The 60948-nt window shown below is 39.2% G+C and overlaps 1 protein-coding gene across 3 annotated transcripts; it reads left to right on the top strand.

Moving 5' to 3' along the window:
- The first annotated feature begins 216 nt into the window (after nucleotides 1–216).
- Nucleotides 217–39931, top strand: EPM2A (EPM2A glucan phosphatase, laforin). 3 transcript variants are annotated; one of them, XM_050315128.1, is made up of 4 exons: nucleotides 217–493; nucleotides 15923–16097; nucleotides 37965–38206; nucleotides 39634–39931. In XM_050315128.1, exons 1-4 carry the CDS (start codon nucleotides 232–234, stop codon nucleotides 39912–39914), a joined length of 960 nt encoding a protein of 319 aa, XP_050171085.1. In that variant the 5' UTR covers nucleotides 217–231; the 3' UTR covers nucleotides 39915–39931. The 3 variants fall into 3 exon arrangements, with proteins under 3 accessions (XP_050171085.1, XP_050171086.1, XP_050171087.1); XM_050315129.1 differs by lacking the exon at nucleotides 217–493 and adding an exon at nucleotides 819–858; XM_050315130.1 differs by lacking the exon at nucleotides 217–493 and adding an exon at nucleotides 8567–8588.
- The last annotated feature ends 21017 nt before the right edge of the window (nucleotides 39932–60948 follow it).

Raw genomic sequence — 60948 nt, 5'->3', positions numbered from 1 at the left:
TTCGGCTACGTGAGCTCGGGCAAAAACAACCGCACCAGGAAAAGCCCTCATACAACGAGTTACCACCCGGGCGCCACCGAGCCAAGGCACAAGGACAGGAGCGCTGACCGGGACACGAACGGGGGCGGGGGCCGGGGCGGTGTCGGGGCACCGGCGGAAGGGCGGGCCCGCTGCGAACCCACAGCGGCGGCTCCCCCAGCAGCGGCGGCGGCCTCGGCCCCGTTCCCGGCCATGCTGTTCCGCTTCGGGGTGGTGCTGCCCTCCCGGGTGATGGAGGGCGGCGCGGAGCTGCTGGTGGCCGGGTCGCGGCCGGAGCTGGGCCAGTGGGACCCGCAGCGCGCCGTGCCCATGAGGCCGGCGCGGCCAAGCGCGCCGCTGCCCGCGCAGGAGCCCGCGCTGTGGCTGGCGGAGGTGGAGCTGCCGGACGAGGACGCCGCCAGCCCCTTCTGGTACAAGTTCCTGCGGCGCGAGGGCGGCCGCCTCCTCTGGGAAGGTAACGGAGGGGCCCCGCCGCGCCGCCCCCCGCGGCCCTGCCCGCGCCGCAAGGACGCGCCCGCCCGCCGGGTCGGCCCGGAGGGCGGAGTAGCGGAGCCAGCGCTTCTCCTTGAGGGAGAGCATTCCCTGCCCTCGGCTCTCGCAGCTCCGCCTTCCTCCTCCCGGGGCCGGGAGGGTGTCCCTGTCAGACGGGCCGCAGCCCCAGCTCGATCCTGCCGCTGGTGCTATGCGGGGGTCCCCCGAACTGTGCTTGCGGGTAGAACCGCCCAGGCTGTCGTGACGTGACATGAGTTCTCGCTAACAAAAACATTTTTTAACCGTGTGATGGAGGAAAGTGAATGCAGAAGGAAGCAGCTCTTCTAGGTTGGTAAAAGTCCTTCGAAATTGTCACGATGCTTTGTTTTGTTTTTTTCTTTCCCCAGAAGGAAAGAACTCAGAATTTTCTACTTAGGCATTAAGGTGTGGGCTGTTACTGTATTTTGCTAAGCTGAAATGTCATGGTGGCATTTTCAGGCTGACAAATTTTACCGTTGGAATTTCTGAAAAAAAACCAAAAAACCAAAAAACAATAATAAGAAGAAGTTCTATCACAGTCTTTTGCAGTTTCAGTAGTATTTTCACCATGGTTTTCTCCTGTTCTGTGTTGTCAAATGTTGAATAACTAGTCAGTTTACACGTGCTGTTCTGAGAACACTCATACAATTGTCTGCTGAGTCAAATAAAGCTCTAAATATACCTTTTGTTACTGAGGAATGGATCTGACGCTGTGAAAGGAAGACAGATGACTAGGTGATTTGTGCAGTTTTTTTTTTTACCTCATAGTTTTATAATCCATATACCAAAATAACACATTGTAGAGCAGTTGCTCTTCAACCATTTTAAGAATACGTAGCACACTTCTAAACTGCCATTCTGTCATGTAGACTAAAACATGCATGTTGTCATCACTGTTGCATTTGTTTCTTCTTCTTTATGCTAATAAAAGGCTACATGTTAATGCTACATTCATGCAAGGTTACATCATGAAATACTATGTACATCATGCAATAGTAATTGTTTTATTTAGCAGCTAAAACAAATAGTGTATTTTGCCTGTTTTAACCATGTTTTTCTTTTGCAGAATTGCAGGAAAAGTGAATTTATGGAATAAAAATCTTTACATCTATCCAAGGAAGCAGAATTATGTCTCTTTTGAAAGTACCAAGTTGTACACAGTATGCCAATGATATTGGTATATTAAAGAGATCCTTGCCATACAGTAATAATAATAAAATGTTCCAGACTACAGAGAATCAGCAACGTAAGGTTAATAGTTACTGTGGAAGTAGTGATAGCTCAAGATACTGTCTGTTCCTGGAGGCACGCTCAGGAAATGTAGTCTGTATGTTTTGTAAGTTTTGACTGTCACCTGCTTATTCTTATAAAAATCACAATTGAAAAGGCAACTGTCGTTTTTAAGAATTTTTTTTTTTTGTTTTTTTTTTAATAAGCAAGTGCTGTGCATTGTCTCTTTAGTATCCTACGTGTTTAGAATTAAAATGTGCTTTCGGAGACATTTAGCACTTCCAGAACATCTGCATTTTTGAAGACATGCTTATGGGAGATAGAGGAAAGTGCAGAATTATACTTGCTCTAAGTTTATGAGTTGTGGCATTCATCTGTAACCAGAGAAACTCCAGTCCAGTTATGGATGTCTCAGATGTTTACATATATTGGATGATGAAATAATGTGCCGTATTTACTCCCAGTTTTTTATTACTCCATGCCTATGAGAATTGCATTGGTAACACATACTGTTTTCGTAATACTGCAGTACACATTGTATCATATATTTTGAATATAAATTACAGCTAATCCAATGCACTGGGGAAACTGAAAGATAAAGTGAAGGTATTTGTTTCTCTGGGCTAAAAGAGTCAAAGTCACAGACCAGTGTTTTGTGGCTCTTGGGTTCTGCCAGGTGGTCTGGTAGGAAGCTTTCAGGCAAGGCTTGGCCTGCATGAGAATCTCTGGGTTGCTGCTTGTGTCGGGAGGGAACTAGTTCCCCTCTCAAGGAGGATGAGGTGGAAGAGGAAACTCACTTGTGCTCCTGAAGGATCAGATACTTCCCTCTGCTGCCCCAGGGTGATATTGCTGATCTGCAGCCAGGACCTGTCACTTGAAGCCATTGAGCATTTCTGGCTCCAGTCACATGAGCTGTGTGAGGTTTCTTCAGGGTTGGTTCTTGCTTAACTGTCATGAAAGTTGAGGTCTGGTATCCAGGAGGATTTTTAACTGTGCTGTGGTATCTGTGGAAAACAGATTGGTTATGCTGAGCTTTAGAACCTTGGAATAGGTTTCGAAAAAAATAATTATATATACTTTGTTCTCCCCAACTGCCCCTGTGTCTGTCTGTGGACTTTATTTCTGATGTTGATTCTTCAAAACTGGATTTAAGGTCTCTCAGCTTGGAAAGGAAAAGCATTTTGTGCCTACTGTCAAAACTAAATAAATACAAGATGAAACTTACACTTGAATTTTTTTTTTTTTACTTAATGATTAAACACATATATGTGCCTTTATCCCCTTTATTCTCATCTAAATAAACTGTAGGTACTAATCAAGAAACATGCTCCATAGAAGGACAGAGGAGTTACTAAGGGTATGCCCCAAACTGTACTTGGAGATGATGGAATACTGTCTATTGATACCTTGTGTTTTGAGAAGGGTAAAAATATATATAAAAAACATGAGCTTGTATTGTAAAATGTGATCCATTTCTGCCCAGAGAAGCTGTGGATAGCTCGTTCCTGGAAGTGCTCAAGGCCAGGTTGGATGGGACCCTGAGCAACCTTGTCTGGTGGAAGATGTTCCTGCCCATGGTGGGGGGCTTAGAATTGAATGATCTTTATGGTCTCTTCCAACCCAAAGCATTCTATGATTTTCACCCAACTGTTAATTTGAAGTAGTTGGTGCTTGAAGTTTGACAGATACAGTATTGCTGGTTAAAGCTCAAGAGCACAGTCATTCTACATTTTAGGAATTTGTTCAGGTGAGCAGGGCCTTATTCCTTCCAAAAAGCCCTCCTCTAGTTTTGGAGAGAGAGTAGGAGAGAAAAGAGGTGTCTTGTTTGCATGTAGGTGCTGTTGCTGCTTTTGGTGGTTTCTTGGAGCCCAAACCAGGTAATGTAATACAGTTTGGTTTATAAAGAGTTATGTTATTCAGCCTGTGGCTTGGTATGTTGACTTTCCAACATTTCCAGTTCATGCTTCTGTGAACTTGTTTGTTGCAATTTAAGCCATATGTTGGACAACGTACACTTTGAGAGTTCGAAAAGATTGGTACATTGGCTAAACAGGAACCTTCTCTTGGATATAAGGCAAAAAAGGAAGACGTACACCCAGTGAAAGCAAGGTCAAGTGATATGGGAAGAATTCAGAGATGCTGCTTGCCACTGTAGGAGAAAATTCGTGCAGCCAAAGCTCAGCTGGAGATGAAGCTGGTTAGAAATGTGGGGGACAATAAAAAGTTTTTTTAAATACATAAATGGGAATAGGCAGTATAGAAATAGCATTGGCCCATTACAGGATGAGGATGTTCACCTCACAAACAGGGACAGAGGCAAGGCAGAGGTGTTTAGTGCTTTCTTCGCCTCTGTCTTCAACACAGATGAAGGACCAATGGGGTCTCAGTGCCTGAGCTAGAGGACCATGACAGTGAGAACAATCAACTCCCAGTTGATCCTGAAAGCATATAGGAAGGATCTGCTGCTCCAGCTGAATCCCTACACATCTCTGGGGCCTGATGGGATTCATCCCAGAATCTTCAAAGAGCTGGCTGATGTCATCACAAAACCTCTAAATGATTTTTGAGCAGTCTTGGGAATCCAGCTGACTGGAAGCCAGTGAATGCTGTGATTTTCAAGAAGGGCAAGAAGCAGAACCCTGCAACTCCAAACCTATCAGTCTCACTTCAGTTCCTGGTAAAGTTATGGAGAAGACTATTCTGGGAAGTACTGAAAAACACCTGAAAGACAACACAGTCATTGGTCACAACCAGCATGGCTTCATGAGAGGAAAGTCCTGCTTATCAAAACTGATTTCCGTCTATGACAAGGTAACTCACCTAGCTGATCAAGGAAAGCCAGCTGATGTAATCTTTTTGGATTCCAGTAAAGCTTTCAATACTGTCCCTCACAGGATCCTTCTGGACAAAATGTCCAGCACACAGCTGGATAAACACATCATGTGATGGGTAAGCAGTTGGCTCACAGGTTGAACCCAGAGGGTAACACTGAATGGGGGAACATCAGACTGGAGACTTGTCACTAGTGGGGTTCCACAGGGCTCCATCTTAGGCCCTGTGCTCTTCTACATCTTCATAAATGACTCGGACACAGGACCAGAAAGGACACTAAGCAAGTTTGCAGACCATACAAAACTGGGAGGAGCTGTTGACTCCCTCAAAGGCAGGGAGGCCCTGCAGAGACACCTCAACAAATTAGAGGACTGGGCAATCACCAACCACATGAATTTCAATGAGGGAAAGTGCCAGATTCTACACCTGCGGTGGGGCAACCCTGGACATACATACAGATTGGGGAATGAGATGCTGGAAAGCAGTGCCACAGAAAAGGACCTGAGAGTCCTGCTCTGTGGCAAGTTGAATATGAGTCAGCAGCGCCCTGGCAGCCAGGAGGGGGGGGGCATCAGGCAAAGCATCTCCAGACGGTCTAGGGAGGGAATTGTCCTCCTCTGCTCTGCACTGGGGTGGCTTCACCTTGAATATTGTGGCAGTGTTGGGCACCACAATATAAGAAAGATATTAAGCTCTTAGAGAGCGTCCAAAGGAGAGCAACAAAGATGGTGAAGGGCGTTGAGGGGAAGCCGTGTGAGGAGTGGCTGAGATCACTTGGTCTGTTCAGACTGGAGATGAAGAGACTGAGAGGAGACCTCATCACAGTCTGCAACTTCCTTGAGAGGGGAAGAGGAGGGACAGGCACTGATCTCTGTGGTGACTGGTGACAGAACCTGAATGACCTTAAGTTGTGTCAAGGGTGGTTCACGTTAGATATAAGTGATATTAGATATTAGCCACATAGAGGGTGGTTGGGCACTGGAACAGGCTCCCCAGGGAAGTGGTCGCAGCACCAAGCCTTCCAGAAACCAAGAAGCATTTGGACAATACTCTCAGGCACATGGTGGGACTCTTGGGGATGGTCCTGTGCAGGGCCAGGAGCTGGACTGGATGATCCTTGTGGGTCCTTTCCAACTTGGCATATTCTATGATTCTGTGACTTATGGAGTAATATTTTGATAATATTGTAATGAGTGAAAGTATCAGAAGTAAATTCTAATCACAGTTTTCAATGGCTGAGCCCTTGATTGGTTCAAAGTATCAGTGATAGGTGAGCAGATAAAGATTTAATTTTTAAAATGGTAGTTTGTTGAAACTTAAAGCAATCTCACTTCTTGGCCTCAATTCTGTGGAACAAACAAGGTGTAATTTCTTAATTTAAAGGAGGATATTCTTTTAAGAGTGTATGGGAAGATAATATCTAGTTGCCCTTTGTGTTGGAGAGATTGTAACAGAACGAAAAATATTTGGGGCTAAGCCATAGCTGGATAAAGCAAAATAAAAATTCCCTGAGGGCGTTCTAAAAAGTACAGTTGGATATAAGGTTATTTTTCTGTAACTGAGATACATATTTTTTTCCCCAAAGCTAATTACAGATCCTCAAAATAGGTAGCAGTTCTATTATTAAAAAAATTAAAAAATCAACCAAACAAAAAAACCCCAAACCCCTTAAGAGTAGCATTTCTTTGTACCTTTTAATACAGATATTTCATGTAGTGTTGTTCCCACTGGGTGGTGCTATTTTCCCTGTGTATAACCAGTGCCTTGCAGCTACTTGCACGTTTCATCAGTATTTAGTGTAATTTCTGTTCCGCTTCTGAAAATAATTTGGGGTTTTACTTGTTTCCTCCATCGCAGTCTTGTTCTGAAGTAGGTGGTGACTATGAAGGAACACAAAGCACAACTGGATGTTGATATTTGAATGATTGTGCATCATAGGTATTTTGTTCCTGCAAGGCTGTTGCTTTCTGGACAATGCTAGATGCCTCAACACCTTTCAGATGTGAGGAAACTTAATGAGTAAAAGTGGAAAACTTTGAAATCTACTACCCAGTACCTCTGTAAGGAATGGAAAGAAACTTCTATTTACAAAGTGCAATAGCTCCTGCTGTTTTGTTGTTCAGCCCCCTCAAGACATATACTTAGCATGCGTGATTGCAATTAAATGGTAGCAAGTTTCTCATTACTTTCTGTGTGTCAGCATTAACCAGCTTATGTTAAGTAAACTACCAGAGATCAATAAAACAACAGAGAGTTGCCCACAAAACTGCAAAATCAGAAGAATAAAAATAGATATGTATACTTGAATTCCTCTGGATTTGGCAGGTATGTGTCTCTTCCTACCCACAAAGATAATCAGGGTCCAGTTCTGACTGCTGTGAGAGCCTTATTAAAGCATTTGTGTTTATAATGGCAGAGTTACAATAAATGCATTGTTTATGCAAATACTTTATTTACCATTTTCCCCACTGCTCACTTCCAAGTGACAGCAGCATGCAATAGAGGTCAAGAATTTATTTTAAATGGCAAGAAGCACTGAAAAGTGACAATAACTGGGATGATACTTTGGTTAAGATATTGCCATGGTTACTATTTTGATGAAGCTTGTTTGCTGCCTGTACTTCAGTTCTCTCTTCTGGTATGGTAGAAAGTAGCAATCAGTGATAGTACAATGCCATAGAGAGTTTTCAAAGCAGTTATAAAGACTGTATTATACATTTTATTGCTCTCAGCCATTATTCTATCATCTGTATTTCCTTTAGTCTTCTTTCCACCATCTGTTAGAGAAGAACCTCTTCTTTACATGAGGTGAATTTCCTGTTAGTTTCTTTTCTCTGACTTAATCTACATCATTAGATTGGGCATTTAGTTAAATACTCTTAGTTTGGTAGAAGCTCCCACTGAGAAACACCTGTGCCTAAGCAGACCTAGAGAGAGAAACAAAGCATATGTTTTTGAAAGTTCTCTTTGAAAATTTTTATTTTCTTATATCTAATTTAAAAAAAAAGAAAGCCTTGTTGATTAACAGAATGAAGTGCTGAGAAGGGCTTTCTTCTAAACCATTTAGTTCAAATTCTGGCGTAATTAAAAATCATAAAAAGAATTCTCTTAGGGGTATACTAATAGACTAAAAAATTTCAAATTCAGCCTGGATTTTAAGAGAATTAAAATGTATTCCTTTGGTTATATATATCAGCTCTACCAAATGAGAATTTGAAAGTTGTTTTAAGTTTGGTAAAAAATAAACATGGAGTGTGATACAAATGGTTCTCTGCTTTTTGGGTACCTATTTTGGCCTGACAAATGCAAGGAAACACTTCTGGAAATCAAGCTAGTCATGAAGGAGTTCCTGAATGAGGTGTGACAAACTAACAATGTTGTCTTATATTAATACTAGATATTTAAGTGTACAATATAAGTATAAATATAAAATAAATTCATCTACTGTTTACTAAAGGGAAGCTTATTGGCAGCAGAAAAAGTGGCCTTATAATCAGAGGAAATATTTATTAAGCATACAAGTAAGGTTAGGTACATGCCATACAGAATTGGTGCTATTTGTCATAAGTATAAAAATAAAGGGCAACTACTCAGGGGCTTTGCTGAGAGTTGAGGAAGGTGGGACTCCAGAGCCTGTGGCAGACTCAAACTGGCAAAATACTTGACCTCACTCAGTTGAATCAAGGGGAATTCAGCCTTCCCTACCTCTGTTTTTATCAATCAATAGCGATTCAGCCTTTGCAGGACTGAGACAGACCCATCAGAGACTGAATTTTGTTCAGACAGGCAGCAAGGAGACTTTTGTGACAGAATCTGGTGTAAAGGGTAACTATATTTGAATATTGTGAGTGTACTGAAGGAAGTTCAGTTAGAGTAATGTGTGATAATGACACCATGCAGTAGCACATTCAGATAACTGAGAGTTATATCCAAAACAGGGCTTGAGGCTTTTCTTCATCGTAATGTTGGTATGAAAGGTAAGGAAGCTAGCAAAAACTTAATCTTTTAAATGCTTTATTTTGGAGGGTTTTTTCATATGTTTCCTTTACTGCCTGTTGCTTTATTCCTGTTTTTAAAAAGGAAGCTTTCATTCCTCCATTCTTCTCTGTTTCTCTGCTCCCAGAGTGTTGATAGTGCTTATAATATTAAACTCTCCCAGGAGAATTTATAGGCAGGAAATTAAGATACTCGTTTACTTTGTTAAAGGACCCCATTTAATATAGCAAGTGGAATTACTTAAAATATTTAGGCATAGTTAACACTTTGAATTGGCATTTAAACTGTGCTGGTTCATGTAAAATTTATGACAGATTATAGGAGTTAGTCTTTGCTCTTATTGATTTGTGAGTAAGTGATCTGAAAATTGCGTGGGTGTTTGTGTTTGAGTTGGTTAGTTGCCATTGAAGCTAACGTGTGTATTTAAGAAGCTCTGTAGTTTTTTAAAGGTATCAGTGAATGAAGAAACACACCTTGCTGGGGTTTGGAGGTTTGGAAGTCTTACACCTGTGTTTTAGGGTCTGGCTAAGGTGCTTTGCAGCACCTTTATGTCTGCTGTTGTGCCTTGGAGTTCCTACATACTTTCTCTTACACAGCAGAGAACAGAAAAAAGACTCTACTTCCATCAAGGTGTGCAACGAGCTGGGAGCTGGAAGAGAGTGGCTGAGCAGTGCCTTTGCTGCAAAAAGCTCTGCAGAGACAGTTGGAGAGGCAATCTTATTATTTTTATTCATTCATGTGGTTTTTTGTTCACTCTTAATAGTGATGAGAAATTTCATTGACCCAGATTTTGCTTATTATTTTTTAAGATCAAGCTGGTATACTCTGACTATTTTGTGCATTTTGTGTGCAGTTCCCTTCTGTGTCAAGAAGAGTCTGTGCTATTGGCAGACTGTTAGATTATACTTTTTTCATCTCTGCAGTACAGCTGTAATAGAATAGTAACTGCAGTTTTTTCTTTGCATTCTGTTACTGTACATCATCAGATCAAATTTCAGAGCATCTTCTAGTCTCTGCTTACCTTTTCCCAGTCCTATATCTGTAGACATCTTGTATGACTATATCTTTATCTGTTTTTTACAGAATCAATGAGGTTGGAAGGGACCACAGTGGGTCACCTGGTCCAACCTCCCTGATCAAGCAGGCTCAAAACCAGTGTTTTCCTTTGTGTTGTTCTGGTCTCTGTCTTTTGCTATTGCCATTTATCAGTTATATGGACATCTTTGGTTTTATTCTTTTGTTTATTTGTTTGCACAACTGCTTCTTATACCATTTGGATCATCCTTCATATACATTAAACAAGGACCCATAAATGCAGTCATGCAGATTTTGAAAGAGCCCTATGTGAGGCTTGTGCTCCAAGTGGGGCTAATTGGTTGCTTCACTCTCCATCATTTCCCTACATCAGTGGATTCTGCTGCACAACCATCTGCAGTAGAGAGCAAAAAGTGGGTTGCAAAGCAAAGAAAAACTTTATAATTTAATGCCTAGAAACTTGTTGTTATGTTTCCCTTTCAGATAAGCATTTTTGCTCTGAAGAACCACAAAGATGGATTTTAATTAAAAAAAATATGGACCTTATTGAAGGAAAAAAAGTGCTATCCTATCAGTTAAACTAGAACATGTATCTGTTAATAAACTCTTGCAAAATTCTTTTATTCTTTAATTCGGAAAGCCAACATGATCAATTAACAGGAGGGTCACTACTGTTCAAATATTTGATTTACTCTTTTTTATGGTGGAATTTTATGTGTTTTTAAATGATTGTGTAGTTGCCTCTCAACAATAAATAAGCAAACCTATGTTTTGCTACTTGGAACAATATGAATAAAAACAAGATGAAGAAAAATACTGATATAGAAATGGGTTTAGCTGTAAGAACTTGTATTTGGTGTTGTGTAGGGCCCCTACTCAAAGGACATTTGTGCTCTTTTTTGCAAAGATGAGCAGGTGAACGGAAAACATTTGATTTTCTTTGCTTTACTATTGGCTCTGGGATCAGAAAAGTTGAAATCCTGTTAAAATTTTCCCAAATCTTTTAGGCTGCACGATGTTTTCTTAACTATAAAAATATCATCCAAATGCTTGTTTATTTCCTATTAAAAGTACCTGGAAGCCTACCCAGTGGTCTGGTATTATGTGCTGGGAGCAACATGTGTGTTCTGAGACTAGAGTTCTTGTCTTGCAAACACTGGTGAGGAGACACACAGGTGCTGTGCCTGAGCAGAGTGTTTAAATGGGAATAGTGATGAATTCTCACTGTGGAGACTGGTGGGGTCATGGGGGATTTATTCGAAGTATGTTCAAGTCTTTGTACAAAGGTTGGATAAGCTTGGGGAAACTAGACGAGGGGACAGATGTATTTACCTATGCACCAAAAGGGTGCTAGTAAAGATGTGACATGCATTTGGGGTCCAAGGAGCATGTTGGATTGTAGCAAATTATACCCTGAGCCTTCTCTATTTGTGCTGTGCCAGCCACTAAAGTAGAAACCTTCTGACAGATGTGGTTGCCCAGCACACTCAGGATAGCCTTTGCAGCTTCTAGGTGGGGCCTTTCCCATCTTCAGGTACAGAAACTAAGCTTCAGCACTAGACCTTCAATTTTGGTAACTTACTTTATTAAAACCTTCGTGTGTTTGAGAAATGAGCAATGAAGCTTAGTGAAGTTTCTGTCAGAAGGGGCTGCTGTGTCGGACTTCTTGGATAAGTCACTTAGAAAGTCCAGAGAAAATTTCAGATAAAGCAGATAATGGGACCTGTGGGGTAGGACAAACTTTAAGTGGACTAAAAAGTTGGTGTGTGTATGACCAGCTTCAGACACAACCAGGCATGTTCAGACTGTGTATAAGCACTTTTGTCTGCCCTGTCCACTGTCTTTTCTCTCTGGTGCCTGAGCAGAAGATAAGAAATTAGAAAGGGCAGGAACATATTTCTGAGGCACTGAGAAGAGTCAGACTGGGCAGACCTTGGTCCCACTGCCTTCATCACACATACAAGCTAACCAACCACACCAAGAGCCCTGGAGTGGAGAGCATGACAGGAAGTGGTGGTTTTTGATCTGTGGTGCTGTTTGTTGCTGCCTGGAGCTAACATCTTCTGCCCAATTTGCTGTACTGGGCTTAGGAAAGTCCCCATGTTCCAGGAATTCACATCCAGAACAGATTTTGCTTGGCCTACTGTGTTGAGGGAGGGGAGAATAAGTGTCTTAGTGTGCCAGATATTTATCCTGCCTCATATTCTTGGCATGAGCTCTTCTGGTGCCTGTGAGAAGTCTTGGGCTGGCTCTTCTGAGCCTGAGTGTGAGGAATCATGTCTGTGACAGAGTACACACAGGGGATATAAGGAGTTTGCTCCATCAGCAGAGGTAAAGGGGCTAAGATGAGAATAAAGAATGTTTTTTGTGGACGTACCTCACACTATGAGGTGATGCACCTTGCTTCAGGCAGAGGAAACTCATGAGAAGATATTTAAGAAGGTGTGGGTGGAAAAGGAAGAACTGAGGGTTATCCATCTAATAATTTCTGCTCCTGGTCTGTGCCTGTTTTCCTAGATGTATACATTCTGCAAATTTAAAGCAGAACATTTAAGTGATGCTTATTGGTTTGTGTTTAAAACACAGCTTATGATCATTTACCTTGAACAAAAGCTGATTTAATTGACTGACTTATTTTTGTATTAAATGACTCTGGAAGATAAAAGTTGAGAGAATTCAATCTTCAGTCTTTTATAGGAGCTCTAAATTATTGATGAGCTCTACAGTAATCTGCAAAACTTGTCACCTGGCTCTACTTCTGGAACTGTTTCCCTGCATTGTTGTTTTTTTGCCATCCAAAATATTATGGTCTTCCTGTGACAAATCGTGCTAGCAGAAGCAGGATGTGAGCTGATACAACATTTTTTTCTTTTTTTTGAAACTTACTTATTAAATGCATCTTGTGAAGCAAACTGTGGTGAGAAGCACTAGTGTAATCATGTGGATATTACCTGGGTAGTGAGATCCTCGTCTTTTGTGCTAATTGCCTATTTTCATAACTCTTTTAAGAAGTATAGTGAATTCAGCTTCCTGAACACATTCTGCTGTGATCATACTGTTCCCTAAATTAGTCTTTCTTGAAGATGGTAGCACACTCTCCTTCCTGTCTGAAATTATATCACATGTTGATATAATTGATACTGTTGAATATGTGTTCGTATATGTTCTGTTGCACAGACATCTTATTTCAGTAAGAAGGTTATTAATTCATAGATCAGTATACAATGTAAGGAGTAGTAAAGAGCTAGACAATTCTCATGAAATGTGCTATGAATGCAAGTTGTCACTGTTTACCTGATTATTAAAGGCAAAACAGAAACACCTTTTGAGATTTCTGTTTGCCGTTAGGCCACAGTGGGAAGCTGAGGTTGAGTGGTGCAGAGATAAATGATGATTACAGAAGAAAGCTTTTCAGAATGAGATTTGACAAAAGCTGTTTGAGGGAACAAATAAAACAAGTGTCTCACAGCAATTTACTCTTGTCCTCACTTCCATATGTACCTGTAGGCTTTTTAAGGGAATTAGTGATGGTGAAGGTGATAAGGTTACAAAGCAAGGAGGTTATGGCCATTCAAGAAATCAGATCACAGAGAAGAAAGGCAAAAAAAGAAAAAAGAATAAAAGCTGGAGAAGGAGGATGGACAGTAAAACTGGCAGACTGCAGTGGTAAGCAATTGAGAATGTGAAGACAAGAGTGAAGGTTTGTTATCTGGTAGGACTGACTAGCAGCACCTTGAGAAAAGGAATAATTAAGCAGGAGGAGAAACCATAGATTGTGCTTGCAAAAATTCATGCAGAAACCCTGGTGCAAGAGAAGCAACAGCAGTGAGCAATGGAAGGGGAAGTATGTGAGGGAGCCAGAGTGGGTACAACAGCACTTGTGTAGGACGAAAAACAGAGCTGGGAGTAGCATAAAAGCCAGAGATCAAAACTGGGTCAGCCAGAGATCAAAACTTACGGTGCAGTGAGGTCTGGCAGCTCCCAGGGGCCTCGGATTGTCAGCCAGGGACACCAGGGCAGCCCCAACCCTGAGCATCGGGCACCTCCCTCAGGACAGGGCTGAGGCTGGGGCAGGACGTGGGCCTGAGGGTTGGTGGAGGTCGAGATCAAACACAGCCTTGTGATGCAGGGAAGAGCCACGGTGATGTGCATCTCTGCAGAGAGTTGTCAGAAAGTAAAATGAGGAAGGCAAGATGTGGTACTTGTGGTTGTATTTTTCTGAATACACGACGTCAGTTAAATGTCATAAACATCCATAGATTTTGTTACACTGTTGTATTTGTTGATGTATACTGCTGTCTTAACATATTGTTTAAAAGTGGTAAGAATATGTAAACAATTAGAAATCTGAGATAAAAATATAGTAGTAATATCTGTAGCTTCTTTAAGTAGGTACTGATCTTTCTCACCTCTTATTTATCGAAAACAATGTGATGAATAATTGTTCAGCTTTTATTTTTCTTTTTGATAAATAATAATATTTCTCAATTATGATAAAACCGTGCTGCATATCATCTGGAAAAAAAGAGATGGTTTGAGCTTTAGTATTAAATGTTAGTCTTACTCTCTAATCAATGCATTAATACATGTCCCCAAATGCTCTTGCTCTAGCAAATTTCCCTAAATGTAATGCTTGGAAGCTGGTCGTGCATTTACATGCAATGTGGAATTGAAGATAATCCTGTGGGCATAATTTTACTCAGAAATGTTTTAACATCATTAATAATGTATATGTGTAACAGGCTTAAGCAAGCCATAGACTAGGTCACTTCTGATCTGCACAATAATTATTCCTACATGCAATTAGTATTACAATAAGTATGTAAGAATGGGGCAGGAGAATATACATATACTATATTTTTAGAGGCTAAATAACCTTTTGGTTGATGACACGACCCAGTTCAATTTAAGTTGCTTACTCTGGCTTGGTGTAAAAAATTGTTTTTTGACTAAAGCTCACACTATTTCTCTAAGAGAAGAAGAAGGGGTAATGACTATTAGTGGAAAACTACAAGAAAAAATTTGTACTTTAAACAAGGCTGTCTTAGGTAATTGTGATTATTCACCATTGCAGATGTGACCATCTCTCTAAGGGTCACTTTAGCATCTTTTAGTGCATATGAACAGACTCTGAAAGTGAGATTTGTATATGAAAACAACATATTGTTTATCAGTCAGGATACATAAAAGGCAAGTAGGATTTAATGAGCTTCTAGACTAAGCATGGAGCCCCTGGTGGTCTAGTGGTAAAGGCACGGCTCTATCACCGCCGAGACCCGGGTTCGATTCCCGGTCAGGGCCACTCCTGGGCAGGTGGGGCTCGTTAGCCCTTAAAGGCAACCCACCTACGTCCTAAGGACCTCACTGCCACCGTCCAAGCTCGCTTGGCCCCGGCAGATGAACCTTAGGATTAAAGGGTGGGCTCAGTTCCACGCACACTGTGTCTCACCTAAAAAATCCAATGCGCAGGCTGGAAGGTGTAAAGACCTTCCCCGGATCTTCACTCGTGAAGACTGGCCATTATTAGACTAAGCATCCATATGTGTCTGGTCTGTGACAGGACGTCTGAAGAGCCTTTGCTGGCCAGGCAGCTGTGAATGAGGTGGAGGAGGGCCACCCTTCTCTGCTCCCTGAAACAAATCTTCATCACTAGGTTGCTGCCTACCACCGTCTTTGGGATCTGATACCTTTCCACATTGATGTTTTTCCTCTAGAATCCTTAAGCTGGTAACAAGTCCCATGTCACCAGTCCTACTTCTGTTTCTGGTTTCACCTTTCTGACCTTGCACAGCCATCCTCTGAACTTTCCCTGAGGTCTTTCCCACATCTTTCCCGCTCAGTAGAAGTCAGCATTAGGCAAGGTGAGACTGCTGTGGCATGTCAGAGCTAGACCTTGGGCCACAGCAAGATCGACCCCCCAGAGGGAGGTCACACAGTAAGAACATTAAATGCTGAGGTCACATATTATCCAACATCAAATGAGGAAGTTAAATTAAATTAATTATTCCTGAAAATGAAGTGTTTGGGAGCCTTATGCGCTTTTAAAGGGTTTTTTTGTTTTCTTAATTTGCAAAAAACTTGTGTTAATGCTGAACCTTTGCTTTGTGGCAGTGCTTCTGTTACCATTATTTCAGGTGTTAATAATATGCTATGAGAAATGCAGTTTGAAGAGGCAGCAAACGTGACTCCTGGTATTAAATGCTCAGTTTAAACCTCCAAGCAAATCTTTTGGAAGATTATCCAGATACACAGTCTGCAATTGTCCTTTCTTCTATTTTAGGTAATGGGCCCCATCATGATCGAAGTTGTGTTTACAACCAGAGCAACATAGTAGATGGAGTTTATTGCCTCCCAATAGCACACTGGATTGAAGTCTCTGGACATACTGATGAGATGAAACATACAACTGACTTCTATTTTAATATTGCAGGACATCAAGCTATCCATTACTCCAGGTAAAAGATAAGTGCAGAGTTTAGCTGGTGTCAAATATTCAAACAGAAAATCTGAACTGGCATGTCAGAAAACTGCATTTGAAGTAATGAATATTTGTTTGTATGTAAGTAACAGTAAAATTTAAGAAAGATTCAGCAGCTCTTTGCAATTAAATGTCACTTTTGTTAATAAAAAGGAGAGATCCTGAGTTCAAGGATACCTGCCCTCTGTACAGGTGTGTTTAGTTGCATCATATCTGAAAACATTTTGTGGTAATTTATGGATAGTAATTTTCAAATGCTTGTCTATATACACATGTCAAATTGCATGTATGTTATGCATTTTGTTTGGGATTATTTTAGTGAAGAAGATCTGGGAAACAAAAAGAATAAGTTCCAGCACCAGGAATTTAGTTGTGGCAGCAACTGCAATTAGTGACAGCCTGTGTAGATAACTTCTGCTTCTGGTCATGTATTTAACAAAATACTAAAACTTAGACAAGTCTTAAATTGTTTATACTTCCATAGTGTTCACCTGAGTCCACTGTCTCTGCGATGAAGCATCCTGACTTGAATTAGGAGACATAAAGCTCAAAGAGGGTACTCACCCTTTAGGGCTGCAGATGAAGCACAAGCTGTATTTAGAGCCGCAGCCTTAGCACTGGTGGTTAACAGAGTATTGAGGAATTTTGGAGCCTTTGTAACCTTTTTCCCCATCTCCACTCAATAGATATGGCAGCAAGTTTGTGGATTGATAATGGTTGTGTAAATGCTGGCTGCCTTGATACGTCGCATACAGCTGGTGTTGGTTACAGAGCAGTTAGTGATCCCAAAGGGATGTGTATTTTTTTAAGAAATCAAACTGCCTCATACATTTGTTAGGTCTTAGCATAGATTTGTGTGAATTTCTCCAGGCCACTGCTTCAGCTACAGTAACCTCACCATCTTGTCTTCTCTTCGAACTCTTTGTCTCCACAATCTCACAGGGTAGGAAGTAGAATTATCTTTTTCTCGTTAGAATTGCAGTGTGTGAGGGACAGACTTATTTCTCTTGCATCTTATGGAATATCATGGATTCACAAGCACTGTCAGGCATATGTAAGTATTTGTGTGACTTTTTACCTTTTCCATGAGACCCCCTCGAATTATACAATTCACCTGACAGACTAAAGTGTTATCTGGATCTTAAGCATCTGTTTCCAACATCCTATCAGAGAAAAATCGTGTTTATTCCAAAGCACAGACTTGTCAATCCCAAATAATCTTTGTTTGTCAGAGAAATGTTTTGAGAAAGAACAACTGTCAGAAAGTGAATGTCTAAGTCCCAAAGGCTAACTTATCGTTCCTTCCAGAGGCAGCAGTGATCCATTTGTTGCTGCCTTATCTGAATGACTATGTATTTCAAAAATTAGGTTAAAAGCTGCACATTCTTCTAAAGAGTATTTGAAGAAAATTTTCCGAGCTGTTTAGTCTTTTCCAGATGAGGAGCTCCTCCTGCATTCCCCTCTCATACACATATATCTTCATTGAAAAGTACTTCTATATGTTCATCTTACTAATTCTTATCTAATTGCTTTGAGCTATATTAAGTAAGCATACCCTGCAACAGTCTTGTTGCATAATTACTTTTAATACTTTGAAGACATGCAGCTGTAAATGTCTTTTTTAATTATTAACAGTTGGGGGCAGATTCACCATTCTGCTCTTATAATCAAGCAGTCCAAAAATACTGGGTAATTTAGATTTGTGTTTTTTTGGCAGAACAGCTGAAGTGAGCTGATGAAAATGCCTTTATTTTGTAATAGATTTATTGATTCAGAGGAGTACTATGAAGATTATTGTAATTAAAAAAAAAAAAGAAAAAAATCATCTACATACCCCCTCTGCCCTCCCACCCCGGCCCCAAGCAACAAAAAACCCAGACAGAAGCAAAAAGCTAGTCCCTCTACCTGTACAGTTAACAGCTCAGAGGATAATTGGATCATTGTTTTCTAGCTAAGATCACTTTTTCCACACTGTAGTGGAGGCAGCAGTACTGCGAGCAGCTTTATGACCAAAAATTCTGAGTGCTGTCACCAGTTGTAGGATCTTTACAGAATGGTGGAGGCTGGAAAGAAGTGATTTATCAAAGAAAACTTTTGATGTGAACCCCTCCTCTACATTGCTTCACTTAATAGTATTGCCATGTGTGAATTAGCTGGAGAGAAAAGTTTTTCTCTGTCGAAGGGGCCTCTCACATGACCCCTGGGACTGATTTTACTTCTCCTCTGCATAATCACCACAATTAGAAACAGTTGCACTGAGTTTTGCTGCCACCTTGCTGCTTCATAAAGCATGAGCTTCTACTTTAAATGGACTGCAACAGAATGAGAAGAGTGTGCTTCTGACTGGTGCCAAAAATAATTTTGAATCACGCTGAGGCTGATGACAGTGTTTTGAAGAATCAGATTTTTCTTATTTGATATAGATGTATCATAAGTCAGTGAATTTACATTTAAACTTATATTTAGAGAACTCATTTTGTGTTGGTCATTGAGATAGGAGAGTATATGGTGTGACTTTTAAGCATAGTAGGAAATGAATTAATTTTTTGTAAGTGTGAAGTGGAATTTTCCTTCAGCTTAAAAGTCATGACTGATACCTCCATGGTGTTAGTATTCACTTATTTTTGACATTTAATGACACATATAAGCAAAATTGGATTCAGAAAAAAAGATAGCATTCAGTTTTTCTTTTGTGTTAGATATTACTGCAATAAGGTGCCTTCCAATTGCAGGAGAGTTCACTTAGGACACAGTAGTTTTCCAAAGTACATTAGAGTTATTGTAATCTTTTCTGGGAGAAGATGACTTCAGAAAACTTGTAAATCTGGGGCACAGTATCTCTGTTTCAGTTCCATCTGTGAAAGGTGGAAATTCCTAATTTGTAGATGTTATATACCTTATTATTAACATAAAAGCCTCTGTGATTCTCAGAAGAAAGGCATTGCATAAGAGCAAGAGAGGAAGTGACACCTGACATTCCAAAACACTTCAATAATATGTTGGAGACAATGATGCTTGATGGCAGAATTAGGTGCTATGGAAATTAATATCTCCAATAGGGAAAGCCTTCTACTTACAGTTTTCTATTTTCAGATTAATTTTAGATATTTGCTTTTTGTGAATCATATTTCTCAAATCTGAGGAAGAAAAATAATTTTTATGTGCTCTGCATGTAAAATGCAGCTAAACTGGATTCTGTAAGTGAGTGATTGGGTTCCTGTAACTGGATATAATCCAAGAAATCGTGAAGCTGGCAAATGTGTTACTATCATCACTGTTTATGTCCCTGATTTTTTTCCCCTAAGACAAAACAAAGCTAAAGGTAAAAGAAAATTGACTCTCATGCCTGGAAATACTGTTTTTGTTTCTTGATGGTTGCAAATGAAATTTAATTTGTGATATAGTCTTTACAAATGCTTTGTGGCTTGTTGGTAAGATGAGTTTCCTTCAAAACTGCTGTAGTAATGGAGGTTGTAACCTAAGCTAAGTGTTAAGTGGGAATGGTCAGGAGCATCACATAAAATGTGTGGTCCTGATTTGTACTAAGTGTTAAAGTAGATAGGTAAGTGAATGAGGAATGATCCAGGGCAAAATGCAGATGCTTCTTATTTACCTTTTGAAGGCACTAGAGCAGTATTCTGCTGATAGAGCACAGACCATCTTTAATTGGGGCAGAAGACAAAAATCTGATTGAGTATAGTTGGTTCAGTATGAAATCAGAATTATCTTTGAATTGTGCAACTGAAAAAAAAATACAACTAACAGTGCTTTTATTTATTTTTATTCTTTAACTTTTCTTCTTACTGGTTTTAATTAATTCAAGAAATAAAATATCCTTTTTTTAAAATGTAATTTTGAAGTATTTTTTTTATTACTGAATTATAAAAAAGGCTTTAAAGAGTAAGCTGTCACAAAAAAACCCTGGAGTGCCGTGACCTATGCTACTGTAACAGAAAGCTGCCCTGATATTTTATGCCTGCATTATGAATTAAGAGAAGAGGTGATGATGTCTACAGAGAATACCATAATTAACATTAAAAGCTGAGAGCTAGCTGTCCCCTGTGCCTAAAGGATGCTTGTGATATTAGAGAAAAGACTAAGAAATAATGAGCTCTAGAACAAAAGTTGTTGATTTTATTCTAGTAAAATAGTTCTGATCAAAAAGACTTAACATCAATAGGAGTTCAGCCTTTGATTTCAGTACTTGGGGCTCTAACTGTAAAGTTATCTGGCCATATTATACATTAAATAATGAAAATATTCTAAGGCACGTTTTGTGATATGTTTATCCCATCAACTAGGATATCTGACTACTCTTTGAATATTTTTTTATTATACTGCGTTATAGTCTGAAATTAGTCTAAATTAGAGTCATTTTTTACTTACCAGTGGGAAACGCCTTTTATAGAATAGCTTAAAGGATAATTCTGGTTTTTGTTTCTTATATATCTTCATTTTTTTTCTACATCACCCTCAACTATAGCTGTGAAATGCTTTTACTAGTCTCTGCTTTGAAGAAAATGGGTTTCAAATTAGTGTAAAAAGTGACATTTAAGCAATTTTCTATTTAAGTTATTGAAAATTAAGAAGGAGTGTGAAGAAATAGGAGCAAGAGTGAGAAGACAAATAATGAGGCTAGAATTTGATCTGTTTTTAAAATCTTTATTTGTTTCCATTAATTTAATTTGGGTGACCTCTATATTGGGTAACAGATGCTTTTTTCTTCCACATTTGTTGCCTGTGCAAACAAGAAGTTTCTCATTTCATGAAATCCCCACACTGTACCCTCCATAACAATGGCTAAAAACTTGAAAACTGATTTGATTTTGCATGGGCAGGATGGCATCTGCCTTTGGGATAGCCTAAGCCAGGCTGTTGGCAATTTAGATACAAATCTTAATCCTGTGAACAGAGAGAGAGTTAGGACATGTCAGCTGTGCAGTCACAAGCTATGATGCCTGTCAAATACTGTGGATAAACTAGATGGTGGAAACTCAAGTCATTTTGTTTTTCTGAGTATTAGCAAATAGCTGTTGCCTGTGCAGCTCTGGTTTTCTTGCTGTGACCTACCACTTGAGCACTGCAAAAGGAGCTTGAAATGGGAAATCCTGGATGTTACTTATCAATTTCTAATTGTGTTTCTTGCAAGTGCCATAGTAGCAAGCAACACCTGGCTTTAGAACGGGTGATGTAAATTTTGCCAGAAGAAAAAAGATCTCAGAGCTTTTAGATTAAAGATTTTTGTATGACTTTCATCAGTGTGTGAATTCCCAGTATTACTTTCACCTACAGTGACCGGCCTATTAAACCTGATGAATGGCTATTAGCCAGCAGGCTGCCAGGATTGTTGTCTACTGCAGTGGCTGAGGAATACAAAATATTGTCTAGACTTTCAGATGACACTGTTGAAGTAATGTCTGATGAATAGTACATTACAGATGTGAATATGATAAAATTGTGGGAGGGAATGATTTTGGCAGCAAACAGGTCTGAAGACTAGCAAACTTGTGAACTATTAATATTTTTGTGTCAGCGATTTTTCAAATGGCAGGCATCATTTCTGAATTCATCATTTCTGAATTCATCTTTTCTGAGTGTTTACCCTTCTTTCTATAAAGCTACAATGTATATTGTCAGCATTATTGATAAATTAACAATTTTGAACAGTTCCTGTATATAGTCTAAATAGCATAACATTTTATAAATTATTTAGGGTGACATTTTATATTGCTTTAGGTTATTAGAACAATGAGAATAATTCTTAATAGCGCAATAAGGACACATCACACTGATGTGTGGATTTCACTTTTAGTGAAAAACAGTGTATTTCTAATGAAACACAGAATATTTTCATGGTTCAGAAATCACTGAATCCTGTGAAGTAATTAAAGAATCATAGAATAGTTTGGATTGGAAGGGACATTAAAGATCATCTAGTTCCAACATGCCTGCCATGGGCAGGGACACCTTCTGCTAGGCCAGATTTTTCAGAGCTCTATCAGCTTAGGCCTTGAACACTACCAGTGTTGGGGCATCCACAGCTTCTCTGGGCAACCTGTTCCAGTGCCTCACCACCCTCACAGTCAGGAATTTCTTCCTAATATCTAGTTTAAACCTACTCTCTTTGTTTGAAGCCATTACACCTTGTCCTATCACTACATGCCCTTGTAAATAGTCTCTATCTTTCTTGTGGGCTCCCTTCAGGTACTGGAAGGCTGCAATTAGGTCTCCCTGGAGACTTCTTCAGGCTTCTTGAGCCTCTCTCTCCCTGTCTTGATAGGAGAGGGGCTTGAGCCTCAGGTTATCTTTGTGGCCCTCCTCTGGATCTGTTTCAGTAGGTCTATGTCCTTCATATACTGGAGTCCCCAGAGCTGGATTCAGCACTCCAGGTGGGGTCTCACAAGAGCAGAGAAGAGGATGACAGGGACAGACTCACCTCCCCAGCATACTGGTCACACTGCTTTTGATGCAGCCCAGGATACAAGTGGCTTTCTGCGTTGCAAGCTCATTGCTGGCTCATGTCCAGTCTCTCGTCCACCAGCGCCCACAAGTCCTTCTTGGCAGCCTGTATGGATACTGGGGGTTGTCCCAACCCAGGGCAGCACCTTCCACTTGGTCTTTTTAAATTTCATGAGGTTCCCATGGGCCCACTCTTGAGCTTGTCCAGGTCCCTCTGAATGGCATCCCATCCTTCAAGTGTGCCAACAGCACCACTCACCTTGTGTCATCTGCAAGTTTACTGAAGGTGCAGTCGATCCTTTCATAATGCCTAGCACTGATCTGTACTAGGAAGAAATGGCTTCCACAGCACCTTTATTACATTTTGTTTGCCGTCTATTGCTTAACTCTGTTACACTCCTTATGAGGGAGACCAGAGTTGCAAAGTTCTTTCCATTCCTTATCCCTGCCAAGAAAGATAAAGGAAATCTTTTTGATGTTACACATCTGAAAAAGTTGTTTTCTTCTTAGTCACATTCTGAACCATATTGAGAAGTAACGTCAAGACCCTTCAAACTGCCCTGTGGCTCAGATGAGGAGGAACCTCTTAGCTTCTCTGGTGCTAAGGAAGTGGAATGAGTATACTTCCTGAGAGTATTGCTAGAAACCCTGAGCAATAATGTCCCTGAGGCAAAAGAGAGCTTTTGCAGCAACAAAGCTCTTCATGTACTTTTGTTTCAGAAGTTAATATAATTTTGTCTGTGGCAGGGCTGGACTGCGATTTATGGGGTATGTGCAGGGCCACCTTGGGGCTGCTTGGAAGCAGGAGGAGAAACGGGACAACAGCGGGAGTCCAGGAACTTGTAATACCCCATCAGCACAAGGCGGTGATTGCTAAATGTGCCACTCTTCTGGAAACCAAATAATTTTTATGTATAAATGACACATATAAAGTACATTGAGCATGGATGGCTTCATGTGGTTCTGGACAGCTCACTGAATTGGACAAATGTTAAAAACTTCCAAAAATTATTTAGAAAACCTAGTAGGATGTGCGTGGCTGAGCTGGGCCCAGTGCTGGGAGATGGCAGAGGGAGAGAAAGCTGCAAAGATTGGCTGCTGCTTTGTGTAAGCAACTTGCTTTTATTCACATACCACAACCACGAGTCTTGCAAGGCACTTTAGAAGAAAACCTGAAATAAGGGTTCAACTCCACAGAACTTGTAATTTAACTGAGTAATTTCTAAACCCAACAAGTTAAAGGGGATCTTAGCATGGTGTCTGGTTAGTCTTGTGAGTTTTTTCTGGACTTTTTTTCTGTATTTTTCTGTACCAATCTGTGATTCATATCTGGCTGTTGATGGGAAGATAAAGCCTTGCATCAGCTGGCTGGTAGCGGATAACTTACTTAAAACCACTTGCTCTTTAAAATTTTTTCATAGGTGTGCCTCTGCACAAAATCATTTCCTTACTTCTTAAGAAAAACTTACAATTCTCTGTCATTCTGGGAGAAAAAAACAGAAGGAAGATTGGGAACCCTCCATCCAAAAACCTGAAGGAGTAAACATACTTCTGTTTTTCTCTGTGGGATATAACAGAAAAATGTTGATAGTCCAGTTAGTATGAATTTTATGTGGGGTATTACTATTAGGGAGCTGAAACTACTGTTGCTTCTAATTTCTCTGTATGTTTTACTGTGTCTCCCTGTCGCTTGTCTGCATTTCTTCTGGAGGTTTTCAGCCCTTTTTCCTGCCCTTTCAGTCTTTAACATTCAGGCTGTCAGTGAGGTAGTAAAGTTCTGTCTCCATTGGAAAGCAATTTGCTGGTGTTGCTGGCTGTGAATGAAATTGACTGAGATTGTGAAATCCTGGGCAATTTAGCTCACAGCTGGGATGACGAGGAAGGAGCAGCATCACTCTCTCACTGAAGACGATGTTCCAGTTGTCATGCAGATATTTATTTCCTCTTAGCTTTTACATGTATTTTTTTATGTGCCCTGTAATTGCTGACATTTCTTAATACAGTTTATCTAAAGATAGCAGAAGCTCTTTTTCAAAAGCAGAGATTGTGTACTCATTCTTATTGCTATTACCAGAAGCTAATAGCAATACCAGGAGGGAGCAAATTCAGATATGGGGTTGTTATCAGAAAAACTTCGCTAAAACAACTGCATAATTTACACTTGGTGAACCTGGTGAACCAGGGTCGTGTGTTTGTAGCGTAGTCCACTCTGCCTCCCCTTCCTGTGATTTTTCCAGGCACGGTTCCTAGGGCAGGTTAGCCTAGCCAGTCTGAAGCTGACTCTTACAGAAAAAAACACATCAGAATGAAAGAGTTTTCAGTCCCCAAATGTGAAAGATGACACCAACAGATGGTTTCTTATCACCAGCTGGTTTGGTGTTTGCTTGGTCGGTGTATACTGTATTTCTGAAAGAGGTAACTGTAAGTCAAAAAAATCTGACATAAAAAGCTGCAAAGTTGTTTCAAATGAAATGTGGAAAGTGTTAAAGATATTTCATTTAAAACAGCAGCAGGCCAAAGCTATTAAGTTATGAATTGTACCTCCATCTTCAATAATTTTTGTAAGTGCTGAGAAATACAAATGCAAGTTTTCAAGCTTAAATGCTTTGGATATTTACAAGATAATTCAAATAATGCACCTCCATATAAAAATATGGAGATTTCTATTTGAAGGATAAAAAATTATTTATTAGAAAGGAAACTTGAATATAGCTCTATTTCCTTTGAAGTGTGTCTCAGAAACATAAGTGTTTTATTTCCCAAGAGTAAACAGAGATTATCAAATTGCTGCTGTATTTTCCCATTTATAATTTTCTCTCTGCAAGAAAAAAAAAACAAAACAACAAAGAAATGAACTGTGTTTGTCTTCCCAGGGAACTTATTAAGAGGCCAGAGTAAAATCTCTTGTTCCCTCCTTTAATGCTTGTACTTTGAGAAATTTAATTTCAGGGAGTCAGGTACATAATCCCTGCTGTTATTTAGAAGCTTAATGTGTGTCCTCCTGTGAACTATGACAAAAATTGAGTCAAATGTCAAAGACATTACCAAGTTATAAGAAATATGGATTTCTTCTTTATTGGTTCAGTAGACATCACGGTTTGTAAGTTTAAATGAAATGGCTTTTCTCTTTGATGTGAAAAACCTAGTAAGAGAATGTATGATTTTAAGCATCAAGAAGAGGATAAAGGGGAAATATGTATTTCAGTTTTAATACAGAGACAAGAAAATGTAGAATATATATAAAATCAATAATGAAATAGAAACTTGTTTACTTTCTCCCTTTCTTTCTCCTGTCTCCTCACTCCTCTCCTCTCCCCTCCCCTCCCCTCCCCTCCTGAAAGACCATCTGTGGGCCAGCAGCAAGACTCTCCCTGATCATCACTCAGTTCTGGGGCTGGATGCCGGGCACTAGTATATGTGTGTGGATGTTTGTGGGCTTGTAAAGCCCTTTTTTTGCCTTTTTTTTTTTTTAAACTAAATTCTCCAGAACTGCTTTTCAAAAATTCTTTAGAACAGTTATAACCAGGGCATTCGTTTTCCCAAAGTGAAAATCTGATAACAATGATATGCAGCTTCCCTAAAAAAATAACTTCTTTAACTTCTTTAATATTCCTTCTTTCTGCAGTCCAGCTGCCAGCTTGAAGGTTGGCTGTGTGCAGGCCATTCCTAAACAGTATTAACTACCACTTTCACTGCAGAAGACTGAATTTCTTGGCTTCCTTGTAATACTGATAAGGTAAAATTAGGAAAGAGCTTCTCAAATGTATTTACACTCTCAGTAATAAGGCTATCTGGTATGCTTTACAAATTTACAAAGTCAAGCTTCAGCTGAGAATGTAAACGCATTTAAATAAACTTTAGTAACAGTAGATCACTTTAATATATTTGTTCAAATGCTGGCAATTTCAGTTTCTAAGCAGGTGAAGTGATATTGCTAGGAAAAGAAAGAAATCTGAAAAAACAGGGGGGGAGGCTGTTCAAGAAACTAATAATTGTCAGTGTTTGGGCTCCAATAAAACCTGTAGCATTGCTTGTTCATAAATTTAACTCTCGTGACTTCTCTTCCCGTTTGTCATCCAAGACTTCAAGAGATTCCACTATACTTTACAGTTTTGCACTAAAAAGGCGTACACGGGTTGTTCTGGGGCCTCGCAATAGCTCTGTTACCATCCCAGCCTCAACCTTTGACATTGACAACTCATCCACCAGGGTTATTAGTCTTATGTTTATAATCTAGTAACCAAGTACATTAGCTAAAATGAAGCTTTCTGACAATTTTATTATGATAACACTATACAGGTGTTGTTCCTTTGATTTGACTTTGTTGTGGGTGGTGATGCATGGATTTAGTTTTTCTCCATATTCCTAAGACGTTGTCCCCCAGCCTATGGACTCTAGAATATGTCTGTCTCTCTTTAAAATTCATAGAAATTAGCTGATGTGAATTTAGAAACTCTGGATAAATAACTGAAATGAACACAGATGCAGAGCTCATCAGGACTGTATTTGGATCGTACCACAAGGGATGGATGTGCATCTTCCTCTGACTGTTGCAGTTCTGAGGGGACTCCATTATTTTGTATGTATGCATATGCTGCTGCCATGTGGATCACAAGGCCACTTTGCAATAAACTGTGCTTTGAAATTATGTAATTTTCATTAATATATGCTTGTTTGTGATGCATTGGAATACATTTCCATTGGACCTGAAATGCTGCATTTGGAAAAGTGATTTTATCTTTTATTATTTTCACAGTCTAGATTTCTAAGCAGCTGCTAAAAATTAAACTCTGAAAGATGTCAAAATATATTTTTACCAATGATTTTTTAAATTTCTCAGGCACTAACCTAAAGTTCATCTGTAGCTGTGTAAGTCAATTTTGTTAAAATGCTTTAACTAACTTACAGGCACCAGCAGTGGCATCATTCCCATTGCTAAACATTAATGTTAGAAATTCTCATTCCTAATGCCAAGAGATTCATGGCTCATTGTGATCTGGCTGAGTTTAGCAGCCTGTTGTTCTTGCGTTTCCGGGTATTTGTTCTAATTCAAAACAAATGGGAATGTTGGCAATCTCACGGAGACATATGTAGGAAGTAACTGTTGGCAACCATGGTTGCATGAGACAAGATTCTATAATTGGAGCATTTCAGCATTGATCCTCACAAGCCAATAGAGGAGCCCTTTTCAGATTGTTCAGTACAAGCCTTGGAACCTGATTCTCTTCTCAGTCTGTGTTTTTGTAATTGGCACACTGTTGTCAGAGAATGTTTATACCAAAGAAAGTACAAGAAAGAGTCATTCCCTACAAAGGCAAATCCTGCTTTCTCCTGCATACAGTGTGCTCCTTCAAAATAAATAAACTGGCTTGAAAGGAACTCTGTGCTACCATATTTTGACTACTTCTGGTGCCTGGGATAGACAGCACATTTAATGAAGACTGAAAAAGGGGATCTAATACTATTTGTAAAAGACATTCAGGAATTAGTACAAAGGAGGAAGAAGAATTATTGGAATTGAACCTGCCTTAAGATCAAATGGATATTAATTGCCTCTGAATGAATTTAGAGTGTAAATTAGAACAAGGTTTCTGTCATCAAAGGAATGATGTCTGTATTCTGGCATGACCTTTCTAATAGGGCAGGAAGGACAAGAAACCTAAATTATTTCAAGATGGAGCTTGATAAATTAATATAAGTAGTTATTCCAGAAATGGAAATTAAAGTTTATGATTATAGTATCATAGATCATAGGCTCAGAGAGACCTCAGAAAGCATCCAGTCCATTTCCTTGCCCCAACTCAATCTCAATTACATTTAAATCATTCCAGGTTTATCCAGCCTGATCTAAAATATGATCTCATCTTAGTGATGAGACTCGACAGGCCTGTTACTCTTCCATTCAATTACCTCACTATTCCTACCATTAAAAAGCTTTACTAATCTCAGTTTAAGTCTTTCTAGGGCAATTTAATTTCATTTCTTCTTGTTCTCTCCACAGCAGGCTTGAAGAACAAATTAGTATCCCGCCCCTTTATAGCCATTTCGTATATGCTTGGCAACTCCTGTTCTTTTTTTACCAAAATCACAGAGTGGTTGAGACTAGAATATTTCTGTATGTTCATTCTGATGTTAACCCTTGGACCTTAAAGTCTTTTCTCTGAAAACTTGTCTCCTAGAACTCTGATTGTTCTGGCACTCTCTGCTAGAGTGCCAGACATCTGGCCTGTCCAGATGTTTCTCTTCCTTCTTCCCATTTCTCCTAGTGATGCTCTCCTAATTTTTTGCATTGGGGGATGTGGTTTAGTTCCCAGTTGCTTAGGTATTTTCATGAAATAGCTTCCCTGCTGTGGTGGATTGACCTTGACTTGACACCAGGTACCCACCAAGCCACTCTATCACTCCCCATTCCCAGCTGGGCAGGGGAGAGAAAATAAGATGGAAAATGACTTGTAGGTTGAGATAGAGCAGTTTACTGAAACAAAAGCAAAAGTTTACACATGCACAAGCAGAGAGAAAAAAACGTGTTTGTTTTCTACTTTCCATTACCAAGTGATGTTTGGTCACTTCCCGGGAAGCAGGGCTTCAGCACATGTAGCGGTTGCTTGGAAGGCAAACACTATAAATAACAAATGCCCTCCCGCCCCATCCCCTTCAACTCCCATTCCTCCTTTCTAGCTACCAATGCAAAACATGGCACTGTGAGGGCTGCTATGGGAAAATTAACTCCATCTCAGCCAGACCCAATACACCTGCTATGACAGGGTATAGGATGTTAGAAATGCTCTTGATCTCTGCAGCTGTCCTCATCTCATAAGGTTTTTGTGAGTTTCTTCTGATAAAGCTCTTAGGCTCCTTGTTAAGGGAATGTTTGGAGTGGCTGTGGAAGGGGAAAATGGGCCATAAAGAAAAAACTTTGTGATTCCATCTAGACTAAACTTCTCTTATGGGACTGACTTTAATTCTACTCAAGTGGATCCTTCTTATCCTGTATCTCTGCTGAATTCAAAGCTAGGACAATCCATAAAGCATACATAGCCTGTGGGACTCTCCAGAATCAGAAGTCAGTAGAAGGTTATGAATGAAGATAGCTGTGCTGAGCTTAGGCATTAGCACGGTGTCTCAAACATGTCTGGGTAACACTGTGTTTCAGTTACAGGTTTGATTTTGTTCTTTCTTGCTTTCATTTTAGCACGTTGTCAGCTTGAGGTCAAATCTTAATGGCTTATTAACTTGGCATATCAGCAAATGAGGTAGTTTTATGCCACAAATTTGTGAACATGGAATAAATAAGATACTATTAAGCATAACACTCAGAATTCAAGGGCTTGAGAAACTTTGTGTATTGCTAAGCTGACAAAGTGTTGTTCTAAAGTGATAAAAGCAGGTGTTTCTTTTTAGATTCCAAAACTGCTCCCAAGTGAGAGGCTAGATAAGTAGTTCAAATTACACCTAAGAAGAAAATTTGCTAGACCTTAATTGCTTTTCATCAGAGTGCCAAATAAGAAGGATAAGAAAAAAAACCCACCTTGGAACTACATTATAGTCTTTTTAATTCTCCTCATTTAAAGCCCTGAGGTAGAATCCTTAACTTCACAACAAACTTCACTCTTTCAGTGGTAAAGCAGAACAAATTTATAAGCAATTACTTGTGCTCCTTCTACGTCTGGCATTTAGGTAAAAGCAATTTTTTGTTCAAGAATATAAGTAGTTTTTACAAGGTCTGCAGCTGTGTTGTTTCAGTAGGATATAGTTTTATCATTAATCAACACTTTTCTCAGATGGCTTCTGCTAAGGTTATGGCCATTTATTCCATCTTTCTTGGTAAGAATGATCTTATTAATTAAGCCTGCCTATGTGATGTTAGTGTTCCGTCAGTTAGACCATAGCATCATAAAACCTTGCTCTCCTACTCTGGCCAGTACTGCTTGACGCATGCTGGGCAGTTGAGTGCATCAGACTGTGCTCAGTCAATCCTGCTGAAGCCAAGCCTCTCATCACAGAACCTCCATTGGCTTGTCCTCTGCAGGGAGACTTTATCAGTAAGTCAAGAGGAGAAGGGATTAAGACCACAGGCATTTACCCGTGTGCTCTGTGCAATGAAATGTCAGTGTCATAGCCCCTCTACATTATTATTCTACATTGTTATTTCACTGGTAAGGAGGCATTTTGCTGAGAGACCTCTCTGTCCTGTATTTAAAGAGAATGTAAAGAAACCAGAATTCTTGCACAAGACCAAACCAGGGACTCCTCTGTTTTGACATCTGCCTAGAAGAAATTATTGAAACAATGTTGCCATTTTTCTCGTCCCTTGGTAGTTGCTTTATAGGTGAAACTGCATGGAATTTTATGTTCTTTGCCTCTTTTATGTAGATAAACCCAGCTGATTTGCCCCTCCTATATATTTTGTCTTTAAGCAGTTGTCTAATTCCCTCTTGAAAATGCTAAATTCTTAGTCTGCCCTTATATGAAAGTATTTTCACAAAAAATAGCTGTAATGTACTGTATTGTGAATGTTCTCATTATTCTGTATCTTTATGCAGTAAAATAGTTAGTAGAAAGTTCAAAGTTTGAGTGCATAGAATGGGATCACTGATTTTTAGAAGTTTACTATAAATTTTCTGTTACTTTCAGTTCACTTCTTTATACAGGCTCATATTACCACTCTGACATCTCTATAAATCAACATTTTCACCAAGCACCACTGCAAGCATCTACTGGTTCCCTTTCTATTTGATTATAGTTATCTTAAAACACAGTGATGTGTACGTGAGATATTTATTCCAAGACATATTACCAAGATGCATTCATCAGCTGTGAATCTCATCTGCTCCTTTGCTGCATATTCATTTAGTTTTCTTTGACACCACTGGCAGTTGTAACTAATAAAATCTTAAATAATTCTATTTGGGGCAAATTTTGGTCTCTCCTGGAGTAAGTTCATCTGTTTTGAGAGATCTTAACTTGAAAAACAAATTCCATGTTGAATATAGGTCAGCAATGACATGCTGTAGAAAGACAGCCAGGGAAGTATAAAGAGGGATAAAGCCTTTGAAGCACAAGAAGTAAGTAATCTTTGGTTCTTCTCAGAAATGTACTCTTTTCAGTACTAAGTGTAACATACTAAGAAAAAGAGAGAGTCCAAAGGCAAAAAAGAATGATCAGATGCTTTGAATATATGACAAGTATGTGTATGTGTGAAGAATACAAAGCTGTGCCAGAGTGTATTAGTAACTGGCAGAGAAATAAAAGGATTTTATGGAGTGGAATCTATTCTTTGTATCTCTGTGACCTGTGACTGCACTATATTGGACATTAGAAAAATATTTCTGAAGGCAAGGATGGTAATCAGTGTGCTTTCTACATGTCAAACAATATTTGAAAGTGCTCGGATCTTCCACTGGAGAGCAGAATTCAGTGATTTGAAAATCTTTCTCTGTGAATAAATTTCAGGGCAATCTAAGTAATGTTTCTAGATTTCTCTGACAAAAGTACAAGAACCCCTCTGCTTTCTAGCAAGTGCTCTTAGTGTTTTCACTGTCGCAAGTTCAGCAGAAAAGAACAAGGAGGGCCTAGAAAGGAGATGTCTACTTTGGTATTTCAGAGAAGGCACACACAGACCTAAGAATAAGCTGCTGTATATTGTTTGCCACTGGCAAAAGAAGGAGCACAGGCAGGATGATAGTTCTGGATCATCACAATCCAGTGGTATCCTCATTTAAAGTGATGTGCCTTGTCACAAGGCAGAGAGTAGAGAAAAGATGAAAGAACATCTCAGCTACAGCTGGTAGGATTTCCTGTATTCTCATTTTGAATATGCCCAAAGCAATACTTTTGGAAATCTCTTTTTGTGTATGCATCAAATGAGACAGAGAACAGATATTTTCTCTTAAAAACTAGTTTGAATTCAGTTAAAAGTTGAAAGTTTCTATGAAGCTTTTGGTACAAACAGGTCATAGTTCCTGCTCCAGTGCCATCAGGGGAGGAAATAAGAATGTGCTATAGTTGGAAACAATCTCTAGTAGTTCAAGTGCTGCAAAAGACATCTCTAACTGAGTTGTACTTCAGGCCTACATTCCCCTTGGGCTGCTTCCTTGTAGTGTTGTCAGGGTAATAGCACTACACTGGTACAAAAAACCACTCTGTATGCCTACGAGCAACACAAAATGCTGGGGGTGAATTGACTGAATTACAAATGTTGCTCTTCTGGGAATGCAGAATAAGTTTTACTGTAAGTTATGTGAAGCTCTAGTTGCATGCTACACCTTTAGGAAATAAAAGTCTTAAGGGAGGACAGAGCCAATTTAATCATTATTTTGTTTGTTGTTTCAGCTAAATTGCTGTATCTTGTTAATATGTATATATTAGTGCTCATCTCACTGTCATCAGATGCTTAATAGTATCTGAGGAAGACTGGTGTAGAAAACTGAAGTGAATTGAAAGCTTCAGCGTCAGTCTACACCTTGACCAGGCACTGAAGTATGAATCAATCCATCACTTTTTATTTGAAATAATGCACTGGACCTTGGTCAAAAATATTACTGATATAAACAAATGGCACTGTTGATGGATCACTCTGTTTGGCAAAGTCCCCTTTCTTGATTAAAGCTGGCAACTATAGGGATAAAAGGACATCTGAAGTACTGTATCTAATAGATACTCTGATGAACTGTGTTTCCCAAAGGCCCAAATCCTATCCTTTCGTGTAAGAACTGTGACTTCCTGTAGTCCTTTGACTGATTTTAAGGTAGATTCTAAGATGCCTATTTCTAGCACACTGATGATTGAACAGGTCTGGAAGCAATACCTGAGTCACCCCAGCTTACAACTCAGGATTATAAGGAAATTTGAATTTAGTGCCTGTTTGCCTTAAACCATTATCAGCAGAAGTAAGACAGGAGCTGCTGAAGAAGCAGTATAGACATCTCTGTCATGGAGGAGGAGGTGACTGCCTGAGGCAGTAACCTGGTGTCTTCCTCTGTGACAGGTCACCTTCCCTGTGGATTAAATCTCTACAACTACAGTTGTTGAGCTGGTTTTGTACTATCTGTGAAGGTCGAAGATTGAAAGGTACAGTGTGGCATGCTTTGGGAACATTTCCTCCAGCTGAAAACTACAGTCTGCTCCATAAAAAAAAAAAAAGTATCAGGATGCAAATCCTTCATTGCCTCAGACTCTTTTTCTCCTTAAGAATGGGAAGACTATTTGCATATGCATTGATTAAATGAAATGCATTTGTTTTTTCAGATGCATTCATAGTGAATTGTTATAATTTAATCTATGCTGTGCAGGGTCCTGGGGGGAAGCCAACAAATGCAATATATGTCTAGATCATTAAAAATAATTTGTGTGCTGGAAAAAAAAGCATACAACTGATTGCAGGGTGTTCCATATTTATTCCATGGTAATGATAAATTGTTGTTGGTTTTCTCTGTTTACAAATCAAAAGGCAGGTTTTTAAAACATCAGCCTTCAGTCAGGGCTATGTAAGTCAAAGCAAACTGAGCAGATACCTCCCTAACATTTAGTACTTGTTATCACAAATTCAGGCTTCTCACATTAATTCATCTATTTAATCTCCAAAAGTCCTCTTAAGGAAAGTGAATGTTGTCTACATACTACTGTTGGAGAACTGAAGTGTAGGACAGGCTGAAAGTAACTTGACAGGAAGTACCTTTCCAGAAAGGGCTTATAGACAATCTACAGGTCTTAATCTCAGAAGATTGCTGGATATTTTTTATGTTACTCTAGGGGATTTCTTCATTGATAAACTGTCTCTGACTTCTCGTGTCTTCTTGGACCAAGCAGGGCTTATTATCTTAGCAATGCAGGGAGTCAACATGTACGATGACTAAGTGCCATTTTTATATTAAAACAGAATTCTAAGTAGAATTTTGTTAAAACTCCACCAGGTTGTGATATTTGGGGAATATGAAAGGGGTTAATGCCTGAAAAGATTTAAGATTTATTGATGACATGTAATCTCTAAATGTTTATTGAACTGTATGTAGTGATCTCTTAATCTGCTGCTGGAAAACAACCACATGAGAGCTGGAAGGCAGTGGCTGGCAGAATGCTCAGAGCACTATTATGTGGCAGTTGAGGGTGGAAGGAAAAGAGGTCTCTTTTCCATGCCAAATATTCTTGTGGATAAAATCTGGCTCCCTAGTGAAGTGCAGTGGCAACTTAAAGAAGAAAGACTGCATTGAAAAGGAAAACTAAAAGTCATGTTTTTAAGGAAAGATGTAAAAATGAAATTACCACATTCTTGCTTTGTTGAATATGTATGTTTTCCTGGTCCTCAGCATAATGAAGCCCTAAGCAAGGCTATAAAAAATTTAATATATAAAATAAAGCTGCTAAACTCTCCATTAGTGTCTGTACTTGCATGTGCACTGACCCCATGTGCTTCCTTCTGATGTCAGACAAAGGTAAGGTAAAGCCAAATAGAAATATATTTACCATGCAGCAGAATTATCTTAGAACTTTTACATAAATTGGCTGATAGGACAGCTCTTCATTACTGTTTTCTGCGTGGTCAATTTTCCTGGTAAAAGAGTGGCTAAGCCTTGTCCAGCAAGACCAAGACTTTACAGTTATTTCCAGGTGGGTAAATAAGGTACTTGAAGACCAAGGTCAAGGCTACATCTTGGTCCTCTCAAAGGCTAAACTCTAGAACCTGATCATAAAAATAATTCACAAGAATTAGCTGTCCTACATTTTTTTTTTTTTTTTTTGTCAAACTCTGAAGGCTGCTGCTAGTTTAATTACAGGAAAGACATGTACTACTGTTGTTCAATACAGGAAGTCTCACCTGTTAGACTGCAAGAACAACATAAACAAACAGTGTATATTCCAGGAGTCTTGCAAATAGCACCACTGTGATGTTCACCCAGTAAATAATCATTGGGGAAAAAAAAATATAAAGCATTGATTTCTCTGTAAGCAAGAGTACTATCCAGAATTTTATTAATCTCAGAAATGTTTTAGTCTCTCCTGATTCAATCAAATCCAAGAAAACACACTTTTGCTCTCCCATCAAGGTAATTTAGCATATTAGATGTTTCCCAAAATATCAGTTGAATTACATATATATGAGCCTCCAGGAAAGCCTTTGAAGAAAGGATACTAATGTTCTTGTTCTTGAAATAATATCCTCATATTGTCATGAGATATTAGCGATGCTGTCGTTTTTCTTGCTCAGTGATGGAGTGTTGTGGGCATTGCTCATCTCCAACCATTTGTCACTGTCTATTAGGGCACTTTAACTTACATTCACCACCTTGAAATGCTCTAATCATTGTGGTGAACTCCTGACAGTGGTCACTCATTCAGGTTAGGATGGGGTTTGCAGTGGGGCTGGCACGTGGGAAGTGGGTCAGCACAGCAGTTGTTGCAGTGGACCTCCGCTCATCCCTCTGATAGTGGGAATGCTTGAACTGGTTGTGCTGGATTTTGGGCAATTTTGAGAAGCTCCCTTCTTGTATCAGTATGTGGTATTGTATACATACTGGGAACATACAATTTGTGTGCTTTATTGCCTTTTTTTCAGGCTGCTGTGGAGTCCACTGCTGACTGAGTACTGGTATTTCTTATTAGATGATCTGAATTTAAAGTGTAGCTTTAGAAAACTGTGTATTAAGATTTCCTTCTTTTCGAGTCTTTTCTTCTTTATAAAGGTAGTGTTCAGGACTGTGAGAAAAGTGATGAAGAATGTAAATCTTAATTTTTGAAATTTCAGATTTATTGAATTTATTGTTGCTTATGAACAAGTGCATTTTCTATTAGCAGTGGGAAATACCCTCAAAGCAATCTAGACCAGAATGTGTATGCTAAACAACTAAGTCAAATCTCTTCAAACAGTCTTACTGTTGAAACAGCATTGAAATGGTTATTTGCTCTGCAATATAGTTGTTTAAATTGGTCTCAGTTACCATATGCTGTGTGTTGTCTCACTGAAACAGGGGCTAAAGCTAAAGACTGCATTTGTGTGGCTACTATGCAACTCACTGTGGATGCAACTGACATGCAGGAAACAGTAAAAATTAGTGCTTCCTGGATCTGAATTTTTTCTTTTGACCATATTTCAGTACTAATATTGCAGTATTTAATCATTACAGTCAATTACATGTCTTAATTAAATGCTACTAAGCACTTATTGCTGTGATAGTAAAATGGAAATAGCTACCTGTTGACTTAAGGGCAGCTTATAGGCTCTGGAATAAACATAAAACTTTCCTTATTTGTTTCTGAGGTTAAAATTGGAAAAGACCATAAGAAATGCATGAAAGACATTTTATGTTTGAGGATCTTGCTTTTGTTGCACATTTGCAGTTAATAGTATTGCAGATTTTGTTGCAGTTAGCAAAATGTTTGCAAAGTTGCCTGTTCAAGTGAAGGGATATTTTGTGTAGTTTGTGGATTGCATGTTCAAAATCAAAGTTTATGGAAGCAAAATAAATTAAAGGAGATCACTAATAATTTGAGCATATAAATAATCCATTGTAGATACCATAAATTTAATTGCATGTGCAGATTAAATCCCTCATTTGCAAGAAAGCCTCTTAGTATTCAGTTTATAATGTCACAATCTGTTGAGACAGACAACAGTTTTATGATAATTAACAATGGGAAAACCACAGAAGTCTTGAAGCTTGTTTTAGATAAGTACCAGAAATATGGCTGTTTATCCATCCTGCACAAACCTCCTGAGTTTTCTTGAAAAATTTTGGGTTCTTCAGTCCTTGAGGGAAACTAGACATGTATTGTAATTCTCCATTTGGTTCCCACTAGACTGCACAAGATCAGAGAAAAATTAGAAGAAAATTACTGATTAATTTTTGAGTTTCATTACAGAATGATAGTTCATATTGGTTTTACTTTTCTACTTTCCTTATTGTAGTGGTAGCTACAAAGTTGGAAGAGTTTTATGTGTTTGACTTATTACTAAAGTAATTCAGATCTGGATCATGTGACTCCTTTAGGTCTCTTTTTTTTTGGTGTGTGTATGTACAAATTACATGAATTTTCAGAGTTTTCTAATTCTAATCTGTGATGTTACTAAGATACTACTGCAAGCTTAATGAGGGATGCCTTGGAAACCTGTGCTACTAACTATGATCTGAATTCTTTTCTCAAATCATTTGGCCATTTCTGGTAGGTTAGGAACTTGATCCTCAGCTTCAAACATTACCAAATCAACTGCAATGAAATAAGAAGTTGTAATGAAATAAAAAGTTGCTTACTGCATGACCTGAAAAGACTGTACTTAGCAGTGTTTGTATGATGATGTTAAGCAGATTTGGAACTGGAACACCGATGAACTTGGCAGTTTCCATCTTAAGATATTTTAATCAATCCCACTGCAATATTTTCTCAATGCTAGGATTCTGCCAAACATCTGGCTGGGAAGTTGCCCTCGGCAGCTGGAGCATGTGACCATCAAGCTGAAGCACGAGCTGGGTGTTACGGCTGTGATGAACTTCCAGACTGAATGGGACATTGTTCAGAATTCCTGGGGCTGCAACCGCTACCCAGAGCCCATGAGCCCTGAAATCCTCATGAAACTGTATAAAGAGGAAGGTCTTGCCTATGTCTGGCTGCCAACTGCAGACATGAGCACTGAAGGTGATGTTTAGGTCACTCTTGCAGTAAATTAATAGCAACAACCCCTTTGAGTTACTAATCTGCCATTTTCATGACAGTTTGTTTTTTGCTTCCGTGTAAATTTTGCATAAAAATATAGTTAGCGCAAAAGTTATAATTTCTTTGTGTGCTGTCTTTAACAAATTATTCATATTTTCTTGTAAGCAGAGAGGCCATCTAAAGTACTTTGTGTCTGGCATCATTATGTGTATTTGAGTTTAAAGCCATCCGACATCAATAACTGCTTGGCTGTTTTTGCTTTCAGCTTGAATTCAGACCATATAATGAAAATATACTGTGTAGGTGGAAGACTGCAAGCTTGCACAGCAGGATAGCTTGCCATCTTTTCTGGTTAAAAATGGAGAGATAGTGCTGTGTGTCAGACAGCTGTGCTCTGCTGTTCCCTTCCCCAACAAATATTTTTACTTTAACTGTAGTATCCCAGCCTGATCAATCTCCATAGAGACATTTTATAATAATTTTTAATTAGCTTAGAATGTTCATAGCACCTGAGCTGTAACATAAATTATTAGTATTTTTAAGTCTTTGATTGAAACGCTCAGTTCAAAATCATGTTTCCAGCCTGTAGGTTAGAAAGTGAGCATGTTTTCAAGTGAGCAACCTACCAGCAGAAGAGATTGCTTTCAACACAGTGAAATACCACTACCTGAAATAGAGAACTGTCATATCAGTAATAGGACATCAGGGACGACAGGAGACCTTAAAATCACGATTTGAAAAGACTAAACATCTGTGCTCATCTGTGCCATGAGGAAAAGTTGGACTGTGCTGTTTGCAGCTTCAGTTCCTGGGATAGCAGGGAGAAAAGTGTCAGGAAATATAGTATATTCATCCTTTTGGGACTAAGAAAGGCTATTCTGTGTTGCATATAACCATATGCTTAGTACACAATTAAACCATAACTGTATTAAGTTGTACAGCAAAAAATCAGAACAATATTAAGTCCTCTGCTCTCCCGCCCTCAGTTACTATTGACTTGATGGCCTTTGTTACAATGTTTTGGAAAGCAGCAGTATGTAGGTACCTTCACAAACCTCTGGTACTTAAAAAACATTTCATTTTTGGCTTGCTAACTCTAAGTCTGGTCTATGTAGTTTGCTGCCTTGTCTCAGTTCCTGAGAAAACGAGTATGCCATGCACATCCAGTGTTAATCAGAGTGTATATTTAGAGAAGACTTGGAGCATTTTACAGCTTTGTGTTATCTGATTTTATGTTGCAAGAAAAAAACAAGTTAGTGCAGAAGGTCATTTGAGAAAAGAAAGAAAAAATATCAAATGCGTCAGGTTTGCCATTATTATTCACAGTTCATCAGGCTCTACAGACAAAATCTCAGCCATGAACCTAGCTTTCTCTAATGCAAATGAATGTGCCTTGTTTTTAACCTTAGGAAGAATACAGATGTTGCCACAAGCTGTCTGCCTCTTGCACGGGCTACTGGAGAATGGACACACTGTCTATGTTCATTGCAATGCTGGTGTTGGCAGGTCTACAGCTGCTGTCAGTGGCTGGCTGAAGTACGTCATGGGATGGAGCCTGCGGAAAGTCCAGTACTTTTTGACTTCCCGGAGACCAGCTGTCTACATAGATGAGGAAGCTCTGAATCGTGCTGAAGATGATTTCTACCAGAAATTTGGGCATCTTCGTTCCTCATACCAAATACAAGAGTAGAAAAGCAGAGGAGGAAAACGAAGGTGAAGAGGAATCCTTCTGTTTGAACCCCATGGAGTTAGAAATCGTGACTCAGGCACCAACTTCACCTCTTCAGATTATAAGCTTCTCATTAAAGTCATGAGAATTTTATTTAAGAAGTGCCTTGGGATATTTTTTATTTTCTTTATTTAAGCTGTTACAATTCATGTTTTCAATCCTCTTGGTGCAAGTATGAAACCTAGAAACCCTGCAAAGTGAAACTAAAATTTTCTTCTAACTTCTTGCCTATAGTAACTGAGATTTTAGGGTAGACACTAAACAAGATGTGAGGTGAAATAGAGTTGACAATATTTCAGCGACAAGAGAGCAAAGGCATTCTCAAAAAAAACAGTATAAAGGTTGACTGAATTAATGTTCAGGTTAGGATGGAGGAGATCATCAAAGCTGCTCAGCTATTTTAGGCAGAATGTAGATTGTTGCAGTGTTTTGTAGTAATTTTGTAGACAAGAGGTATTAATGAGAAAGACCATAAGAAAGTCGGTTTTTGAACTCAGTTTCTTAAGCAAAAAGCTAATGTCTAATGCAGTGAACTAAAATTTGCTCCCTTTGTCTTTCTAGTTAATGTTAAATATTATGAGCTACAGCTATGCTCTTTTATGACATTGGGATTGTGCTGGAATATGACACAAAGAGAGGAAACAGCTCCACCTACTGCAGTCTTGCTCTGTTGTGGGGAAGGATCACTATTTATCACGTTATTTTAGGTTGTGAGTTCTCTGCTACATTTTGCTTTTCTAGTCCTTGCAGTGCTGTACAATGAGCTCCCTAGGTGCCAAATCAATCTAAGCACTGGGGTAAGACAGGACCTATTGGAATTTTGTGATAAGCCTCTGTGCATGATTGACATCACAGCCTCTGGGCTGTTGACCTGGATTTGTGTCTTTATCATAGCAAAAGCCTCTCCTTGTGCAAGCATTGTGTGGATGTTCATGGATGTTAGGTTTATCTGATTGAAGCTAATGCTGGGTTACTTCTGGGATAAGTAAAGTGAATACATTCCTCTAAAGGAGCAAAGAGCAACTCTGAGGAGCGTTTCTCAGGAGCTTAGCCATAGTAGGCTAATGTTGGCTTTGTGGATGATCCCTGATGTTTTCCAGTGCTGTTTGGTCACTTAGCTAGACTAAGCAGTGGAACCAACAGCTTCCAGCCCTGCTCAGATAAAACCAATTTGCTGTAGGTTGAGTTCAAGACAGAAGGGAGAGAATGTATTTCCTAAGGAGGAGAAGAGTAAGGATGCATAAACATTAAGAAACCTAGTTTCTATAGGTTTATTCTTCAGTGAAATCTCATTTTTTCCAGCCAACTTGTTCCTCCAAAGATGCAGTCAGTGCCAGAGTAGTTTAGCTGATATATATTGATTTTCTGAATACTTAATGGAGAAACTATTAGATATGAACTGCTTATGGAGAAAGTCCAAAATAATATAATACATTTTATTTATCCTATACTTCAATCATCTGTAAAAATAAAAAATGTTTATTTAAGTTATTCTACATGTGTGGTTTTGGTCATGAATTTGTTTCTGGTTTTTTGAAATAACACTGCCTGTTCAGAAAATGGATGAGAAAAGTTCTCTATTAAATAAAGACAATGACAATTCCAGCAGCCCATTTTGTCATATGTCTTTGTCTCCCAATTTCACAAGTAGCAAAAAGGGTCATGACATATTTCTATATAGAGCTGGGACCAGCTCATCATTCACAGCGTTGTCTTGTCTGCTGTGTTGTGTCAGTTTTGGTGGGAAATCTCAAATAAACAACACAGCAAAGGTGTGTGGATGGCATGGCACCTCTGGTGTTTCCAAAGACAAGAAAAGGGTGTTTCTTTTCCTAGCCCCATGCAGAGAGCAGAGCAAGTGTGTTAGTGATGCTGTCTGGCTGTTGGGTTCGTGTGCAAATGGCTATGGCTGCCTGCCCAGGAGTTGCCCCATTTGGACTAGGTTTAAAGCAAAAACGGTGAGGTTTTGCTACTGTGTGCCTCTCAAAATCAAGCACTGAGAGGAGGAGAATGGCATAAGCAGAGAGTACAACTTGCTTAATTTTTACGTTGTGGTTGAGATATATTTGAAACCCCAAGCTTCAAATGTGTTTCCAAGCATCCCTGACAGACAGACCCTTCCACCAGATGCAACTCGTAATAAATGTTGGGACAAGTACTTGTGGACTTGGTTCTTGTTTCACAGCTATCTATATTTTTTCTTAGGGCTCTTGTGACTGAACGGTGCATAACATGGCACAAACAAGTAAGTATACGACTAAGTAAGTACAGCCACTCTCTACTGGCTATTTCCTAATTCTGATTTCATGGGCAGTGGAAGCAGACTGGTGCTTCATTTGCAGGGCAGGAATTCAAATGATACAGGAGTCACAGATTCAAGGAAGCCCTAGCAAGGAGCTGCTAATTCATTGTTTATTGTCATTTCAAGCAAAGGGTTGTTGATTCATTGCTTATTGTCACTTCAGTTTGCATTTATGCTGAAGTGCTTGGGAGCACATACTGTATACAGATTGCATTGGCTGATGAACTGCATAAAAGCAACTTGATAGCATCACATTAACAAAGAATGCAAGAAGATCCCAAGGGGATCTCAGAGGCTTGCTGTCTCTTGGTATCTATTTGTAGAATCTTTTTATTCCTCACTGCTACCGTCCTGCCTTCCTCATTGAGGGCCAGTCTGTCGAGCAATATTCATTCAAACCCTTTTCTGTTGAATGCAACTAGAACTTAAATGCTAAAGGGATCATTACAAGATACTAAAGCAACAGCAAAAGCAATCATATAAAAATATCCAATTTCTCCAAATGTATAAGTACAGAATAAATCTGCTTCTAGAGATTATCTTTAGAATTCCAATTTGTAATATGTTCTTATGCTGATTGGATCATTAGCTCTTTCCACAGACTAGCCTCTTGATGTAATTGGGATGAAAGGATGAAGACAGGCTGTTGTTTATACACTTGTATATTTCTTTGCTACTTTAGTAATAAACAGCTACAAAATTTAGAGAAGAACAGCTCCTATAGAAAGAATTAGAAACAGATAGACAGGAATGATTGTTTTGGAGTGAGCCCAAGAAATCAAAGTAATACACAAACAATAATGGAAATCAGGTAGAAATATTTTGATAACTCATCACTGAAGAGCATCAGTTGGGGAAAATGATTTTCTGATGCTATAAGCATCAGTATTCTCTGCTCTGTTTTTACTTCCATTAAGCCATATTTTTATCTCCATTAAATTAAAGAAGAAAGTAGAATTTGCTGAATGAAATAGGAACATTTATAACTCCAGGTACTTAGAGTATCTCAATGTCATTATTAGGTCAAACAGTAGTATGTGTTCTTTTCCAGGGCTATGTACATGAAGCAGCTAAGCAATTCTAGCTCTTACAAGTGATTTTGTAACAAGCACAGCCCCTTGAGGGATGGGTCAGGACTTAAATGTTATAATATTATCAATGTTTTTCCTTTTGACATCAGAAAAGTGTTAGTGACAATCTTCCACGACATTTTTAGGTAGGTAATGTAACCTGGTGAAAGGGAACTGGTCTGGCTGATGTCTGTTGAATACCTTCCTTTCTCCCTCACTCGCTATTTCACACGTTGAGCTTTGGTCCCTTTGGCACTTGCTTAGGTTGTAAGTTTATGGTCTTCCCTCTCTGTACAGCATCAAGCACAGTGAAGCTCTGGCTGCAGGTTTGATACCAGGCTGTACTCCAAAGTAATTGGAAAGTCTCACACCTGGCAACTCAGTTGTGCGTGCTACACAAAACCATGTGCAAAACAGTGTTTCTGCTCTGGAGTGGAATTAAAATTTGAGACTGCCAGTCAAGCCTGCTTGGGTAATTGCAAAGGAAAAAGATAGGCTGCAGGTTGTGCAGGAGTGGGTGATAAAATCCCTACTTAAAACAAGAATGCAAAAAGTCAAACTTACTCCATTACCTATCTAGATGGCCTTTTTGAGCTCTAATTTATAAAATCCACTGACTTGACTGGTCTGTAATTGAGAAAAAAAAATTGATTTTAAGTAACCAAAGACATTTGCCATTACTTTATTACCCTGTTGCTTCTTTTATTCTTCATCATTAAATTGCAGTGAGATGTTTCAAACCAATGATGAAGTTATAAAAGAATTATTCTTATAAAAAATGCACTGTGCTGTGCAGCAGAAAAAAAAAGAAGAAATATTTAGAAGGATAATAACTACTGGAAAAGCATATATTTGGCAAGCAAGAGCTACGTTTTTGGAGGATAATGAACATCAGGCTGCCTTTAGCTAAAATGGAATTGGATTAGTGTAGCAAAGGGTAGGATATAGCTGACTGTCTCCAACTCTGTTTACAGTCTCAGTGGCAAATCACCTCTGTGGTTATTTCTTTAAAAACATTCTGCTAGAAAAAAAATTGTGGTTTATTTTCCACATGAATATAGCTTAAAGGGCAAGGGACTACTGCGAGGGGGCAGACTTTTGGAATGATGGAAGTAGAAAGGAATTAATCCTTTTTCTATTTCTTAGCAACAGAGTGACATCACCAATGGCAAGACCAAACCACATGACTTCATAATTGATCTCCTTCCTAAATTAATAGAGGAAAGCAATATTTTCAAGGGCAGTGACATTATCATATGTTAGCATAATTGCATGGTTGTGATATAAGCAACTAAAATACATGTTGTTGGCACTTCAGTTGTGCTAACAGTGAATCTATGGGGTGTTCATTCTTCATTAGACGTATTTTCTTCTTGCTACCCCTTTTCACCTCAAGGTCCTTCATTCCAGTCTTAACTGGTTTACAAACAGTTTTGGCTAAAAGTTGCTGCATTTGTAAGGATGAGTAATGAGTATTTTATTAAACCCTTTTAACATATTGTCTTATGAAGTAAGAACTGTTATACCCAGTAAACTACGATTCATAACTAATTTAGCCCAATATGATTCAATCTTTTTGTGCTTAAATATGTTGTCTTATTTGGGAGATTGAATTTATAAAGATTGCAGCATAATGTCTGTGATTTGATAATTACTTCAATGCTGATATTGTTAAATTTACATCAAGGAAAATAGAAGGCCTGTTTATTCATAAGTTGATAAAATATTAAATGATATCTCATTCTTGATTTAGATGATGTGACGAAAAAGCATAAAACAGCTGCCAAGAAGAAATTTATAATGCTGGGCAGGTTTCTGTGGTCTTTACTTAATGCCATTATAACAAAATTTATTTTGTGGTAATGCAGTTTCAGCAGGGAAATAATTAACGGTCAGGCCATCATCCAAGGGTAGCAGCCATGGTTAAGTTGGGCAGCCAGCCCAAAGTCAGTGCAACAAATCAGGTGCTGAAAACTAATCCAATCTTCAAAAATTCAATAAAATACATAAACACAGTGGTTAAGAAATTAATATAAAGATTGTATTCGGAGAAAGGCAAGAATATAGAAAGCGTGATCCTAGCTAATGTCAAAGGCAAAAATATTTTGTATTGGCATAGCAAATATCATAACTCACTTGAAAACATAATCAATGTGTTAGATAAAAGTATAGCTGGTATTTAAAGTTCCCTAACCTAAGTTAAAGAGGTACCACCAAATTATATAGGCTTGAAACACAGTTGCAACATTTAGCTGCATAAGGAAAGACAGGTGGAAGGGTAAAGCTCTCGAGAACACTGACCAGTTGGATACCCTCCCATGGGCTTACTCATGGACTGTACTTAATTTGCTGAAGCTTCATGAGCACAGAAGTGGTGGCTGGTGCCCTGTGGTTTGGCAGTCACATAAATCCCTTGCTTAGAGGTGTGTGGTTGTGAAAGAGGATCGATAAGGCTATGCTTTAGAAGAGCTAATGGGAAGGGCACCACTTAAATTATGCTTAAAGTACAGCTCCAGATGGAAAGTCTAAACAAGTACACGTCTTGTTGGACTCTTTCTCTTCACATCGGTTCTGCTGAAACAGGAAAGCCTCTTAGAGGTCTTTTACCCCCAACACCTGTGCTTACAACCAGAGCGCCAGCATGGAAAATCAGAACACAGTAGCAGTGGCCTTGACACCAGCTAAACTCTACAGGTGAAATGGATTAGTTAATGTCTATACTTGAGTTATTCTGTTTCATAACATGACACGAAGGATGCTTAACCTCAGTCCTGTAACAGTAAATAAATGGACAACTGCTTTCCAACTGCTTTTCCCAGTGCCTCCACTCACAGTGGCTGGGGGGGGTGCCTGTGAGCTCTTGATCAGACTATATTTCAGGTACTTTGGAATTCCATGTTAATATGGTCTAAATGATGATCTTAAATTTCACTGGCAGTTACTTGTCCACTCTCCCAACATACTTTCCTGGCACACGTGTGAGTATTGCAGTTTGATGGCTCTCATGGGCAATACACACTCTAGCAATAAGAACCAGGACTCTGATCATGCCTTCTTCCTACCTGAAATATCTTACTCACTTGGAATAGGTATGCATATCATCTTTAGTCAGACTTAGTGTAGTTTTCTTGGTGCCTTACATGGCACTTTCCATCCAAGTGCCCCCTTAAAGAGAATAATGAAAGCAGTCATGATAGGGTATTCTTAGCATCACTGAAGATCTCATTTGTAGGGTGGTTTTAGTTTTTTAAACTGTTTTTTTTGTTTGTTTGGGTTTTGTTTGGGGTTTTGTCGATGTTTGTTTTGTTGTTTTTGTTGTTGTTGTTGTTATTTTTTAATTAAGCTTTATTTAGATACCCAACTATGGGCAACTAAAATTTTTTGTCTTCCAGTCTTCCTAAATGGTAAAATAAATGCATTATTTTGGAGCAATTTTCATGCAAATGACTTCAAAATGTTTTGTAAGGCAATAACTAGATATACTGGAGCATCAGAAGAAGATGTGTATGCAGGAGTAGGAAAATATGTGAACTGAGGAAAGAAAGGGTCTCAGGAAGGCCTGCCTTCCTGAGCTCTCATGTTACCTGAGAATGAGCAGAGGAAAAAGTGAGGGCTGGTGACACAGGCTAAGGACAAGGAGGAGATATAGCACAGGGGGAGCTGTGTGAACCAAGAATGGGTGGGAAATAGCCATGAACCGGGGCAGAGGCTCAGGGATGAGGTGTAAGCAAAGCCTACTCTCTGGGGGCAATGGAACGGCAGCCACAGTCACATCATCACTCTTATTTCAGTGTACTTGGAAATATCTCACTCAGCAGTCAGCAGACACAATCACAGGGACTGAGGAAATGCAGCAGTGAGGCACAAATACATCTCAGCACCCAGCAATCACCAAAGGCACACAACACCCTTGGGAACAGCAAGACCTGGCAAGCTATTTAACAAAATCTGCCAAGATCATTATTTTTGAGAGGAAAAAATTTGATTAGGTCTCTCTTGATTGCTGGGAACATGACTTGAGTACACTTTAGAAAATGCTGAGCTCTACCATTTGTGTATTTCTGCTTATGGAGCTCAAATCAGTAACTTAATTTTAGCTATAAACATGGTTTTATTTTGCTTTTCTGAACAGCTGTAATTTCAAGGTGTCTTTCAGTGGCACTCTGATTTAAAAAGAAAAAAAAAACAAACCCCAAAGAATCACATCAGAAATTTATGTAAATTGTATCTATAGGGTAATTTCTGTGCTTTTAAGTCAGGTTTATTGGGGTATTACTAAATTTAGAATGTGCAGTTATCTTCTTTTTACTCAAGTACTGCCTTATATTCCTAACTGAAATATATTCTCAGATATCACAGATAATATAAAAAACAGCTAGGTTTGAAACTGTTTCTTAAACTGTTATGTTTTTGTGTTGCTGTGAAGATCCAAGGTTCTTTGTGTTAAAATGTTTGTTAAAACCCCCACACCTGTAAAACCTGCTTTTCATTTGACTTGCTTTTCATTTGACAAGGAAGGAGAGAAAATGATTTCAAAAAACTTGTTAAAGTCAAACAGAAAACGTGCTTATGCACATCAATGTACTTTTCCTCTGTTTTTTAGCAACGGACTTGGACAGATGATCGGCTGATTCTCCTCCTGTGCTCTGAAAGGTTCTGTTCAAGGCACACTTCCTTTAGACATAAATTGATCTAACAAAACACACACAGCTTCTGGAAATTGAAGTACCTGAACAGTTCCAGGGATTTCGAGTTGAAAACTTTACACTTGGTGCCTAAGTTCTTGGCTGCATTCTCCACAATGATTTTTATTAGACAAGTTCTAAATTGGTCTTTGCTACAACTAAAATGTCCCCAGCAAATGCCACAAATTGTGAGCCATTAGAAAAGAATAAGGACACTTTCTTATTACATGACTCTGTGACTCAAAGAAGCTGTACAAGGTGATAAAATGAAATCACTTTGTTTTTCAAGCAATTGGGTGATAATAGGTGTTGGAACTTCTTTACACAAACAATATCTGACAACTGTGTTGTGTGCACCAGCAGAGTTGTCTGAGCATCTGTGTTCGTATGCCACATGCCTCCCTGGAAAACAAATAAAATGAGGAGCAAACCTATCAAAGATCAGAGTTTCCAAGACTGCACATTAAAAGAATGAAGGTGTATGTGTCAGATACATAGTGGTTGGAAATGCAAATAAGCTCTGCAGTGTATTGGGGAGTCTGCAGTTTTTAGCAATATTTCTGTTGTGTTATGCATGAGTGTGATTTTTCTCCAGTCTATACACATTTACTCTTGTACTTTTCTGCTTGCTTTCTGCCTCTGTTACTCCTCCCATTTAAAACAGAGTAAAATACTAGAGAAATTTTGAGGAAAATTCTTTGACTTGTGGAATTTTTATTCTCTGTGGGCTTCTATACCCTATCTTAGTAACTGCTCATTCTAGACTTGCCAAAAACCAGATCAACACTGTACCTACTTCAGTGCTTCTTCTTTTCACCTGTTTCTTCATAGTTCTTTAACTCAGTGGGAAGAAGCACACAACAACGTAACAATTCTGCATGGCTCTGAATCATCTCCAAGAGATGTGCAGAAATCACAGCAAATAGATAGATAAAGATGTCGCTACTGAAGAATCTGGACGCTCCAGCTGAGTATGACTTTTCCATCAGTCCTTCTAAAGTGAGGCTAATAATATTGTTATCCTATAGGCCATAGCTGCACAGAGTGGTTCACTAACAGAGGGGTAGCATGAGGTCACAATGAGGTTCCCCCAGCCCAATACCCCACTTGGATGGTGGATGACAGCAAAAGCCAAGGCAGAGTGAGGCCAGGGCAAATATCAGTGGTACTATGCTGTCCCCACTCTCTGACCATTTGTAGCTCAAGGGCTTTCCAGAGCAGTAATCTCTAATATAAGTCTATTCAAGTGCTTGTGCTATCTGCCTCTTGTAGGCATAAATTTCAAGCAGTCATAGTAGCCTCTGGCAAGAAACTTCACAAGTCTGGTATGTGCTGGAGGAATAACCACATTATTTTGCTTGTTTTGCAGTGCATTTCATATCCCTAAGTTTTTGTACTGGAAGAGTCAGAGTGCAATTAATCTGTTGTCTACCTTCTCTGTTAGAGAACACATGCTCTATTAAGCACACACATAACAGAATATTAAGCACTCGATGAACTCCACTGGGAACAAACAAAACCTGAACCCAAAGCTAAACACTAACTCACCTGCAAATGTTTTGCTGAGCGTGAGGGCTTCAACAGCATTGCTGTGAAACTAAACAAATTTTGTTCTGTTTTACAGCGTTTTCCAAGATTTTATTTAGGTATAGAGGTTCAAAATGTCACTTCTAAACCTCTGCTTTCCTTGAGACAAACTTTTTACCTCTATCCCTCTTTGTTATCTGCTGCCTCAAAAACCTTTTGGTTTATTAAGTTGTTAAATGAAACCTGGATGTCATTCCCACATACCTTTTTGTTCTTTTAACTCTTGCTTACCTTTGATTTCCATTTGTTCACTCCCCAGGATCAGAGGCCACCAACACAAAGAATGAAATAAACTACGCTCATCTGGTCATCTCACGGGGGCCTGGAGATGCAAAAATCCTACAGGCACCAAATGCTGCTTCTGGGTGATTAAGCAACCAAGTGAAAGCAATCATCACATTAGCATTGCTTACATGTCTCCTCTGGTGCTTGCACTAATGTAATTCTGCTGAATTGAATTTTATTTGTAAAAATCCCAATGCATATGTGCACAGATAAAAGACCTAGAAGTAATGGAGGATAACTTAAAGGAATAAGGGTCATGTTTATGACTAATGCCTCCTAAGGTCCTTGTCCCAGTCCCCATCCCTTTCCCCAGAGCTTTATTTCTGAGTACGTGACCTGCAGTTGTAATAGCCCAGCTACAAAGCAGACAGCAAGAAATTTCTTAATAAGCTTTTTTTAATTAGCAGCTAAAAACTTGATCAAACTACATAAATGTTAGGGTTTTTAGGGACCAGATGAGGCTATATTGTTGGGTGTCCCAACCCCCATATAATGACTAAGCCCCCTTCATAATGACTAAGGAGTAACCTGGAGATATGTAATAGCAAATCAGAGATCAGAGGCAAATGTGATACCTGGCCCCCTTACCAGAGAACTTCTGATAAGCACCTCAACCTGCCTGGGATATAGGGCATAGCATCATCCCTGGAGAAGACATCTCTACTTTGTAATGAAGTTGCTGACTCACCCTTGTTTTTCAGGATAGTGGGGCAGAGGTGATAGTTTGTAATACTCATTGTAATTAGTCAGGGCTTAAAATATTGGCCTAGAAAAAGGGACCCCAGGCTTCTAGGTCACTCTTCTGCCCAAAATGTTTCAAGACTCTCTCTCCCAGGATGTGACCCTAGACACTGAACCGTATAGCATGTGAAGGAAGTTTGTTTTAAAGAGCCTCAACAAAGCAGAAACATTCTGGAGAGGAGGGAGGACACCACCAGGCTCCTTGTCAACCATGAGTATCCTGGTCTCCAGTTCCTACCATGAGCATCTCTGTTATGCTTTCCCTCTCTCTGGCCCAATGAAACTTGAGTTCTGTTCAGCACACTGGCACAGTTCTGGCATAATGCTGGGGCTGTGGGGAAATTTGGTGACTTGATCCCACCACACTGCAGCCTAACCTAGAGCTTATTGGTAAAGAAACTTGCATATCTTATGCTCATTTCCAAAGCAGACATTCTTACAAGAAGGCTATTATGCCAAAGAGATCACAGTAATGCCTGGTATTTCAGAAAAAAAAATGAGAGAAGTGTTAGCAAAAGTTCTCAACAGCATTTAAGGTACCCACAGCCAGTAAGTGATATTTGTCCTCTGAAGCCTGAACTCTCTAAGGAATCTGCAACATTGTAAATCCCATCCCTGGTGACTGACGTATACAACGTGTGACAGTGTTCCATGCTGGCACTACTATTACCCCAGAACCTAAGGGGGATTTTTGATCTCAGCTCCTTCTAAGGCTATCATCTGTTGTGAGAGGTAAAAAAAAAAGTGTGTGTGTGTACAATCCCTGTTTTATTCAACAACTTGAGAAAATTTCCTAGTGAAAAAAAAAAACCAGAAGAAGAAAGGTTAGGTGCTGCCTCATAACATGAGAAATATTTCCTTTTTCCCATTCTTTGCCCATGTAAGATACCAAGTACTGTCAGCAAAAGCTGCAAATCAGAATGGAGAAACACTATAGGTTTATAATGCAAAGAATTTGATTTTCCTGTTGTTTTTTCTTCTTTTTCCTTAATAATCAAACCAAATTGTTGTCAAATAAAAAATTAAATTGAAAGACTATATTTTAAGTTAGAGAGCAGTCATAGAAAACACCAGTTTACTGCTGGTTTTCTAACAATGGTAGCAAGAGAAAGGGAAAGGAGAAAGGACATGCACCTTTGCAGCGGTTCCAATGCTCTTCACCACCCACCCTCAAACAGCTTGTCCCGCTGTGGGGGAATTCTGAACTAGGCTGAAATCCCTCAGGAAATATATTCATGAAAAACAGGACATATGAAATCATGACCTGAAAGTGGATATCAAGGTGAGGGATGATTTTTCAGTTGCTGTGGGAGTTCATTGCAGTCTGGGAGAGCTCCACTGTGCACAGACAGGCCATGGCCTCCTGCTGGGTAGTGCCTGTGTGCGAGATATGAAGATTTGAGAGCAGCCTCACAGCAGAGACCGGCCTCTCACCTCAGAGCTACGGACAATTTTTAAGTACCTTGGGCCCAAGCTGGTGAGAGCTGATTGCAGCGGTGATGCGGGCCCTAACAGTCCAGAATCCTTGCCTGGGGCTCCTCTTCCCCTCAGGGAGAGCAGAAGAGAGAGAAGCAGAGCAAAGCCATTTTTGGGAGCCTCTGGCTCATCGCAGCAAGCCCCTGCTGCCACTTGTGGCGATTTGCCTTTGGCAGAGTTTATAGAAATGTCAGCTATTGCAGTCAGGCACAAAACCAGAGACAGACTCATGCTTAAAAAAAAAGCCACAGTAGCAGCCATCAGTAGATGAGCAACGTTTTGAGGGTTGTAACAAAATGTGTCTGGAATATAGTGATGAGATCCTGCCCAGCCACCTGCCAGCATGTTTCAGATGGCAGTGGAGAGCCCAGTCCTCCTGCCTGCCTGCCATGCTGACCCACTGCCTGTCTGGGCAGGCAGGCAAAGAGAAGTGCAAAGAAAAACTGCTATTTAATAGTATAAAAATGGGATAGCTGGAGAAAAAACAGACTGAGAAGTAAATGAGAGACCTGGAAAGTGAGGCAAAACAGATAACAGGAAGAAACTATAAGAATATCCAGATGTATGTGAGTGGCTTAGCAACTCTGTCAAAATGTTCCCAGCATCCCCAAGAAAGTGGGGTAAAAAGGTTCTAAATTTACAGATCCTGATGTTTATGGGATCCTAATTAAAAAGTCTGTCACCCACATACTCATCAAAATCTGATGTCCATATACAGGCCCAAACAGAAATTGCTGTTTCTTGGGGTTTTATGTTGTTCTGTGTCTTGCTGGCTGAAAAACATACATGACATAGGGGAAATACAGAAATCCACAAAAGATTCTTTGTTTAAGAATACCTTCTGTGGTGATTACAGTTTACCTTTGCCATGTACCTGTCCTTCTATACTATATCACAATGCTTTTGCACAGGCATTTACCCTGCAAGTAGCCATAACTGGCAAATTTCTTTAAATTATATTCTCCTCTACTTCTCCGCAAGATACTCCCAAGGGAAAAATGCATTCTCTTATCATAGCATTTCAGATTATAATGTCTGTAAGTTACTGTGAAAGGAAGGGATGGTAAACCTCCTCTACATGTATCACATAATTTCTGTGATTAACCCTCTAATGGGGACATCTTGAAAGAGACCTCAGGGAGCTCTTACAACATTTTGCGGGGAAAACATTTTGTTTTGGAAGGGAAAGTTCCTGAGAGTCCCACCTAAAAGCACCTTTGTCTTGATCTCACTTGACTGTGCAGACCGTGCCAGTGCTATGTGTCCCTGTGGCACCTAGTGGTGTTGAGAGCAGGCTTCTTCCATCCTTGCTCATCCTCTCTCCCTGGATATTTCAGATCACTGACCTCATAAACACAGGATTTATTTCCATTGTTTTTTTACTTCTCTGTAACTGAGCAAAAACCTAAATCTGTAGAAACTCAGATTTCCTTGTATGATTTTGAGCAACAGCAGTTATTTCAGCTGTGTAGAGAGCAGACAATGCAATAAGGTCCTCTTCTTGCTGCATCTGGAGGCATGGCTGTAAAGCAGGTGGGGATGGTGGGAGTGCAAATGCAGAGTATGGCTCAGGTGCTTATGGAAAAATCCAAGCAAGATCCTCATAATCTGAAATATTCTGTTTCAGTCAATATTTGCTACAACTGAATTGGTCTTTCCTTGGTATACTGTCCTTTATCTGTTTAATTTCATGGTCAATTCATAGAAAAATGTCAAATTGGCTGACTGGAAATCTTTGCTGTAATACATACACAAAGGGCAGATCTGTAAACCTGACAGGGGATGAAGCTACGCACACAATTCATTGCTTTTGGCTGAGCTAGAACTGGTGAGGTGAGGAGTTTTTTTACCACTGGGATCGGGGGATTCCTACAGCCCCAGGTGGTTGCTTTGCTCAGGATCATAAAGATTAGCACATGGAAACATACTGACATCCTGCTTTTTGGTTCATGTTAAAAGTTTCAGGACTTTGCACTGCTTTGAATATGCAACATCTGGTCTATAAGAAATAGGAACACGTGTATGTGAAATAGATACAGTGTAAAAAGCAAGAAGTAAAGAATAAAGCTAATATAGCAGTGCTTTGCCAAAAGTATTATGGATTTAAATGTTGATCTACACGTCAGCACCTTTTGTTACTGACTAACACTGAGAACTAGGAGTTCCAGAAGAACAGTGGTCTTATTCTTTTCTGAAAGTGTCTTCCAAATTAACTTGACTTCATTTCTCTCTCCCCTCTCTCTTTCCCTTCTCAAGAGTTCCCTTGCTATGCATTTCTTGAATTTTTAAGTTATGGAAGTTTCTATTGGTCTTTGATGAAAAAAAAAAAGCAGCACTCACATATCGCATTGAACATCCTACCTTGTATGGCTTCATTTTTTAGGGATGTGAGTGACACTTTTAAAGAGTTTTTCTTGTGAGGTTGTTGAAGATTTTTTTTTCTATCTTCATGAGAATATTCCTCTTTTCATGCTTTTAAAATGGAATTTTCATTTTCATTTCTATTGCTCGAGGAAAATGAAATGGAGCACCAGTGAAGGTGACTTTTCTCATTCAGATTAGATTGGTCTAGTTTCTCATTAAAAAAAAAAAAATAAAAAAAAAAAATGAAGCACTTGACAGTGCAGCTATATCAATCTTAGCCGATCTTAAGTTTTGGGAGATTGAAGGGTTTCTGAGATAGTCTTTCATCAGGCTGCCAGGACATTGTTTTCTCTTGTAAACTATAGGTTCTGTTTGCATTTCTGTGGCACCTTTAATCTCAAAGACTGACAGCACTTCACCTTCTATCCATCTGGTCTGTCTTCAATCTCTGTTGAGGTACAGCTGCCACAGTCTCAGGAGCACAAATTGGAAATGTGTTTAATTGTGTATAACAACACTGTCCCATAGTGAAGGACAGAAGCAAAGCAGAATGCAGCAGAAACAGCAGCAGACCTTCACTTGAAAGTGTATCTAAAATGAATATTCAACTACTATAATTTTCGGAAAATAAATTTCACTTCATCTTGTCCTTTACCTGGTTTAAACCCATTTGTATTACAGGTATCATGTGGAAGGTATCTGATCTGCCTGTCATACTCGGTAGCTTGTATTTTGATCAAACCCCACAAATTTCTAATTTCTCTGAATTTGCTCTTAGCTAGGATACACTTTCTGAGTCTCAGGTGTGCTCAGTGTCCTTGCAAAAAAACAATGGCTATTGATGGAGCCCGGTTCATGTACTCATGCTGCTGAAACACAGGCTCTCTAGACAGCCCAACTCATGAATGCCAAATGAATGCTTGCTCCAGAAAATGTTGATCATAACAGCAGTACCCTGCTAATATGGAATGGCACATATCAGGAAACTGGTCAGGATCATAACAGCCTGCTCTAGCTAGTGAGGCAGTTCAGGACCTGAGATAAGCACGGATTTTCAAGGGTTTACAGCTGCTATAAACGATGGCACTTCTAATGGCAGAATAGCAACTGTGCTCTTGGACTTTAATTCATCAAATGGATGGTCAATGGTATAATTTTGTGTAGCTTCCACATTGCTGCCTGCAAGAAAGCAGGATAACCAGCACAGCAGCCCAGAGCATACCTTTGATGTCCTTACTTTTCCTGGAAGGAGGCTATTCTGGTGGTGAAGGGAAGAAAACAGAGCAGCAGTGTGCAGACAAACACGGCCAGGAGTTCTGGGTGAACAACCCCAGAGAGTATGGCTTGTTACATGGAAAGTTTTCGTCCCCAGTTAGCTGAAATTGTACTGAAGAATGTTTAGCTAGTAGAAAAGAGTTTGAAGGACAGAAATTTGTTGAAGTTGGTGAAATGCTGTTTAAGGCTGATGAAAGTACTAAGGTCATTCTTTGTAGATAGCTTTTTGAAAGTCCTATTTTCACCAAGGTTATTCTGATTTAATGACAGGCTGCATCTCCATGCTGAGGCTATGTGTGTGGCAGTGCATGCTCTAGAGTTATCTATAGCATGGGCCATTTTCCTAATCGTTCCTGAACATGATTTATAGGTGAGTCAGTCTGCCAAGGAGATTTGGTATTCATGGTGGCAATCCTCTTCCCTACCTTTCAGTCATCTTGAAGGACTCATTTGGAGATGTCTATCGCATACAGTTATGTTGGAACCCCATTAATTAATTAATAATAATTTCTAATGGTTATGCAATTAATTGCATTTGGAAGAATATAAAAACGAGTAAATAACTTCAAAGTGTTGAGTCCTATTTGGCAAGCTAATACAGCTCATCCTACCCAATTACACTGATAAGATTTTAAACTAATTGAGCTCACACTGTGTCTCTCCATTACCTGACATTCAGCAGCACACAGAGAAGATTAAAGGGATTCAGGGGATGCTGTGCTTATAAAACCAGGAATAGTCACTCCTAGATCTCATTTAAGCATAAATACATTTTAATTCAGAACTGAGCAATACTTTATATGGAGGTTGCCATAGAAATGAGAATTTTGAGAAGCTTGGGGCTTTTGCTGGCATTTCAGGTTAAAAATAGTGACCCAGGATACTCATTATCTCATTAGACAATGGCAGGTGCCTATCTGCAATCCAACCAGTTGCTCACCAAAGCACTGTAGGAGCAGAGGGCTTGCCATACTGGATTAAATCATTTGTTCATCTAACTTGACATTTTACCTTCTGCACTGATATTCTTGAGTAAGGTGGAAGCCTCCCATAATGCCTATTACCTATCCAATTATGCTATGTGGTGTACATGGAGGAAACATCCTTCCAGAGCCCTGCAGGCAATTAATGTATACCCAGAAGCATGATATTGGATTACCCTTATTATTTCAGGATGCCAAGCAGCAAGAGGTGGTTAATGATTGCATGAAATTATCTAGCCTCTTAGGAAAATCTACTCAAAGTTACCAGAACCTTACATCAAATATCAGCAAGACCCACATGAGGCCCACTAGCAGCAGTAAAACTAAGGGAAGGCAAGTCACAGGTCACTCCCTTGCATGGACAAATATGTCTTTTTGAGCCTCTTATTCGGACCCACAGAATCAGTCCTGGGGGATATTTTACAGGATGAAAATTTTCATCCAGAAGCAAATCTGTTACTCTCCTCTACTGAAGCTCCAGAATTTTTGTTTGCTGTACAGTACTGGCTATTTTTTGGAGAAGGTTTTGGGCTGCTGAACTCTCAGCTCCTTTTGCAGCACTTTGGATTCAGAAGTTGGTGGTAACCATATCCATGGTACCTTGACATCTTCTGCCACTCACCGGACTCCCAGCAAAACAAACAAAACGTTGAAAACTGAATTACCTTCCAACAACTGTCTTCTAAAAAACTTTGCACTAGAGTTTGCCCTTGAATTGGTTATTTCCATTGTCATGGAAAAATGGGGCCAAAGATGCCAAGCTCTGTGTAAATTGTATAGGAAGATAGTATAAACCCATTCTCATTCCTGTACTATATCAGACCATGCAAGAAAGGAGGTAGTAAATAATAACTGCTGAGAGAAATTATACATTTGATACCTATTTATACCAGAAAAGAGGTTTTGGCTAGTAACTTTATGTCCTTCACAGAAAGCATAAGGGAGATGATGTTAACATGCATGTGCATTTTTTCATGGTATTGAACAAGTTCTGAATGTCGTCAAACTGTTGTTACAAGTGGGCTGCAGGTGAAATTTCACAAGACCTTCAGTCTCTGAAGGACATATACTCTGATTAAGATGTATTGAATCATTACTTGTTCAGTGAGAGGCAGTTAAGTTGTTCCTGTGAAAAATTCAAGCACGAAGCTTTGTCTTTAAGGCCCAAAGAAATTATCTTCCTTTTAAATGAAAAACTGTCTGCTAAAACCAAAGGTGAGGGGATGGATGCCTCTTACAGCTTCAGACCATTATCCAAGGTTGTAGGATGTCAGGACACCAGTTAAAATGCCTTACTTATACCTTTCACCAGTACTAATTGGATCAAATGTATATTCTGTAAATACATATTTCTCCACTGATGTCCATGGCACTGCCCCAGTAAATACCAGGACTGATTCTAACCTGTATCACACTTACTAAGTATCAATTTAATTCTACAGCCTTTCTAGAAAAAGACTATTTGACTAAATGAGCTTTTAAAATTAACTAATTAGGAAATGTGAATTTTAGTCTCTGAAGTGGATGATGGTGTTCTGGGCACAGTCTTGGGATTCAAAAAGATTTATATTCCCCAGCGACAGACCTATTGCTCATGGCAGACAAAAGCCAGCTGGCTCCTCATGCGTCACAGTGAGCACATGAAAAAAAAACCTCACTTGATTACTGCAAAATTCTTTTCCCTAATATTTCTGTAGCAGGTGATAGGAAAAAGTAAGATTAACCAGCTAAAATGTTTTCTTTACCACATGAGGATTAAAATTTCATGGTGTGCTTTCATTTCAAATACTCTTGAATACCTACAACTGCAGCTTATTGAATGAGTGTAAACTAGACAAATGTATGGGGTTACTTCTCTCGTTAATCAGAAGAATAAATTGCATTAAGATGTTGATGTTTTCCTGGAAGAGAAAACAAATGATTCTGTGAACGAAAAATAGGAAATAACACCGAACTGCTGCGAGTCTTCCAATAGACGCTGCCAAGTGCTGCAAACATCAGAGGTAAATGAATAATCACCAACAGAGCAGAACAGCCATTAGATATAATGATAGAAAACCTCCTTTCACACTCACAGACATCAAGCTTTCTGTGCAATTACAAGTTGGCAGAAGCAAACAATTGGCTCTGAAACAAGACAAAGAACTACAAAAAGAACCTGTTTTTTTGCTTCAAGTGAGTGGACTGTGAAAGAATTCAGTGCTCTGCTTGGAATAGGGAGTGACTGAGAGCATATCCTTTTGAACCCTTCAACGAAAAATTAATGTAAGAAAAAAATTGAACAATTTAATAAATAAAGCAAAAACTACCCAAAATATTCAACTGTCCTGCATTTCTTTTGAAGTAGAGCTAGTAAGATCTCTCAAGAACATCTAAAGATGCATAGAAATTGGGGCCAGAGGTTATATCACAAGCTGATGAAGAGCCAGAGCAGGATAAGGGGGATCACTGTAAATGTCTTCTTCCATAGTATCTATTTTACTTAGGTGAACTGCTACTTATTTCTTAAGCATCACTCACAAAAGTGAGAGGGGAGTAATTTCATGTCCTGTGTGTCCCAAAATCCTTTAAGCACTATTTGATTTAGTATTTAATTTATGAGTTATTTTAATTTCATGAAGGAGGTTGCCAAAGGAGATGGAGGATGTTGTTTGGGTGGCACCTAGGAATAGATACTGACTGAAGAAGGGACAATTCTGAAAGAGAGGAAGTATGCTGGAGACAGAGAACAATTGTCACAGAGTAAATCCGAGACAATGTGACTTTGTACGAAGATTTCCCTGGGAATGCTTTTCTTTCAGAGTGGGTTTGTGAGTTTGAGATAAAAAACCTGCAGGATTTGCCTGGTTTCATTATTGCTGTCATTCTAAATTTCTTCTAAATTTTAATTTTCACCTCCTAATTCCCTCCAACACCAAGTGGATAGCAGTGTATCACTGATCAGCATCTTTAAATGATTCCAGCCAATTCATGCTGAGAATATGAGTAAACACAAACCACGTAACCTCGCCACTGAGCAAGCGTGCTCAAGGCTGCATTTTTTCTGTGCTCTTAGTTGTTATTATTTTTATACTTAGGAAAGAAGATAGACTTTTTATTGAAGTTCTCTCCATAGAAATGAGAATTTCTGGAGTTTTAGAATACAAGAAAATAAATTACATATTACGTCTCAGAAACTTTTTCTGATTTTGGCCATTCCAAGCTGAAACAATGGTACTGACAGTCCTCTGCCTTTTAAGGAAAACTTTCAGGCATTTTGAAATTTCAGAGTTAAAATGTATCATTGAAAATCTCCTGAATACTGTGGAAAATGCAATTTTATTACAGTTCTTAACTACTGCTCTTTAGCTGTATTTTAATAGCATGGTGTAAAGCAATTTATTGCCCTCGCAAAAATTGCTTTTCTGGGTTGGTTGATTTGGCTTCTAGGTGTTCACTGAAGGAAATTCTAACACAAGTGCTAGGCTATTAGTGTATTAAGGTATTTCTGTATGGGAAAACAGTTCGACACCTGAGCATTTCATTGAACTGAAAGTACAATTTAAAATGATATTGTGAGATGCCATAGGTAAAGTACATAATGCTGGAGCAGATGGAAACACACAGAAACAAGGAAGCATCTCAGGAGTGGGAAAAGATTAGATCATATTTCTTACACTGGAAAAAAAAAGGAAAGGAAAAAAAGGACAATAGAGCACAAAATAAAATTCTGTCCCCTTACCTCAAAAGGGAATCAGTTTGATCAAGGCAAGATCGGACCTAAAGGTGTTCATGGATCTGGGCATTCTGCTGCAGAGACATAACCACCTCTCCTCCTCCTGTGTTGCCAGAGATCTTTATAAATGCTGGTGAAAGTTAAATAGACAAATAAAAAAAGTAAAATTTCTTTGGAAGAGTTCTCCCCTTCCTTTTGTTTCAGATTCAGTGAAGTTTTTCAAAGGATTGGCAGTTCATTCATCAAACCTTCTCCATTAGGCTACAGCTAGGTCTTTCCCAGTGAGCACTTGTATTAATCACATATCATGAGACAGGCCTGTCTTTGTTAAGTTTGAAATTGGAAAATCACAAACAAATGACTAAGAAAGAAATAAAAAAAAAATGAGTAGAAATAAAATGCAAGAGAGGGGATGGTGGTAAACCTGAGATTTTAAAAGCTACCTGAATGTTAATAGTTTGGGCATCCTTGCATTTAGATTGCTTTGTGGGTGCAATGAGGGATGATGCCAG

The sequence above is a fragment of the Myiozetetes cayanensis genome, unplaced genomic scaffold, assembly GCF_022539395.1.
Source record: "Myiozetetes cayanensis isolate MyiCay16 unplaced genomic scaffold, myiCay2020 scf2-11, whole genome shotgun sequence".
In the NCBI taxonomy this organism is placed as follows: Eukaryota; Metazoa; Chordata; class Aves; order Passeriformes; family Tyrannidae; genus Myiozetetes; species Myiozetetes cayanensis.
Note: the sequence above shows the minus strand (reverse complement) of the source record. Positions and strands in the feature narration are given on the sequence as shown.

Coding starts and splice junctions, on each gene's coding strand:
- EPM2A (XM_050315128.1), top strand. CDS start 232: ATGCTGTTCCGCTTCGGGGTGGTGCTGCCCTCCCGGGTGATGGAGGGC. Junction 494..15,922: donor CGGCCGCCTCCTCTGGGAAG/GTAACGGAGGGG, acceptor CTTCTATTTTAG/GTAATGGGCCCCATCATGAT. Junction 38,207..39,633: donor TGCAGACATGAGCACTGAAG/GTGATGTTTAGG, acceptor TTTTAACCTTAG/GAAGAATACAGATGTTGCCA.